The 68,284-nt window shown below is 39.5% G+C and overlaps 1 protein-coding gene across 1 annotated transcript; it reads right to left on the bottom strand.

Moving 5' to 3' along the window:
* Window positions 1-25,876: 25,876 nt before the first annotated feature.
* Window positions 25,877-44,990, bottom strand: LOC119878685 (MAM and LDL-receptor class A domain-containing protein 1-like). The gene is made up of 4 exons (XM_038589267.1): window positions 44,891-44,990; window positions 44,634-44,834; window positions 39,794-40,201; window positions 25,877-25,982 (listed from the first exon to the last, which is right to left on the bottom strand). The coding sequence occupies exons 1-4, from the start codon at window positions 44,988-44,990 to the stop codon at window positions 25,927-25,929; spliced, it is 765 nt and encodes a 254-aa protein (XP_038445195.1). The 3' UTR covers window positions 25,877-25,926.
* Window positions 44,991-68,284: the final 23,294 nt, after the last annotated feature.

Genomic DNA, 68,284 nt, shown 5'->3' with positions numbered 1-68,284 from the left:
AAAAAAATAAAATAAACCTCATATTCTTTTAAAGCTCTGACATTTGTCTGTAGTATCCTTTATAGCAAGGAAGGTCCTATTCAAAACCATGTACTGAACTAAGATGTTGTGTTTCTTAGTCTCTTTCAGTTTAGAACAGTTCCTTAGTCTTTCCATTGATTTTTGTGACTTTTAATCCTTTGAAGAGTTCATTCCAGTAACGTAGAATGTCTTTTCAGTGTGGGTTTTTCTTACGTATCTTATGTTTCCTTATGATAAAATTAAGATTATATTTATATACATATACATATATGTATTTTAGCAAGAGCACAACTGAACTGGTCCTCTACTCTTCTCATTGCATCATATCACGTGACCTACAGTTTTGATTTGTCCCATGGTTGGTGACGTTGATCGCTGGAGTAGTATCTTCATTTTCTTCCCCAGAATGTTAACTTTGCACTTTACAATTAGTATTTTATGGAGAAGTACTTTGAGATATATAAAAACCTCCTTTCTGAGATACCCTGTACCAGGCCACTTCTGCAGATGATGTGCCTCACTTACAGGCTCTGAAAACCCATGCTGGGCTGTTCTTTCCCTGTGTGGATGCCTCCTGAACCTTTGAAGTCTGTGATACCTCATCCTAAGTTACTCACCTTCAGAGATGCTATGTCTTGAGCTCTAAGACTGTTCAGGTGGCACTCCTACATTTATGCCTTCCCAATTCTGTGCCAGGCTCCAATACCTCCCTCTGGGACACCACCGCTCCTTGTTTCTGTTCCTGTGCTTTTGGACTGAATCTTTGGGAACGGAAAGGATAATAAGGGGGAAAGGGCTTCCATAGGTCTTTTATAATCAACTTATGAAGCTTTACAATGCCAAAGATTTGGATTGGGATTGCATTGAATCTATAAATATTTTGAAGGGAAGAGACATTTATAATACTGAGTTTTCCAAACAATATTTTAATTGCTCTACTCTCAGTGTTTAAAAAATTTCTTATAAAGATCCTGCAAGATATATTTTAGATTTATTTTCAGTTATTTGATACTTTTGATCCTATTTTAAATTATTTTTAAAAATCAACTTCATTTCCTGTGTATAGCTTATAGAAATAAAAATACTTTGCATATTGAGCTTCTATCAGCTCAGCTATCTTTTTTTAAGATTTATTTATTTATGATAGATGTAGAGAGAGAGAGAAAGAGAGAGGCAGAGACACAAGAAGAGGGAGAAGCAGGCTCCATGTCGGGAGCCCAATGCAAGACTTGGGCTTGCAAGATGCTGGGACTCCAGGATCATGCCCTGGGACAAAGGCTGGTGCCAAACCGCTGAGCCACCCAGGGATCCCCAGGATCAGCTATCTTGATAAACTATCTTACTATTTCTCATAGTTCTGGAGTCTAGGAAGTCCAAAATCAAGGCACTGACAGATTAGTGTCCAGTGAGGGTCTGCTTCCTGGTTCTGAGTGCCTGTCTTCCTCCTATGTCTTCATAAGGGACAGGGTCAAGGGAGCTCACTCCAGCCTCCTTTAGAAGGGCACTAATTTCAAATCAGGAGGACTACACCTTCATGACTTAATCACTTACCAAAGGCATCACCTCCAAATATCATCACATTGAACACTAAGACTTAAAACCTGAGTTTGGAGGTGTGGGTATAGAAATATTCAGTGAAGAGCAAGGCTGTTCCTTGTTCTTGGCCATATAGACTTCACAATATGGGTGCTTGCAATATGGTTCACAATAATCTCTTGTGATACTTGTATATCTGTGGCATCAGTTCTTTTATCTCCTATTTTATTTTATTTTATTTTATTTTATTTTATTGAGTTAAAAGTTTTTTCTACTTGAGTATAGTTAACCCGTTACAGTAGTTTCAGGTGTACAGCATAGGCATTCGGTTTCTGTATGCATTATACTATGCTCACCACAAATGTAGCATCCATGGATTTTTTTAAGCCACTTTTAAAATAAAAAGGATTTTACTTAAGAGAGCACAAGGAATTCGGCCTGAGATTTAAAGAGAAAACAGCTGGAATGCTACAGTGAAAAGAGTTTTCACTTCTATCAAGTAGGAAGACGGAAAAATAAAAAGCATCCAAGGGGGAGGAGGCCCCGCAAAGAGCCTGGCTCAGACCTGGCGGCAAGTGACCCCAGTACAGGAAAGGCCAGTCCCAGAGATGCAGGTTTACCAATCTTCCCGGAAGGAAAGGCACTTGCAGGGAGTTCGGGCAGGATCCCAGGATGGGCAGGGATGGCCTCAGGCTCCCAGGGGCACTAACAGAGGAACTGCGCCCCAAGGGAGAGGGCGCCACATACTATGGGCTGAGCTCCCTAAAGGGCTGCAGCATGCGCCCGGAGGGGCCAGGAGCGGCTTCAGGCGGCGGCTCCGCTTCGAGGGGGCTGCATGGCCCAGGAGCGTGATTCCAGCGGCACAGGCCCCAGATCCCAGGGCACCAGGGGAAGCAGCCCAGGATCTGGCACTCCCCCCGGAGACAGGCGGAAGCCGAGAGAACACAGGGCAGTAAGGAGGCTCCTGCTCTGGGTGCAGCCCGCCTGTGGAGCACCCAGGCCCCTTCGGACTGGGAGCTGTGGTAATTACTGCGGGAGCTGACTCCAGGGCTGGAGACCTGGCCGCCGCCACTGTTGTTCCTCCTACTGTCACTTTTTACCAGGGACTCAGCAGGGGCCTCATAGGATAAACAGCTCCCACTGAGTCCTGCACCTGGCAGGGGGCTGGGCAGCTCCCCCAGGTGCACACACCTCTGAGAATCGAGCATTGCTTGTAGAAAGCAGGCCCATCCCCCAGAAGACCAGCTGGCAAGGACAGGGAAAGCAAGTTCTTGACCAAAGCAGTGCTGGAAACTAACAGGGGAAGTCGAGGGATTTACAATATATAGAATCAGAGGATACTCCCTCTTGTTTTTTGTTTTCTGTTTCCGCCAACCCCCCCCCCCTTTTTTTTTCTCTCTCTATCTTTCTCCTTTTTCCAGTACAACTTGTTTCTGGCCACTCTGCACTGAGAAAAATGACTAGAAGGAAAAATTCACCACAAAGGAAAGAATCAGAAACATCCTCTCTCCCATAGAGTTACAAATTTGGAATACAATTCAAATTCAGAAAGGCCAATTCAGAAACACAATTCTAAACCTACTGGTAGCTCTAGAAATAAGCATAAGGGATTTAAGATACTTCATGACTGCAGAATTGAGATCTCATCAGCCTGAAATTAAAAATCAATTAAATGAGATGCAATCCAAACTGGAGGGTCCTAACAATGAGGGTTAAATGAGGTAGAAGAAACCAGTGAGTGACATACAAGACAAGTTGATGGCAAGGAAGGAAGCTGAGGAAAAAAGAAAAAAAAAAAAGATCACGAGGAAAGGTTAAGGGAAATAAATGACCAGCCTCACCAGGAAAAAATCTACGTTTAATTGGGGTTCCAGAGGGCACCGACAGAGACAGAGGACCATAAGGTGTATTGGACAAATCATAGCTGAGAACTTCCCTTACTTGGGAAGGGAAACAGGCATTCAGATACAGGAGATAGATTCCCCCCCTCCACCCCTGCCCTGGGGAAATGAATAAAAACCGCTCAACACCCTCGACCTTTAATAGTAAAACTTACAAATTCCAAAGATAAAGAGAAGATCCTTAAAGCAGCAGAAGACAAGAAATCCCTAACGCTTATGAGCAGAAGTATTAGAATAACAGCAGAGCCTCGCCACAGAGGCCTGGCAGGCAGAAAGTGCTGGCAGGATATAGTCAGGGTCCTAAATGAGAAGAACCTGCAGCCAAGAATACTCTATCGAGCAGGAGCTCATTCAGAATAGGAGAGATAAGAGCTTCCAAGATAGGCAGAAACTGAAAGAATATGATGAGCACCAAACCAGCTCTGCAAGAAATATTAAGGGGGACTCAGTAAAAGAAAGAGGTAGTCCAAGGAAACAATCCACAAAAACAGGAACTGAATAGGTATCATGATGACACTAAATTCATATCTTTCAATAGTAATTCTGAACGTGAATGGGCTTAATGACCCCATCAAAAGGTGCAGGGTTTCTGACTGGATAAAAAGCAGGCCCCCATCTACTTGCTGTCTACAAGAGACTCATTTTAGACGTAAGGTCACCTACAACCTGAAAATAAAAGGTTGTGGAACAATTTGCCATTCAAATGGTCCTCAAACGACAGCAGGGGTAGCCATCCTTATATGAGATGAATTAGTTTATCCCAAAGACTGTAGTAAGAGATGAACAGTGACACTATATCATACTTAAAGGATCTATACTAGAAAGGACCTAACAATCATAAATATATATGCACCTATTGTGGTGCTGCCAAGTATATCAATCAGGTAGTAACCAATGTTAAGACATACTTAGATAATAATACACTTATACTTGGTGAGTTGAACACAGCGCTTTCTATAATCAACAGATCTTCGAAGCACAACATCTCCAAAGAAACGAGTGTTAAATGATACACTGGACCAGATGGATTTCACAGATATTTATAGAATCCTACATCCAAACACAACTGAATACACATTCTTCCCAAATGCACATGGAACTTTCTCCAGAATAGGCCACATACTGGGTCACAAATCAAGTCTTAACCGATACCAAAACATTGGGATTGTCCCCTGCATATTTTCAGACCATAATACTTTGAAATTAGAACGAAATCACAAGAAGTAGTTTGGATGGATTTCAAACAGGTGGAGGTTAAGGACCATCTACTAAAATATGAAAGGGTCAACCAGGAAATTAGAGAAGAATTAAAAAGATTTGTGGAAACTAGTGAGAATGAAGATACAACCATTCAAAATCTTTGGGATAGAGCAAAAGGAGTCATGAGGGGGAAATACATCACAATACAAGCATCCGTCTCAAAACTGGAAAAAACTCAAATACAAAAGCTAACCTTGCACCTAAAGGAGCTGGAGAGAAACAGCAAATGAAACCTTCACCCAGCAGAAGATGACAACAAAGATTCGAGCAGAACTCAATGAAATAGAGACCAGAAGAACTGTGGAGCAGATCAACAAAACCAGGAGTTGGTTCTTTGAAAGAAATTAATAAGATAGATAACCATTAGCCAGCCTTATAAAAAGAAGAGAGAGAAGACTCAAATTAATAAAATAATGAACGAGAAAAGGAGAGATCACCATCAATACCAAGGAAATACAAACGATGTTAAAACTTACACCAATGAAATTAGGCAATCTAGAAGAAATGGACGCATTTCTGGAAAACCACAACTACCAAAACTAGAACTGGAAGAAATAGACAACCTGAACAGGCCAATAACCAGGGAGGAAACTGAAGCAGTCATCAAAACCCTCCCAAGACACAAAAGTCCAGGGCCAGATGGCCTCCCAGGGGAATTCTATCAAAACTTTAAGAAGAAACCATACCTATCCTACCAAAGCTGTTCGGAATGATAGAAAGAGATGGAGTACTTCCAAACTCATTTTATGAGGCCTGCATCACCTTAATTCCAAAACCAGACAAGATCCCACAAAAAGGAATTATAGATCAATATCCCTGATGAACACAGATGCAAAAAATTCTCAACAAGACACTAACCAATAGGCTCCAACAATACATTAAAAAGATTATTCACCATGACCCAGTGGGATTTATCCCCGGGATACAAGAATAATGTCATGAAAATACTTTGTATGATACTATATTGACAAATAGATTTTACCACACATTCTTCCAAACCCACAGAATGTATAACACCAAGAGTGGATCATAATATAAACTATGGGCCTTGAGTAATTATGATGTATCAGTGTCGATTCATCAGTTGTGACAAGTGCCCCCCTCCCCTGCCCACTGGAAAATCTTGACGTAAGAGAGGCTCTCTCTCTGTCTCTCTGTCTCTGTGTGTGTGTGTGTGTGTGTGTGTGTGTGTTTTGGGTGAGACAGGTATGTGGGAAATCTCTACTTTTTCCTCAACTTTTCTGTGACTCAAAAACTGCTCTGGAAAAAAAAAAGTCCTAATAATTAATTAGTTGAGCTGCAGAAGAAAAGTCTGAGCTAGCAGAGGTTAGTTCATGAGGTTTAAGGAAAGAAACTATCTCTATGACATAAAAGTGCAAGGTGAAGCAGCAAGTGCTGATGCAGAAGCTGCAGCAAGGTATCCAGAAGTTGTAGCAAAGAGAATTAATGAAGGCAGCCACACTGAACCGCAGATTTTCAATGTAGATTAAACAGCCTCATAGTGGATGTTAGGACTTTCATAGCTAGAGAGAAGTCAATGTCTGGCTTTAAAGCATCAAAGGACAGGCTGACTCTCTAAGTTAGGGGCTAATGCAGCTGGTGACTTTAAGCCAAAGCCAATGCTCATTTACTATTATGAAATTCCTAGGGCCCTTTAGAATTATGCTAAATCCCTTCTATCTGTGCTCTATAAATGGAACTGCAAAGCCTAGATGACCGTACATCTATTTATGACATGGTTTCTTGAATGTTTTAAGTCCACTGTTGAACTGACTGCTCAGAAAAAAAAAGATTCGTTTCAAATATGACTGCTCACTAACAACGCACCTGGGCACCCAAGGGCTTTGACAGAGAGGTACAGTGAGATTAATGCTGTTTTTCTACCTCTAATACAACATCCATTCTGCAGCCCATGGATCAAGTGGTCATTTTCAACTTTCAAGGCTTAATATTTAAGAAACACATTTCATACAGCTATAGATGCCATAGATACTGATTTCTCTGATGGATGTGGGAAAAGTCCATTGAAAGCCTTCTGGAAAGGACTGACCACGCTAAATGCTATTAAGAACATTTGTGATTCGTGAGAAGCATTCAAAATATCAACAGAAATAGGAATTTGGAAGAAGTTGACTCTAAACCCCAGGGATGACTTTGAGGGGCTCAAGACTTCAGTGGAGGAAATAACTGCAGATGGGGTGGAAACAGCAGGAGAACTAGAATTAGAGGTAGAACCTGAAGATGTGACTGAACTGCTGCAATCTCATAATAGAACTTGGATGAAATAAGTCAGTTAGATAAGATCAATACCATATCATTTCACTTATATGTGGAATTTAAGAAATAAAATAGATGAACATAGGGGAAGGGAAGACAAAAAAAGAGAAGCAAACCACAGGAGACTCTTATCTACAGAGAACAAACTAAGGGTTTCTGGAGGGGAGATGGGCGAACAGGGTGATGAGCATTAAGGGGTGCATTTGTGATGAGCACATGATGTTATACATTAGTAAGGAATCACTGTACTCTACTCCTGAAACCAATATTGCACCACATTCTAACCAACTAGAATTTAAGCAAAAACTTAAAAATTTTTAAAAGTACTAATGCCAAAAATGATGGCTTTAAAAGTGTGGGGGGAAAAAACCTCAACCGATAGTGAGTTGCTTCTTATGGATGAAAAAAGAATATGATTTCTTGAGACGTAACCTATTCCTACTCCTGGGAAAGAATCTGTAAAGACTGTTGAAATGGCAATAAGGGATTCAGAATATTACATAACTTAGTTGATAAAGCAGCAGCAAGGTTTGAGAAGACTGACTCCAATTTTGAAAGAGGTTGTACTGCGGGTAAGATGCTATCAAATAGCACCATATCCTACAGAGAACTGTTCATGAAAGGAAGAGCCAATTGATGTAGCAAATTTCATTGCTGTCTGATTTTAGCAAATTGGCACAGCTACTCCAACCTTCAGTGACTACCAGATGCGGACTTTAAAATAACTGTGATTGGGCAGCCCCGGTGATGCAGCGGTTTGGTGCCGCCTGCAGCCTGGGGTGTGATCCTGGAGACCTGGGATCAAGTCCCACGTCGGGCTCCCTGCGGGGAGCCTGCTTCTGCCTCTGCCTGTGTCTCTGCCTCTCTCTCCCTCTGTGTTTCTCATGAATAAATAAATGAATTCTATAAAAAAAGTCTCTTTTCTTACTTCTCTTTTATTTTCTCTTCAAATATATTCATCTCTTTTGTTTCTTAAATTCCACATAAGTGAGATCATACGGTATTTGTCTTTCTCAGACTGACTTATTTCACTTAGCATTATATTCTCCAACTCTGTCCATAGCATGACAGATGGCAACATTTCATTCTTTTTCATGGCTGAGTAATATTTCTCGCTCTGTGTGTGTGTGTGTGTGTGTGTGCATGCGTGCGCACACATACACACACACACACACCCCCAACACCTTCTTTATCCATTAATCCGTTGATGGACATTCGGGCTTTGTCCATAGTTTGGCTTTTGTTGATAATACTGCAACAAACATTGGGGAGCATTGTGCCCTTTCTGATCACTGCATCTGTATCTTTGGGGCAAAACTCAGTAGTGCAGTTTCTGGGTCATAGGGTAGCTCTATTTTTAACTTCTTGAGGACCCTCTGCATTGTTTTCCACAGTGGCTGCACAAGCCTGCGTTACCACCTACAGTGGAAAAAGACTCCCCTTTCTCCACATCCTCACCAACATCTGCCATTTCCTGATTTGTTCATTTTAGCCATTTTGACAGGTATGAGGTAAGTAGCTCATTGTGGTTTTGATTTGCGTTTCCTTGATGCTGGGTGATGTTGAGTGTCTTAACATGGCTGTTAATTAGCATATTTACACCACTGATATTTAACATGATCCTGAGTATAGTTAGATCAATATCTACCATATTGGTTACTGTTGTCTGTTATTGCCCTTGTTCTTTGTTTCTTTTTATGTCTTCCAGTGTTTTCCTGCTTCCTTTGGTTTTAATTCAACATTTTGTGATTGCATTTTCTCTCCCTCCTTAGTATCTAGATTATGCTTCTTTTCTTATTTTTTAAAGAGTTTGCAGGATGCATTTGTAAAGAATCCAAGTGCCCTCACAGGCTTCACACACAATACACATTCCTCAGAACAGAGTATTCTCAATTCCTCCTTCTCATGCCGTAGGACCCTCATCTCACTTACTCATAAGCTGTGATCGCTGAGTACTTGGTTGCTGGTTTTTGAGCAAACCATTGTCTGTTGGGTCAATTAGGAATTCAAAAATTGTTTTATTTCACTTTTCTTTACTCATTTTCTTTTTTTTAATAATAAATTTATTTTTTATTGGTGTTCAATTTGCCAACATACAGAATAACACCCAATGCTCATCCCATCGAGTGCCCCCCTCAGTGCCCATCACCCATTCACCCCCACTCTGGATAGTACATGTATTTTAGAGTAACTTTATTATAGATTCCAATGGTAAATTGGAACATATTAACGTTGAGAATTGAGAATTAATTTTGAGACTTGAATTTGAGAATTTGAACTATTGAAATTTAGGGAGCCTTTCTGAATCTTAATTACATGTATGAAGAAACAACCTGAGGATTAATTGTGAGAACAGGTGCGAGAATATCCAGTGTACCGTTTTGCGTAAATATTTGCATATGACTTTTCTTTTATGGAATTAGCCCGTGGCACTTATTTCAAGCAAAGGATTGGCATTATGCATGGAGGAACCCACTTTCTGTGATCATTTATTTTTATTTATTTATTTTTAAAGATTTTATTCATTTATTCATGAGAGACACACAGAGAGGCAGAGACACAGGCAGAGAGAGAGAGAAGCGGGCTCCCCACGGATGTGGGACTTGATCCCAAAATTCCGGGATCACGCTCTGAGCCAAAGGCAGAAGCTCAACTACTGAGCTGCCGAGGCGTCCCTCTGTGATCATTTAAATTTAGATCTGCACATCAATTTCCATTCATGTCATGCTATGCTCTAACTCTTCTCCAAAGAGTTATTTATAATAGAAACTAGCTATGGCTGCTTGTTTAAGACAGGTGACACACATACAGTCTTCTTTCACTATTGTTGTTACCGGTTTCCCTATATTTCCAGAGAGAGCTATCCACCTTCAAGGGAGTGGACATTTTTATGAACATTCTGTGCAGTGACTGTTGTTATGTTTTGAAATAGCAAAGAGATATTTCTCTAATTTCATGAGTTGGTTGAAGGCTATTAAGATTCTATTGATTAAAACTAAAAAGCCACCATCTTAACCAAGTGATCAAACTTATCTGACCCATAATTGGATCCAAGTAATAGCATGCACCTCCTGGCTGATCACTAAGAAGGGCACAATATCATCTCTGTAGTAATCCACCAAATAAAGTTTGTCTTTAATTCAATCTTGAAGAAACAAGCAGAAAAATTTCCATTGAGGAACATCGTAGCTGGCTTAGACTCTTCAAAAAAAGTCAAGATCATGAAATGACCAAAAAAAAAAAAAAAAAAGACTGGTCTATTTTAGATTAAGGAGACAACAGTGATATGAAAAATGAATGATTCTTTATTGGATAGCAGATTTTGAGGGGAAAGGAGGTTCTATAAGGGCTGTAAGAAACAATTTTGTGGGAAACATGAAATATGAAGAGGGCTTATATGATAGATAATAATTTCACATTAAGGTAAAAATTCTTGGGAGTGAAAATAGAACAGCTTTATGGGAGAATGTCCTGTTCTTTGAAGATATGTGCTGAATAATCAAGAGGGGAAGTGTCATGTCTGCCACTTCCTTTTAAGTGTTTTAGCTGAAACTGTGTGTGTGTGTGGGGTGGGTGATATATAGAGGGAAAATGATATAAGCAGATGTAGCAAAATATTGACACTGGTGAATATAGGAAAAGGAACCTGTGGGTGTTTACAGTAATGTCCTTGTAATATTTTCAAAGGACTTGAAAGTTTTCAAAATAAAATGCTGGGTAATGAAACAAATACCAGGTTTACATTTATGTATGAATACTTCTCAAGAGAAGAATGTTAACTCTAGTAAGATGACAGAAATATGATCGAGAATGATTTTTGGTTTACGTATCCATCTAGTTGGTCAACCAAAAAAATCACAATTATCCTTCATTATTCTTTCCTGATCTTACTCTGACATTCTATTTATCAGCAATCCCATCCACTCTCCCTTGACAGCAGTTACATCGCCTCCCTCTCTACTGCTACCACCTTAGCCCAACCTCCACCATCATAGGTACCCTGGTAATAGAGGTGACTCACCTGGAAGCTTCCCCTCCTGCCCTCCCTCGATCCACTCTCCCAAAAGCAGTTAGAGTAAATTTTTAAAATTATAAATTAAATCATGCTCCCTACCTCTGCTTATAACTCTCTGATGGCTTCTAATCCCACTTAGAAAAATAAAGTTCAAATTCCTATCTCCATGACCAGTCTTCTACCTCCATCCCTGACCTCTGCTCAGGAGGAGCTTTTCCTTTCTGGCCTCGCTGTCCCTCCACTATTCTAAACTTCTTCCTGCCCAAGTTTCCCTGTCTCTACCTGGAGTGCTCCGTCTCTTCTTTGTGACATAGCTGGTCCCTTCTTGTCCTTCATAGCTCAGTTCAAATGGCACCTCCTCTGTGAGGCTTCCTGTAACTCTCCAAACTAAAGTAGTGCTCAGTCTCTCATCCGCACATTGCCTAGCCTTCTTCCTCTGAATTTTACATATTATTATCTGTCATTTTACATTTTTGTTTATTGTCCGTCTTCATGAAACTTATGGAGCTTCACAAGAACAGGCATACTGTTGGCCTTGTTTGCTGCTGTACTTTTAGCCACTCAAGCAGTACCTGCTACATATAGATGCTCTAGAATTGTTGAATGAACTAAAGAAAAGGTAACAGTCTATAAATTACTGTGGAGGTATATCAGGAAGAGGCTAGCCAGAAACACAGAATCCATGCTAGTTATTAAAACAAAAAGGAATGTGTTTCAGGGGATCGTGTCCAGGGGTGACGAACTGAGAAGCCAAGCAAGCTCCGTGAGATTATTAGCCACCATCACCCCTAGACTGGGGGCAAATGGAAGAAGTTATGCAGCTGAAGCTCCAGAAAGGTGTCGACTGAAACTGAAACTACAGAGAAGCATATTACTGATAGAGAAGCCTCCGAAGGCAGGGAAGAAGGAGGGGATAACCTATATATTCCTTTTCTTTGCTGTCTAGTCTCTGCTCAGTTGGAACCCAGGCAGAAGCTAGCAGACCCAAGAACTTGGGAAGCATAATCTGTGTACCAGGTCCCCTCCCTAACAGGCGGCAGGATGGGGGGCAAGGTTGGAATGAGGGCAGACTGAGCAGATCCCTCCTGGAGCAGGAACCTCTCATTGGGACGCCTGGGTGGCCCAGCGGTTGAGTGTCAGCCTTTGGCTCAGGTCGTGATCCTGGGGTCCCAGGATCGAGTCCTGCATCAGGCTCCCTTCAGGGAGCCTGCTTCTCTCTGTGCCTGTGTCTCTGCCTCTCTCTGTGTCTCTCATGAATAGATAAATAAAATCTTTAAAAAAAAGGAACCTGTCATTGAATGAGAAAAATAAAAACCCATCCCAAAGCATTTATTCTTTTTTTTTCGCCTTTTTTTAAAAGATTTTATTTATTTATTCATGATACAGAGAGAGAGGGAGAGAGGCAGACACACAGGCAGAGGGAGAAGCAGGCACCATGCCGGGAGCCCAACGCGGGACTTGATCCCCGGTTTCCAGGATCACGCCCTGGGCCAAAGGCAGGCGCTGAACCACTGTGCAACCCAGGGATCCCCTAAAGCATTTATTCCTTATCAGTGAAGGACGAGTTCTATTTAGGGGATCGGGATTGCTTGAGAATATCCAAAACATCTGGTAACAGAAAAAAAAATAGACTATTTATTGTGGTCTTTTTCTGGGTGAACTGTTGACCCCTTGTTTTAATTTTTTAGCTATTTCAACTGTCTGGAGGTTAGCAAAAATTGTGTTACCTTACTATTAAAACATAAATAATATATTTTAAATCCTGTGTTTCCTGACTTGAAAGATACTGAGTAGTGTTCTGGCCCACATCTTTCTGGATTTTTAAGTATACACATTATTAGAAAGTAAAAATCACCAAAACATGCTTAATCATAAATTGCATTGATCCCAATCCACTTAAACTCTAGAATTCCTTAAAATTTGCAAAGATAGGAATCAGCAATTGAAGGAGGCCATGTCTATCTGGTCAATTGTGTCCTTGAAGCCACTGGCCCAACTGTGAGGTTGTGAAAGCAAGCCAGCTTGTGGACCTGCAGCTCCTTCTAGCAGGGTCAACCAGTTCTCCTCTTCCCACTCTTCCTCTACATGCCTGTCGTTTTATTTATCTTCCTGTTCCCTTCAGATGCAATAGGGATAGGAAGTACAATATCTCAGTACCTCCTCATGCCTCTGTCCTTCTCAAAATATCATGAAAGAAAACACAAAACAGAAAATATCCCAGATAACAGCTGTCCTAAGGGAAGCTACACTTCTACAAAATGAAAGTAAATGACTTTATATTTTGGTATATAAATATACCTGTGATGTTATATGGAACAGGCAAAGATTCTACTTAGGGTTCTAATCCCCCCAAGCTCATTAAGTAAGGGAAGAGGGAGGTTAGAGGAGGCACTGTTCAAAGGGTATGTCAATGTTCTTTTAAAAGTAATGGGTTGGACATATAAATCATAGGAGTAATGTTGTACAAAATAGTGAATGAAATATTTATACATTCCATTGAAGCTTAGCATGTGTTCCAGAGGGAGATGTCCTAGAGAGATGGGTTTTCCCCTTTGTTCTGAATCTATTTTTCCAATTGCTCTGACACAGCTGTTGGCTTCACAATCATTCTGAAGTTGATTAGATCAGAAAGCAAAGGCTTGCCTGCTCAGCATGACCAATGATAAACATCAAGGTTGTGGGTATTCCAGGCTTGTAGTCTATATATTGAAGTTGTTTTTGGTGTTTTGTGGGTCTCCGAGTGGTTCTCTAAATTTTCATCCTCCTGTATTTATATATCATTTGTAACTGAAAGAGTACAGCATAATGTGCATTGCATACACTTGCATAAACTCTACCAATCAAGTTTGAAAATGGCTGTCAGATTTATGGAGCACAACTACAATTACATTCATACACATGTTCAGCTACAAAGCAGAAATAGAACCTTGTTACCTTTGTTTTGCTTGTTTTAATAAAACAAAACATTTGAATTTAACTTCAAGGAAGTAAATTGCTACCTGCTGAGAAATTCTTTTGACTTGCTGTTGGAATGATTTAATGTTTCCAAAGCATGGTGTAGGTGAGCCTGAGTGCAGATTCTTTTATGTCCAAAGGTCAGAGAGGTTTATAAAAATTCCTAAGAATAATCAGAGATGGGGATCCCTGGGTGGCTCAGCGGTTTGGTGCCTGCCTTTGGCCCAGGGCGTGATCCTGGAGTCCTGGGATCGAGTCCTGCATCGGGCTCCCAGCATGGAGCCTGCTTCTCCCTCCTCCTGTGTCTCTGCCTCTCTCTCTCTCCCTCCCTCCTTCCATGTCTATCATGAATAAATAAATAAATAATAATAAATAATAAATAAATCTTTAAGAAAAAGAATAATAAGAGATACTATACTAAGTGCTTTGCAATCACTATTTTATTTAATCTTCACAAAAACTCAAAGAGGGAAATACGGTTTTTATTTTCTGTTTTATAGATGTGGAGATTGAGGCTCTTAGATGTCTTCCTGAGATCTGGGTTAGCCTTTAGCACAGGTTCTGACCTCAGGTCCATCTGAGAACAAAGCTGCAGGTAGGGTAGTATTTTAGTGAAGTGCTTTTCTTCTTTTTAAAGAATTCTCCCAAGTGAGTATTGGTCTCTGGGTCTCTGTGACTATGAGCTTGGTCTGGAATGATTTGAGGTGGCATGGAGAACCAAACCTGGGTCTTTGCCAGCAACAGCATTGCTTCCACTTGCCTTTCTCAAGTCCCATTGCCAGCTTGGCTCCTTGAATGCTTTATCTTGCCATAGGTACCCAGTCTCGAAATGTAGGCTCTAAAGTCAATGTCATTTTAACTATGTCATCGGGAATAGCCAGCTGAGTTATTGAGTCATACAATTGTAGGGTTGGACATGACCTTATAGACCATCTGATGTAACCTCTCTTTCTCCAGGTGATCAGGCTGGTGGTCTCTAGGGAATGAAGAATTTGTCTAAGTCAAACTAGTGGGGTGGGGGCAGTCTGAATGAGAAACCACATATATTCACTCTTTCAACCATAAGGTATTAGTACACGCCATGTACTTTACCTTGGCAATAGATATTTTCCTCTTGACACTATAGTATACTATGTTGAAACGCCATTAAAGAAATAAATATTGAATAAGATTTTTTTTTACTTTTTAAAAATATTTTATTTTTTTATTCATGAGAGACAGAGAGAGAGAAAGAGGGGGGAGGGAGAAGCAGGCTCCAGGCAGGGAGCCTGACATGGGACTTGATTCCGGGTCTCCAGGATCATGCCCTGGGCTAAAGGCGGCACTAAACCGCTGAGCCACCTGGGCTGCTCAAGATTTTGTTTTTTAATTTTTAGAGAAAGGAGCTGTTTTTCATTTATTTTAAAATCCTTACTTGAAAAATCATTGATCATTCCTCATCAAAAAGAGAAACAGAAAATGAAATCGTTGTCTTAGAATATCCAGCAATAAAGATAAGCTCACAGGAGACCAAGACAACTCTTAAGGGTTTTTTTTTTTTTTCTACTCATTCAAATATTACTACTTTGTAGGAATTTGGGTAAGAATCTGGAGGCTAAATCTCGATACACAGTTCCTTTAAGCTAATATAATTGCAACAACAAAAAAAATGAGGAGTGGGCACGGAGGAGGATATCATATCCTAGATACTGACATTTCAAATAGCAGTAGTTGTGTGTTTCAGATGGGTACAGGCCGATGGGACACATGCCCTATAATAACCAGTACATTGCGGGTGTGTTTTGATGTCCTCTGCTCTTCTCACAAAATTTAAATCTGTTTATATAGTTCTTTGGCACAGTCATAGGACAAGAAGGCTACCTCCCCTGAAAGACCCTTCCTAATCACCAAAACTAAATTTAACCATCCTGTCACTACCAAATGGTTCCCTCTCAATCAACTCACCTTCCTTATTTTCTGCCTAGTGCTTATGGCTATCTGGAATTGTCTAGTTAGTCTACTTATTTACCTGCTTCTTGCCCATCCCAGCCACTCACATCCAAATGTGAAAGTGGGGATTTCATCGGTTCTGTTCACCACTGTTTTTCTGAGTCCAGCTGGGAGCCTGACACATTACCACCAAGCAATAAATGTCTGTTCAATAGATGCATGAGTTTGCAATGGCACAGACTTGACCTGAAGTATTTTCTCTGAGGGAGATAGAGTAACATAGGGACTGGGGAGGAGAACTTGGAGCTCTAAGTGGCTAAACAGCAAAGTGCGCTGTCCTGAGAATGTCGCGGCACCTCGGGAACCTGCACTTGATCTCCAGAATACCATGGGCTTACATTTCCCTGGACCAGGAGCTGCCCTGCTGAGAGTTCCATAGAGACTCTGGTCTCTTTGCCTACCGAGTCTAAGCATACTTGCATGTAGGTTAGCAGTGGGACAGCAATATGGTAATAATATGTGTGGGATGGATAGAAGGTATGTCTAGAAGGGATACTCCCCTGAGCTGTGAGAATCATCCTGGTGTGACTCAGGATCTGGGATACCCTATTAATTCCCCTTTGACAGATAAATAATAGATACCAGAACATACTCTATGGGATAGTACATTGTTAATTTTATAGTGATTCATCTGTAATCAGAAGTTCTGGGATACTCTCCTATTCTACCATAATTTAGTTATGATTTGATAATATCATTAGTACTTACGGAATACTGAATCTGCTAATATATTAGTAGGGATATTATAATCTGCTATTGTATTAATTTTTAGTTTGAGAAGGGGCATATGTTTTAAAACACAAGTGAAACATGAAAGTGGCATCGGGTTATCTGAAATTTATCATCATGTGTAATATATTTCTAATGTAAAACATATTTAATTAAGATATATCATCCATTGGTGTCAGAACTGGCAAATGATCCTATATATAAAACATATATATTTATGAATAACCGCGATATTGATCCCTTCAAATAAAATTGAGAATGTTCTTTTCTCCTCCTCCTCCTCCTCCTCCTCCTCCTCCTCCTCCTCCTCCTCCTCCTCCTCCTTCTTCTTCTTCTTCTTCTTCTTCTTCTTCTTCTTCTTCTTCTTCTTCTTCTTCTTTGCTTTAAAGCATTCCACTTTAGAATGTAAAGTCCTAAGTCCATCTTTAAAGATTTATTTGAAATTCTTGAATTTTTTTTTTTTTAATTTAAGCATCACTGTTTATAGGGCTCATTTGGTGGCAGGCAACAGAGACTATCTTTGGCTAACAGCAGTAGAAGCCATTTATTGAAATGATAAGTAGATTGTGAAATCAAAGGCCTCTCAGAGAAGAGCTGAATTTGAGAGATCAAGGAGCAGGAACTAATGAGGATTCTGTTCAGAGCATCACTGTGATGAGGAAGAAATGTCAACCATTTTGCATCCTGTGGTCACTCAAGACAAACAGTTTTGGGAAATACATCTGATTGGTTCAGCTGAGTCAGATGCCCAGCCCTCCTATGGGTGGGAGACCATCTTTAATAAAAATTTAGAAATACAGAGGGACTTCCCCAGGGAAAAATTAGCATGCTGCCAGCACTAAATAAACATGAGAGAGAGAGAGAGAGAGAGAGAGAGAGAGAGAGATATGCTGGGCAAGCAAAAACACAAATATCCACTATAGTAAATGAGTTAATCCTGTCAGTTTCCCATAATTTGTTCTCAGAAGCATGGGAAATAATCTCTCATACTGATCACATCACCTTGAACAATGATAAAAGAATAAACTTAGATTAAATCTTAGTGTTGATTACGGTACAATACAGCCAGTGCGTTAAAAAGAAATATTAATTGATGGTGACATGGTAGGAAAGTGGAAGGAAATTAATATTTGGAGAGAGCCAAGTGTTATGCTAATTGCTTTGCTGGAGCCTCTCATTTAATATTCATGATGATTACAGGAAGAAGACATTTTAAACTTATCTTGCTGATAGGGAAACTGAGGATCAGAAAGATTAAGCAACTTCTTTTCAAGGTCACATACTTAATGGCATACAAATAGAACGATGTGGTACAAGTGTTGTATTACTGTCAATACAATTCCAAAGGAAAACAACATGTAATTGTTAGTCTGCCTTGCTGATGTGATGTTGCTGTTGTCACGGATAATTACTACATAACTCCTCTTTGTTGGACCATCATGTTATCTTGAACCTAATGAAATATAAGCATCTCTTCTCTTTTGCCAGTATTGTTAGGATTATGAATATTACCACCAAATAGTGTTCTCCCTCTCTTATTTTGCTAAAAATCTCAGTTGCCAATTTTTTATTTTAGGCCAGCCATATTATTGTAAGCCTTTTATTTTAGGTCACGTTTCCTAAAAGCAGGCCTTGGGGGAGACATTTGGGTCTCAGTGATTTACTGTAAGAGTGATTTTCAGGAAGCAAATGGGAAAAAATAAATAAATCAGGGAAGTGAGGGAAGCAGAATAGGAAAGAGAAAAGAGTCAAGCAAGGATGTGCTCTCAGGGGAAAACAATCAGCTCTGTCCTGATCTTTGGGGGTCCTGGAACCTAAGTCATATTAGAAAGTATTTCTCTCTGGAAAGTGGGGACTCTGGGTAATTATCTGGAGGCAGGGCAGCTGTGAGCTCTTATGCACAGGAGCTGGGGGATGGGTTGTACCGGCTCTATAAAGGGGATCTGGGTTGTTTTGTTTTGTTTTGTTTTGTTGTTTTGTTTTTTAAGATTTTATGTACTTATTCATGAGAGACCTAGAGAGAGAGGCAGAGACACGGGCAGAGGGAGAAGCAGGCTCCATGCAGGGAGCCCGACTTGGGACTGGATCCAAGAATACTGGGGTCATGCCCTGAGCCAAAGGCGGGCACTCAACCACTGAGCCACCCAGACATCCCATATAAAGGGGATCTGTCTACACTCATGTGCATTCAGGAGAAGAAGCATTGCCAGGCACTTCCCTTGGTCAAAGGGGGAGTATCTTTGCTTCCTTTTCCCTCCCTCCTAGTAAGATAAGTCACTAACAAACTTGCTTACAGGAGGATACAACTCACAGCTGAGCCTGTGAATTTTTGGCAGGAGGGCATGGGTCATTGGATGCCTAAGACAATGTTTAGACAATGTTGGCTGGGCTCAGACCTGCTGTCATAACACAATGGCATAGTGGCCTCTCCCAGAGGAGACTAGAGTAGCGTAGCATCAGTGCCATGTAGCTATGATTCATGGCCATAGTTAGCAAACCCAGAGTTTAATGATGAAATTTTACAAGAGAAAAATGACACCTTTTTTGTTGTTTTCCTAGCTTTCAGACCTAGCTAAATGTTCATATCTTACTTTTATGATTTAGGAAGATAGCTTTTGTTTATGTCTCTCTCTATTTCCCTTTTCCTTATCTGCCTCTCTCGAATTGAGTTTTGCAAACTGATACACTTTTGTGGTTTAACAAACAAGAAGCTATTTAATATTATTTTAGTGTGCTAACACTGTGGCATTTCTGAGCATGAAGATTTTTAAGGTGGCATAAATAGGTATTTTCTACTTTAGCCTATCTTACTTCCAAAGGATAGCCAGTTTGCATTTATTTTATTTTTACCAAATAAATCTTTCAGTGCCCCATCGTGATCCTCCCATCCCTTTCTCCTTCCCTAGATCATTGTCTTAGTTTAACCCTTATCACTTCTTCCCTGGGATATTGTAATGGGTTGCTGTGTGCCTGTCAAAAGCATAATGGTGATTTACAGAGAAATCAAAGAATACAAGTCCCTTTAATATAAAGAAAAGATGGAAGATATCAACTGCGTGGGAATGGTTTCACAGAGCTGGAGATTCAGAAACATTCACCCCATTGGAGAGACAAATGTCTTTTTTTTCACAGAGGGATCCTGTTGCTGATAATAGGACCTGACGGATGACTGAGAATTTTTCTTTGCCCTTCTCACGTGGAGTCCCATACTCTCTGACCTATCCTGAAAGATGTAGGGGGTCTGGCTTTCCGCCTACTTACCTACTAAGTGCAAGAAATAGAATGACCCCAACACATCTGAGTGTATAAGTAGATTTAATTACAGACCAGTTCCTCTAGAGCCTGCATCCTCCCAGCCTGCAGAGTTTCTGGCACCTTTACTCCCATCGTTCAAATGGTTTTTCCTCCTGCAGATCCACTCCATTCCCTTACATTCTCTATATTGTTGCTAGAATCTTCTTTAACTAAATGTTTATATCATGTTATACATTTTGAGTTTTTTTTCTCATCCATATTTCACCTAAACTAAAATAATTAATTTAAAAATTTTTTAAAGAAATCTATGTCATTTTCCTACTTATCTTTCTCCGGTTCTCCATCACGTAATTGATCGAAAATTCTATGTAATTCTATGTATGTGCATATGCACAGACACACATTCATCTTGTACCAATTTGCAACTTATTCCCTCTTAGCACATTACGTGCAGATTTGTGAACACAACATGTTTCTCAAACCTCTTTTAACTAAACATGACATTTTCTCTCTGGTTCAGCCTTACCCCTTGTCTACCTGAGCAAATCTCAGCCACTTTCATGTCTTCATGATTGAACCCAAATTTAACTCTCTCAACAGAGCTTTCAGTGACTTCCCAGCATCATTATTCACTCTTCTCTCCGGTATTTCTTAGCACCCTTCATCTATGTGCATTTTACTAATTTGTGATTGTTCATTTACGTATCTGTTTCCCCCTGAGGCCGTGAGGGCAGCCGTGTAAATCCCTAGGTCTGGTTCCCTAAGGCTCAACTGGTTGTTTTCAGACGATGATGCTGGCCAAACCTCTTGTAGACACCAGTAGAAAACCTCACCCAGCCGAAACCTGCGCAAACATGCTCTTAGGCAGGGCTGTCTAGAAGCTCTTGTGATTCGTGTAGAAGTGACTCACTGAAGGTGTGCTCTCACGGAAAAGCTTTGAGTCAGGGAAGCTGAGTAGGACGGGGAGGCGTTAGGCAAGGGCCTGCTTTCAGAAGTCCAGTTTAGCTTTCTCCCTGGGGAAGAAGCTCTGAAGCAGTTGCATCGCCTGCCTGTAGGCAAAAGAGCTGGGATTGTCTACTCTGGTCACGTGCGCGCGCCCACCCCCCACCCAGGGGGGCAGATAGTTGCAACCTCCCAGGCTACTCTGGGTAAAGGGGGTTTTTTAGACCAAAGCACGCCTCCAGAAAAGAGAAGGGCCTGGGGACAGGAATTTAATAAAGGAGATTAGCAGAGTCAGGATCGGCATCTGCGCCACATACTCAGATATTTCATGCCAAAGAAGGCAGTTGTTCTCATTGGTTGAAAGCTTGCTTTTTGCCAGGCGAAGTGCTAAGTACCCTCGCGTGTGGGACCGGGGACCCATCTGTCCTGGAATATAGTTAACCAACTTTCGGCCAGGTATAATATCATACGACAAACCTAGTTAGTGAGCCAGGGAAACAGTGTCTGTTCCTATAGTTCATTGAATTCAAGAAGCAACGATTACAAGAAACATCATCATTTTATGTTTTATCGCTCCAACTGGGAAGGAGAACAAAAGGCATCCTATTAAGCTAGTGTGCGGTACTTTCATATCATCCATTATGTGACACAACCTGCTCTCAGAGATGCGGAAATGAAAATTAAAATAAAAGTGCGCATGAAATTTGGAAATTTATGAATATTGATGACCAAATGACAAGTAGAAAGATGTTTATATTTAGAATTTCACAATATTAGATTATTAATAAGTTTAATCTCTTAGAAATAAATTCTATAATGGGTTATTTAAAATGATTATTACTAACTTTATTTTATTTTATTTTATTTTAAGATTTTATTTATTTATTCATTAGAGATGCAGAGACATAGGCAGAGAGAGAAGCAGACTCCACGCGGGGAGCCCGATGTGGGACTCGATCCTGGGACTCCAGGATCACTCCCGGGGTCAAAGGCAGGTGCTCAACTGCTGAGCCACCCAAGGATCCCGATTATTACTAATTTTAAAATAATATAGTACATGCAAGTGTTTGTAAGAATTATATGTACTTGTGAGTTGATCAGAGGGATGGACATTTGATAGAATTTACAAATAATTTTTGAAACTTATATCTAGTTGAGGGCAATTATATGATGTTCTCATACACAATCATTATGTGTCCTAAGAAAAGATTAATTGTATTTATCAATTGTTACTCAATGACTACTATGATTTGCAAGAATGATATATATGGTTTTGAAAATAGTGTTATCACCTGCATACTTAAAAAATCTGCAGCCATAACATACAACCAGTGAGACTATTGATAATTTCAAGATTTTTAAATAAATGGGACCACTCATGTGTACTTTTGTATGACACACCATCTTTCATTCCTACCCATTGCTTGCCTGGCACCTGCCACATTTCTAGAGGTCAAAAGCCAAGGACAACACCATTAATTCAATAAAAACAAGAGTTTTAGTTGGTGTAATGGCCCTTCTATCTCAGATTTGTGTTTTTCTAATTTTCCAATATTAGTATGAACATTATAGTATTAGTTATAATGTTTATGTTAGTGTGAACATTATAAATATTAACAATGAAACTTTTTTGAGTGAACATTCTTTGAGCAACAGCCAAATGAAATGAAACAGTCATGCTCTTTATGATTTGGTTCAGTTAGTTAATTGAAATATGAGAGATTTCTTTATTTAGTCTTTGTTAAAAAGGGCTTATTGCCTTAGCCAGCTAGTTGCTATTACCAAAATTAAAAACTATATAAATTATATAAAGCTATCCACCGAGGCTAGAGTAAAAGTGATTCTCCCTCCTAAGGACGGAATGATGTCTTTGGTTGAACTGCCAGATACAAAATAACAGCACGAGATAAATTATTTTCTGGACCATTATTAAAGGATTAAAGGTAGGTCCCATATTTCTGCTGACCAGACTCATTTTCTTCTCCATGGTTGGTATGTCTTTGCTCGATTTTGAGTTGTTTATTACAGAGGAAATTGCTGCAATATTAAATAAAGCAAAGAGTGGCAAAGGATGAATCTCATATATGGTTTTTGTTTGTTGGCTTGGTTTATTTACCATTGTCAGAGAGTCAGGTCGGAGATATTTTGCAAATTATCAAAATTTTCAGTGGGTTAATACCTTAACTGACTTTAAAAATACTTAAAAGCAGATTTAAAGATGGGTTCAAATGCACTTGGTCATTAACATTTTTAGAGCTGAAAGTCTGAGTCTTCAGAATGTTTTCTGCCACGTGTGAGGGTAGGAGGACTCGTAACAGAGAAAAAGTTTCATCGTATAGTATGTCCTTAGATATAAGCTTCAATTTTTCTCCTAAGAAACACTATCTTAAAAGAAAGCCCAAAGGATAACCTTTTAGGAGAATGTGAGAGCATCTCTCTGCTGGACCATTCGACTTGGCCCATGATGGAATCATATCATAGAAAAATTGAATAGCTTCAGATGTTATGAAATTGGGTCATCTCCTACCATCGTGACTGATCAGAAACTACACCAAAATCAGTGGGAGTGAGGAAAACCCATGGAAATAACTGAAGAGCTTAGAGATGCTTTACTGGGTATTTGATTCAATGATAGTTTAAACAGATAATCTTCTTTAGTTGTTCTTTAGTGTGAGTCCAGAAGAAATTTACTTTCCAGGCTAAGAGCAAGAGAAATGAAATGAGTAGTAGTATACATTTTTCTTTTTACTAATTATTTTCTAGTTTTTATAAATAATAGGGGAAACAGAGATCATTTACAGAAGAAAATAAAAATCACTTTTATTCCTACTATCCTGTGATTCATTCATCCAGTAGCAGGTGCTACATGCCAGCATTATTCTAGAAACTGAGGTGAAAGCCATAACTGCTAAAGACATTTCTGCCCTCATGCAGCTGACAGTCTCACGGGGGGGGGGGGGAAAGAGAGAGTAAAATAAAGTGAGGTCTTTACATTGCTCACAATGTCAGAGGGCATGGTTCACATTCTACTTTATGAGAATCTCATTCCCTGTAACTTTGCAACATGGCCCCAAGAAAGTAAGTTGTGGAATCTTGCTTACAGGAGGGAGGAAGAGGGTGTTTGGGGCGATGGCTAGGCTGCTAGGAAAGGAGGCATTAAAGACTTGAAGATGGTGCTATTGAAAGGAAGGGTGTTCTAGGCAGCAGGAACAGCCTGTGCAAATAGAAGGGGATGTTTGGCAAGTCTGAAGACTGGAAAGAAGACCCATCTTATCTTACTAGATTCTGTACAAGGATGATAGCAGGAGAAATATGTAAAGTAATAAAGAGGTTTATGAAATGAGTATGATATGCAGCCACCGGAGAGTTTTGAGCAGAGGAATCTGACTCACATTTTTAAAAACTTACTCTAGCTGCTGTGTAGTGGATAGACTATGAGAATGGAAGCCAGGAGGCCTATTAGGAGGCTAATGCACTAATCCAGGTGAAAAATGATGGTGCTTCTGACTGGGGTATTTGCAGTGGTGAATAGAGTATAGGTTCTGGAAATATTTGGAATGAAGGGCCAATTAAATTTCTTTTCTCATAACATGTAAAATAGAAAGAAAAATAAAGATAACTTTGGGATTTTTTTTTGGTTATTATTACCATAATGGAGTATATCTTTCTACTACTTTTGTATGGATTTATGTGTGTGCTGTATGTATAAAATATTGTGAAGTTGTGATCGAATTACCCCTGACTCATGTATGCACTTTTTCATTCACTTAATACAACATATATCATGACATGAGGATATTCTGCATCATATTCTGCATCCTTGAATATTTAGTTGAGAATATGGCATTTAAAATGAAAGTTCTATAGCATTCCACAAATAGAATATATTACCCAATACATGGAACTGAGAACTGGGTTGGGTGCCATCAGAGATTGAGGGGTGACCTACAGAAGTCTTTCAGAGAAGGGACCAGCTTATGCATGCTATGCTCCTATCTTGCCACTCTAGAGCCCCTTTGCCTGGAGATTTGCTGAGCAGTGTACTCCTCAAGTTTGTGAGGAAGCCAAGAGTTAGCTGATCAGAGCTCTGTTCTTTGACAGGCAAGGATACCCTTGTTCTGAGGTCAAAGTCTGAGGTCAGGGTACCCCGATCTCCCTTCAGCACTGACTGGGCTATGCTAGCATAACACAAGCCTAGGAAGGCTGCTCACGAAGGTGTCTGCTACCTTAGTCTTCCCAGAGATGCTGCTAGAGTCCAGACATACACTACCATCACTGTCTCCACACAGGCAGTGAGTGTGATCTAGGTTCTGCTGGAACCTCATTCTTATTTATCTTAGACAGTTTTTTTTCCCTCTCACTTCCCTGTCACTGTGGTGTGGTTGCCTTTCATTTAATCTGGCATATTTACATCAAAATGACCAGAAATCATGCCTGCTCTCTGGTACATCTATATGGTTCCTAGCGTGTCCTTTTCCCAAGTCAAATATAGGCTTTTTCATAGTTTCATGTGGGTGATTATGTCCACATATTCATATCACCATTTTGCCTGAAAGTCTCTAAAACAGTGTGTGGGGGGGATCCCTGGGTGGTGCAGCGGTTTGGTGCCTGCCTTTGGCCCAGGGCACAATCCTGGAGACCCGGGATTGAATCCCACGTTGGGCTCCTGGTGCATGGAGCCTGCTTCTCCCTCTGCCTATGTCTCTGCCTCTCTCTCTCTCTCTGTGTGACTATCATAAATAAATTTTTAAAAAATTAAAAATAAATAAAAATAAAACTCTGTGTGTGTGTGTATCTGTCTCAACCAGAGCATTAGATGGGAGCTCCAAGTGACATGGTAATGTACTTCTTAAGTTATTGTTGAATAATTACATTACCTTATTTCCTCGTAGCTTTTAGATATGCTTTTATGAGTATTTCTGGCACTCAAGATAAATTTTAATCAGAATTGAAACACATTTTATTAATTAGATAGTATTACAAGTTATAGGATGTGTCTTAAGTTGAGACTTGCCTTTTATTTCATAGTAGAGAGATAGATACTGTTCAGATTTCAAGACATACACAGCTACACAGTGCATCCTGGAAAATGAAGGTCTTGCCTAGAGGGAAATAGGTGAAAAAGAAAATATGACCTCCTTAGACTTACTGTGGGCATCAGAGTTTGGACAGAAAGATGCCTCCACAGGATTAGGTCCCATTGGCTTCTACTCTGATGCAGCTCAATGTTTAGCAATGGAATGCCTGCTTTTTAGGCACTGTGTCTAGGCTCAGAAGAACCAACAATGAATAAAACATAAACTCGGGGATCCCTGGGTGGCGCAGAGGTTTAGCGCCTGCCTTTGGCCCGGGGCGCGATCCCAGAGACCCGGGATCGAGTCCCACGTCGGGATCTCTGCATGGAGCCTGCTTCTCCCTCTGCCTGTGTCTCTGCCTCTCTCCGTGTGTCTTTAATGAATAAATAAATAAAATCTTTAAAAAACAAAAACAAACAAACAAAAAAACAAAGGTCTCTATAGACAGAGCCATCTTACAGCCTGCTCACACAGGGAAGGAAGTCAGCAAACCCACCCAGTGTGGTACACTGCCTCACCTAGGAGCCTAATCAATGATCTATGAGAGGTCACACAGCCCAGGCTATGACCTCACCTAGACAAAGAGCCAACCCAATAGCTCTGTTCAATTGTTGAGCAGAGACTACAGCCCTTCTTATTCAGGACACCTCAATAGTGACCATGGATATCCTTGGAGCTCAACATACAGGACACAGAGCATAGCCAATGGCCCTGTCCAGCACTAGAACCCAGCCCACAGCCTTGCCTGATTGCTCAGCACAGCCTGAGGTCCCCCCCTAATCCCAAAGAGACTTTACCTGAATGCCGAGTCATGCCAGAGGCACATCTGGATTGGGGGCACAGCCTGTACTCTCACCCTACCAGGGCCAATTGCAGACCCAGCCTGCAGCCCCACTCATAAGCAAAGTAAAAACTAGTAGCACCACTCTGCCTGTGACTCCAGCCCACCAGAGGTGAATGCTGATCCAGCTAATGGCTCCACCTGACTATGAAGCCAATACATAGCCACTCAACCAGGGAGCCAGCCAGCAAGCAGCCCAATCTGAATGCCAAGCTGAGTCAGCAGGCTCACCTAACCAAAGAGCTCAGCCAGGAGTACTCCTATCTCAGAGAAGAGACAGAAGCCTCACCAAATTAGAGACCCTAACAGTAAGCCCCTCCTGCCCTCAGTTACTTCCATCTGACCCATCCAAGCCCCACAGTGAACTATTATTGGTTTAAAAGAGAATGCTGAAACTATAAGATAGGGTACATAAGCCTCATGGCACTAACAAAGAAAAACCCTGTAGTAGATGAGCAAAGTATTGAGATAGAAGAATCAAAGCACACCACCACAAAGGGTCATCAAATCAGAAAAATAAGACAGCAAGGGACAAAGAAGAGAATATAGGAATTACAAAACAGTCAGAAAAAAACAATTAACAAAAGTTAAAAAAGAAAAGAATACAATTAACAAAATGGCCATAGGAAGGCCCTACCTATCAATAATTACTTTAACATTGGTGGATGAAATTCTCCAATCCAAAAACCTAGAGAGGCTGGGATGGTTAAAAAAAAAAAACAACAGGAAACTAGATCCAACAATATGCTGTCTACAAGAGATTCACTATAGTTTTAAAGACACACATAGATTGAAAGTGAAGGGATAGAAAACATTCCATACAAATGGTAACCAAAAGAGAGGAGGAATGGCTATACTTCTATCAGAAATAGAGTAAGTTTCAAATAGTCACAAGAGACAAGGAATGTCACTGTATAATGATAAAAGGATTAGTTCACAAACAAGCCATAATAATTGCAAATATGTATGCATCCAACATCAGAACATCCAAATATATAAAGCAAATAATAACAGAGCTGCATGGAGAAATAAACAACAATACAATAAGAAGGGTTTTAATATTCCATACCCAATAATTGATGGATTACTCAGACAGAAAATCAATAAGGAAAGAGCACTACAGTGTTATCTGACTGTATATACACATGATTGCATATAACATATGACTATATGATCATATATTGTTATTCAACACTAGATAGTGATATGTGAAAAACACTATAGATCAAATAGACGTAACAGACATATATAGAACATTCCACCCAACAGCAGCAGAATACACATCCTTCTCAAGTGCAGACAGAACATGTTCCAGGACAGATCATATGTTTAGACACAAAAAAGTCTTAACAAATTCAAGAAAATTAAAATTATATCACATGTCTTTTCTGACCACTATATAGATACCAATAAGAAGAGGAAAGTTGGGAAATTCACAAACATAGAAATCAAAACACACTACTGAACAAACTATGGATCAAAGGAGAAATTAAAAAATCTTGATATAAATGAAAATGGAAATATAACATGCCAAAATTTATGGAATGCATTAAAAGCTGTTCTAAGAGGAAAGTTTACAATCATAAACACCTACATTAAACAAAGAAATATCTCACATAAACAATCAAACTTTACAACTCAAGGAGCTTGAACTAAGGTCAATGGTAACAGAAGAAAAAATAATTAGGATTAGAATAGAAAAAAATGAAACACAGAAGAATAAAACAAAAGACTAACAAAAATAAAAAAATTTTTTTAAAGAATTAGTTTTTTTTAAAAAACTACACAAAATTGACAAGGCTTTCACTAGGCTAACCAAGAAAAAGAGAAAAGACTCAAATGAATAAAATTATCAATAAAAGAGGGATATTACAATTGAAACATCATTCCAAAATATCAGAAGAGGGCAGCCTGGGTGGCTTAGCAGTTTAGCACCTGCCTTTGGCCCAGGGCCTGATCCTGGAGACCAGGGATCGAGTCCCACATCAGGTTCCCTGCATGGAGCCTGCTTCTCCCTCTGCCTGTGTCTCTGCCTCTCCCTCTCTCTCTGGCTCTCATGAATGAATAAATAAAATCTTTTATATCAGAAGAGACTATGATAAGCAATTATATACCAATGAATTGGATAATCTAGAAGAAATTGTACATTTCTAGAAACATACAACCTAACAAGACTGAAGCAAGAAAAAAAAACAATATCTGAGCAGAATAAATATGAGAAAAGCCATTGAATCAGTAATCAAAAACCTCCCAAAACAGAAAAGTCCAGGACAAGATAGTTTTACTCATGGATTCTACCAAACACTGGTGCATTTAAAGAATCAAAGCCAATCCTTCTGAAATCCTTCCCAAAAATTGAAGAAGAGGGAATACTCCCAAATTCACTTTATAAGACCTCCACTATCCAGATACAAAAGGCATGGGATCCCTGGGTGGCGCACGGTTTGGCGCCTGCCTTTGGCCCAGGGCGCGATCCTGGAGACCCGGGATCGAATCCCACGTCGGGCTCCCGGTGCATGGAGCCTGCTTCTCTCTCTGCCTCTCTCTCTCTCCATGTCTATCATAAATAAATAAATCTTAAAAAAAAGGCATATAGATACTAAAGGCCCAATAGCCCGATGAACATAAATGCAAAAATTCACAACAAAATACTAGTTAATAAAGTTAGCACATTAAAAGGATGGTATGCCACAAAGATGGGATTTATCCCTAGGATGCAAAGAAGGCTCAACAAACACAAGTCAATAAACATGATACATTAATATATCGTTGGATAAAAATCACAGAATCCTCATAGCAAAAGCATAATAAAAGCATTTCATAAAATGCAACATGACAAAAATAAAGCCCATATGTAATATAATTAAAACTTCTGGAAGAAAATATAGGGTTAAAAACTCCTTGATGTTGGTCTTGGTAATGAGTTTTTGCATAGAACACCAAAAGCACAAGCAACAAAGCAAAAATAAACAAGTGGCTCTACATCAAACTAAAAAAGTTATCTTTACAGCAAAAGAAATTATTAACAAAATACTTAATAACAGAATAATAATGGTGACACAAAGAATAGGAGAAAATACGTGTAGACCATATGTCTGATAAGGCATTAATTTCCAAAATATTTAAGGAACTTCTACAACTCGATACTTAAAAAAACAAAGAAAACCCCAAATAATTCAATTAAAAAAGGGGCGAAGGACCTGAGCTGATATTTTTCCAAAGAAGATATCCACATGTCCAAGAGGTACATGAAGTTGTGCTTAACATCAGTAATTACCAAGAAATACAAATCAAAAACACAAAAAGATATCACCTCACACTTGTGAGAATGACTATCATCAAGAAGACAACATATGTTGGAAAGGAAATGGAGAAAAGGAAATACTTCTGCGCTGTCAGTGGGAATGCAAATTGGTGCAGTAGGTATGAAAACAGTATGAAGGATTCTCAAAAAATTTAATACAGATTCTCAAAAAATTAAATACTCTATATGATCTACCAATCCCACTTCTGGGTATATATACCTAAAGGAAATGAAATTAGTATCTTTAAGAGATGCCTGCATCCCTATGTTCACTGCAGCATGGTTCACAATAGCCAAGACATATAAAGAACCCTAAGTCTCCACTGACAGATGAATGGACTAAGAAAGTATGGTCCATAATACCGACATATATTCAAATACAGGTGTGGGCACACAGGAATACTAAAAAAGAAAAAATCTTGGGGCACCTGGGTGGCTCATTTGGTTAAGCATCTATCTGCTTTTGGCTCAGGTCACAATCCCAGGGTACTGGGATCAAGCCCCACATCAGGCTCCTTGCTCAGCGGGAAGCTTTCTTCTCCCTTTCTCTCTGCCCTCCCTGCCCCCATTTGTGGTCTATCAAATAAATAAATAAAATCTTAAAAAAAAAAAAGAAATCCTGCCATTTGGAACCACATGGATGTATCTTGAAGTCATTATGCTAAGAGAAATAAGTCAGACAGAGAAAGATAAATGCTGTATGATCTCACTTACATGTGGAATTTATAAAATCAAACTCATAAAAATAGACAATAAAAAGGTGTCACCTGGGAGAAGGGCGTGGAGAGATGGAGGAAATGGTTACAAGATAAATAACTACTAGGGGTAAAATACACAGGATGGTGACTACAGTTAACAGTAATGTATTGTATATATGAAAGCTCCTAAGAGAGTAGATCTTAAATGTCCTCACCACATTCTCTAAAAAAAAAGGTAGCTGTGACATGATGAATGTGTTAATCAACCTTCCTGTAGTAATCATTTCACAATGTAATCACATTGTACACCTTAAATTTACATGTTATATGTCATTCATGTGTCAATAAACCTAATGAAAAATATCATTCTGGAAAAAATAACAAAAAGATAAACTATAAAGGGCACCCTGGCAGACATAACTATGCACAACCTAAAAACTAGGAAGGGTGAAAACATGAAAAACTAATAAAAGGTCAATAAAACTTGGGGAAAATCTTTGCAACTTTCACAACAAATAAAAAAATACCTCGATGCTTTAAAAGATTAAGTCAGTAAGAAGAATAATAAGCATTACACACTGAAAACCAAGCAAAAAGCACAAATAGGAAATATAGATACACACAGAAATATAACTACACAAGGCACACATGCACACGAACTTGATCAACCTGCTTAGCATTAAAGAATTGGAGAAAATATACAGTTACCTCCTACTTTAACCATATTTTCAGACTGAAACAATGAAAAAAATAATTAGACAGTGTTTGGGAAGCATACAGAAAAACAGACACAGTCATGTATTGCTTGTGAAAAAAAGGTACATTATTGAAGAGTAATTTAAAATCATAAATCAGGGATCCCTGGGTGGCGCAGCGGTTTAGCGCCTGCCTTTGGTCCAGGGCGCGATCCTGGAGACCCGGGATCAAGTCCCACGTCGGGCTCCCGGTGCATGGAGCCTGCTTCTCCCTCTGCCTGTGCCTCTGCCTCTCTCTCTCACTGTGTGCCTATCATAAATAAATAAAAATTTAAAACAATAAAATCATCAATCAAATGGTTTAAAAATTAATATCAATTAAAAATTCTACTCTGTATTTTCTTTTACTCTTAGGATATAATTTGCAATGTGTGCAAACCTCTATACTGTTCAGTAAAGACTCTTTAAATTTGTGTACAATCGAAAGCAACTCCTAAATCAATAGTGAGGAACTGAATTAGTGAATGGTGGTACATCCATTTGATGGAATACTATTGGCCCAAACAAAATATTGGTGAATAGGTGTTTAAAAATTATATATAAAAATGAGCAAATTAATTGAAAACAGTGTTGCTTTTATTTATTGTATTAATTGAAAGCAACGTGGTAGATTGTAAAGACACACACAATGTTTTTATCATGAGGGTGTAAGCAGCATTGATGTGGTTTACCTTTTCTACCTATATTTAAACATTTTCCTACAATAAAAATGAATTTCGTCTTTTGTGGTAAAAGGAAAGATTTTTTTAGAAATAAAAAGAGTTAAATTCTTAAAAAGAGTCAGTATGTGGTCTTTATCCATAGTATTATCTTCGTTCATTTGTATTATCCAGTAACATCCAAAAGTAAAGACTCCCTTCAAGTATTATTTTTTTTTAAATGGAAAGGTCCTCTGTTTTTCTTTTTTTTTTTTTTATTTATTTATGATAGTCACAGAGAGAGAGAGAGAGAGGCAGAGACACAGGCAGAGGGAGAAGCAGGCTCCATGCACCAGGAGCCCGACATGGGACTCGATCCCGGGTCTCCAGGATCGCGACCTGGGCCAAAGGCAGGTGCCAAACTGCTGCGCTACCCAGGGTTCCCCTCTTCAAGTATTATTAAAGACATACACACCCAAGATAGACCTGAAGACTTGGTAAGTTACCTGAGCCTCCCAATGGACCTCTCTTTCAGCAAATAACACTTTCCCCGAGGCATTACACATCAATTCTGCGTATGCTGGTTCCATGTGTGATTAAGTTTTCTCTTCTCACAGAGTAGATGCTCCAAAAACACATGCCTAACCTAACAAATTATGTGCCTAGCCAAGGCCATCTCTGCAATCTTTCAGGCCAGAAAGCTCTTTGATGTCTCCTCTAGATTTGTCTAACACATCTGTGCAGGAAATAGAATAAAACTACATTTTTTTCATTTTAATATAGTGAAAGGAAAAGCATATTTAAAAATTATACCATGAAAATGAATTTTTAATTAACTTCTGAATGCAGTTATAACCATGACATAAAATTATTTTATTATTAAAAAGTGATCTTGGCCATGTCTATGTCTTCCTCTGTGAGATTTCTGTTCATGTCTTTTGCCCATTTCATGATTGGATTGTTTGTTTCTTTGCTGTTGAGTTGAATAAGTTCTTTATAGATCTTGGAAACTAGCCCTTTATCTGATATGTCATTTGCAAATATCTTCTCCCATTCTGTAGGTTGTCTTTTAGTTTTGTTGACTGTATCCTTTGCTGTGCAAAAGCTTCTTATCTTGATGAAATCCCAATAGTTCATTTTTGCTTTCGTTTCTTTTGCCTTCGTGGATGTATCTTGCAAGAAGTTACTGTGGCTGAGTTCAAAAAGGGTGTTGCCTGTGTTCTCCTCTAGGATTTTGATGGACTCTTGTCTCCCATTTAGATCTTTCATCCATTTTGAGTTTATCTTTGTGTGTGGTGCAAGAGAGTGGTCTAGTTTCATTCTTCTGCATGTGGATGTCCACTTTTCCTAGCACCATTTATTGAAGAGACTGCCTTCCTTCCAGTGGATAGTCTTTCCTCCTTTATCGAATATTAGTTGACCATAAAGTTCAGGGTCCACTTCTAGGTTCCCTATTCTGTTCCATTGATCTATGTGTCTGTTTTTGTGCCAGTACCACACTGTCTTGATGACCACGGCTTTGTAGTACAACCTGAAATCTGACACTGTGATGCCCCCAGCTATGGTTTCCTTTTTTTAAATTCCCCTGGCTATTCAGGATTTTTCTGACTCCACACACATCTTAAAATAATTTGTTCTAACTCTCTGAAGAAAGTCCATGGTATTTTGTTAGGGATTGCGTTAAATGTGTAAATTGCCCTCGGTAACATTGACATTTTCATAATATTATTTCTACCAATCCATGAGAATTGAATATTGTTCCATCTCTTTGTGTCTTCCTCAATTTCTTTCAGAAGTGTTCTATAGTTTTTAGGGTATAGATCCTTTATCTCTTTGGTTAGGTTTATTCCTAGGTATCTTATGCTTTTGGGTGCAATTGTAAATGGGATTGACTCCTTAATTTCTCTTTCTTCAGTCTCATTGTTAGTGTATAGAAATGCCATTGATTTCTGGGCATTGATTTTGTATCCTGCCATGCTACCAAAGACATGGCCAACATGCACATGAGAGAATGCTCGGCATCACTTGCCATTAGGGAAATACAAATCAAAACCACAATGAGATACCACCTCACACCAGTGACAATGAGGAAAATTAACAAGGCAGGAAACCACAAATGTTGGAGAGGATGTGGAGAAAAGGGAACCCTCTTATACTGTTGGTGGGAATGTGAACTGGTGCAGCCACTCTGGGAAACTGTGTGGAGGTTCCTCAAAGAGTTAAAAATAGACCTCCCCTACGACCCAGCAATTGCACTGCTGGGGATTTACCCCAAGGGTACAGATGCAATGAAAGGCCAGGACACCTGCACCCCAATGTTTCTAGCAGCAATGTCCACAATAGCCAAACTGTGGAAGGAGCCTCGGTGTCCATTGAAAGATGAATGGATAAAGAAGATGTGGTTTATGTATAGAATGGAATATTACTCAGCCATTAGAAACGACAAATACCCACCATTTGCTTCAACGTAGATGGAACTGGAGGGTATTATGCTAAGTGAAGTAAGTCAATCGGAGAAGGACAAACATTGTATGTTCTCATTCATTTGGGGAATATAAATAATAGTGAAAGGGAATATAAAGGAAGGGAGAAGAAATGTGTGGGAAATATCAGAAAGGGAGACAGAACATAAAGACTCCTAACTCTGGGAAACGAACTGGGGGTGATGGAAGGGGAGGAGGGTCGGGGGTGGGGGGTGAATGGGTGATGGGCACTGAGGGGGGTACTTGACGGGATGAGCACTGTGTGTTATTCTGTATGTTGGTAAATTGAACACCAATAAAAAATAAATTTATTATTAAAAAATAAAAAATAAAGGGTTAAAAAAATGAAAAAAAATGTAAATGGTCTAACAGCTCTAATCAAAAGATAAAACGGTGGCAGAATGGATAAGAAAAACAATATCCATTGGGGTCACGTTGGTGGCTCAGTGGCTGAGCATCTGCCTTTGGCTCAGGTCATGATCTCTGGGTTTTGGGTTCGAGTCCTGGATCAGGCTCCCCACAGCAAGCCTGCTTCTCCATCTATGTCTCTGCCTCTATCTGTTTATCTCTCATGAATAAGTAAAATATTAAAGAAAAGAAAAACAATATCCATCTAAAGATGCCAACAGGAGTCTCACTTCAGACCTAAAGACTCATAAAGATTGAAAATGAAGGATTAAAAAAAAATTCACCATACAAGGAAAAGCAAAACAACAACAACAACAACAACAAAACAGTCCAGGATGGCAATACTTATATCAGACAGGACAGACTTTAAAACAAAGAGAGTAGCAAGAGACAAAGATGGTCATTACAAAATAATAAAGGGATTAATCCATAAGAGGATATGGCAATTATAAATATCTTGATCATATGCTATAAAACTAGAAACAAATCACAAGAAATAAGTGAAAATGTCACAAATATATGGAGACTCAACAACATACTACCAAACAGTCAACAGGGTAATTAAAGGAGAAATAACAAAATGCATAGACACAAATATAAATGACAACACAATGGTCCAAAATTTTGGGAAGGCAGCAAAAGCAGTTCTAAGAGAGAAATATATAGGGATATCAGCCTACCTCAAGAATCAAAATAAAGCTCCAATAAACAATTTAACATGTCTACGGAACTAGAAAAATCCCAAGTATTTTTCAAAGAACTACAACAAATAATACTGAACTTTGTAGGAAACCACAAAAGACTGAATAGCCAACACAATCTTGAGAGCGAGTAACAAAAGCTAAAAGTGTCATGGTTCCAGATTTCAAGATATATTGCAAAACTGTACTAATAAAAAAACTATGGTACTGGTACAAAAAATCAACACATAAATCAAAAGAACAAAAGAGAGAGTTCAGAAACAAACATAGGATTAAATGGTCAATTAATCTATGAATAAAGAGGCAAGAATATGCAATGGAGAAAAGATAGTCCTTCGATAAATGGTGCTGTGAAAATTGGATAGCTACATGAAAAAGAAGGAAATTAGACCACTTTTTAACACCACACACAAACTCAAAATGGATTAAAGAACTCAACATAAGACCTGAAACCATAAAAACCCTAGAAGAGAGCACAGGCAGTAATGTCCCTGGCATCAGCCATAGCACTATTTTTCTAGATATGTCTGCTGAGGCAAGGAAACAACATCAAAAATAAACTATTGGGACTACGTCAAAATAAAAAGCTTTTACACAGCAAATATAATTATCAACAAAACAAAATGACAACCTATTGAATGGGAGAAGATATTTACAAATGATATATGTAATAAAGTATTAATATCCAAAATATATAAGGAATTTATACAACTTAATACCAAAAAAGCCAAACAATCCAATTAAAAAATGGGCAAATGACATACATACATTTCTCCAAATACATATAGATGGCCAACAGACACATGAAAATATGTTCAACATCACTAATTATCAGGGAAACGCAAATTAGAACCACAATGAGATATCACTATAAACCTGTCAGAATGGCTAAAACCAAAAATACAAGATACAAAAAGTTTTAGCAGGACATATAGAAAAAGGAACCCTCTTGCACTGTTGGTGGGAATGCAAGAGGAGCAGCCACTGTGGAAAGAGTATGGAGGTTGCTCAAAAGCTTAAAAGTAGAAATATCTTATGATCCAATAATGCACTATTATTTACCCCCAAAACACAAAAACACTAATTTGAAAAGATGTATGCACCCATATGTTTACCACAGCATTATTTGTGATAGTCAAGATATGGAAGCAAACTAAATGCCCACCAATAGACAAATGGATTAGAAAGTATTATGTATATACATACACACACACACACGGAATATCATATAGCCATAAAAAGGAGGAGGTGTGCCATTTGAGAAAACATGGATTAACCTAGAGGGTATCGTGTGAAGTGAAATACCTCAGACAAATACTTAAGTGGAAGTTTTTAAAAATGAGTAAACAAACAAAAAGCAAAATGAGATGCATAAATCCGGACCACTAACTGGTGGTTGTCACAGGAGAGGAGTGTGGGGTGTTGGGCAAAATGGTGAAGGGAAGTGTGAGATATAGACTTCTAGTTATTGAATGAGTAGGCCATAAGAATGAATGCCCAGCGTGAAGAATACAGTTAAAGATGGTGTAAGAGCAGTGTGTCAGGACAGGCCGTAGCTACACTTGTGGTGAACATAGTATAATATATGGTCTTAAAAAATATATATATATATATTTATATTTATAAAAAACATATATATATATATATAGTCTTGTTGAATCACTATGTTGTACACCTGAAGCTAATGTAACCTTGTGTGTCAACTATATATACATACATAGCTCCTGAAAAATCCTTGGATTTTTCTTTTAAACAAACATTTAATGAGCACATTACCTGCTGGACTGACACTAGCTAATTTCACCTACAATATCACAGCTAAGTAAAATCTTGGTTATTTCTGCTCTCACCACAACTCTGTATACTTATTATTCAATGAAGGAATATCTCTGGTCGCTGAAATTGGACCCAATTTTTATTATCTTAACTACACCACAAGCACAATCTGATTTTACCTTCTCAAGCCTGAATGTCATTGGAAAAAAATAAAGCCTAGAAGAACCATTGGATAAAAACAGAGTACTGCATGTATAACCCAAAATTGGTTCCACACACCAATTTCTATATTTTTGATTCATAACTAAAGGATTCCTTGGTTAGTTCTCTGTTCATCTGAATGCGAAACAGCTCCCTTGCCAAGGTGATTTTCTCCTGGCAACCAACTCTTGAGTAAATATCAGAAGGATACTAGTTTGACCCAACTTACAATTCATCTGATTAAATTTGAAGTGGGTGATCCATTATTAAATAAAAGTCGAAGAACCTTCCTTCCATTTCATTTCTTGTGATTACATGCACCTGCCACATGGCTGAACAGCAAAATAACACTCTACATATAGCAGACTAGTTCTCATAATTTCCGCCTGTGTCTATCTGGACAAATCACCCATTTCAATGTATTCTTTAGTGAGTCATATACAACGTATATCTATGATGGCTTTTTAAAAAGCTTTTATTTATTTATCTGACACAGAGAAAGAGAGCATAAGCAAGAGGAGTGGCAGGCAGAGGCAGAAGCAGGCTTCTTAGTGAGCGGGAGCCCAATGCAGGGCTGGATCCCAGGACCTGAGATCATGGCCCGAGCCCAAGGCAGATGCTTAACTGATGCAGCCACCCAGACGCCCCTCTATCATGGCTCTCAAGATATTTAGGTTGAAACAGCGCTTTAAATAAGGGAACAGAGAAATTCAGTACATGTAAAAAAAAAAGTTTAGCCAGGAGTGGTAAGGAGTTCCTCCCTGTATATTACATCTAGATCTATTGGAGCAAAGAGAAAAAGAATATTCGACCCTCCTACACATGACAGGCTGTATGATATATTAGAAAGGGAATGAATGTGAATTAATTGGAAACTGCAGATTCCATTCCAAGCCCCCCCCCCATCCTGCTGTGCACCATCTATTTGGCCAGATATAAATAACAACCTCTCCAAATGTTTTATTCATATTTGTAAAACTGATAAAAAAGATCCTGACTTACCCACTTCAGGGAATTGCTAAGGGAATCCAAGAGATAATAGAAATTGCCTTCATAAAATCTTAAAAGCCACGTAAGCATTTAAACCCACCATTCCAAGTTTTCCTTTTATTTATTTTTTTAAGATTTTATTCATTTATTCATGAGAAACACAGAGAGGAGAGAGAGAGAGAGAGAGGCAGAGACACAGGCAGAGGGAGAAGTAGGCTCCTCACGGGGAGCCTGAGGTGGGACTCGATCTCGGGACTCCAGATCAGCCCCTGGGCTGAAGGCAGCGCTAAACCACTGAGCTATCCGGGCTGCCCCCAAGTTTTCCTTTTAGGAGAAGGTAGGTGAGAATCACAGTAAAGAATATTTCAGCACGAGTGAGGAGACCTAGCTAGACCTCTGGCTCTGCCCCAGAGTAGCTGTGTGATTCTCCAACACAGCATGCACCCTTCTCGAATTTCTGCTGCTTACCTATAAAAGGTGGAAAAGTCTGATGGAATATTTAAAAATCACAGATTTTAGAACCTGAACATTTGGCAGAGTACCATATATTGCGCAAAACTCTTTTTCCCTCCAGATTTTTTATTTCAAGAGAAAAATGACTTAAAGTCAGAGGGACCTGTAGCTGCTGCCAATGCCATGTGTCCACCTTTAGAAATTTTAATCACAGGGATCCCTGGGTGGCGCAGCGGTTTGGCGCCTGCCTTTGGCCCAGGGCACGATCCTGGAGACCCAGGATCGAATCCCACATCGGGCCTGCTTCTCCCTCTGCCTGTGTCTCTGCCTCTCTCTCTCTCTCTCTCTGTGTGACTATCATAAATAAATAAAAATTAAAAAAAAAATTTTAATCACAGATTATTGGGGGGAGTCAAAGAGGAAAGCAACTTAACATGCTTTGGCACAACCTTAATTGCATGATAAATGTACTTCCAAATAACTCTGACCAAATTCCACTGGCTTTTAATTCAAGGATATAGTGATCTTTCATATTCCTTAGACATTCTGAATGCATCTTAAATACACATTACGAAAGCCATTATCTATACCTGAAAAGGCTTCCTGCTGGAAAGATTGAGGCGTTGCCTCATCCATCTGTTGCCTTGATTCCCAAATATCTGCCACAGCAGCTGTCTCTTGTGTTACTCCAAACTGGTAGATGGCCAGCCTATAAATATGCTTTCCAAACATGTGGTAATATAAGCGGAAGGTGCAGCCCCCTGCATCGGTGGCATTGAGGACAGGGCTGAGGAAAGTAGCTCTGTTTTGGAAAACCTGTGGCTCCGAAGATTCTATGTAGAGATAGTGTCCTTTAGCTGTGCCCAAGGTATGAGCCTTCATTGGCCCTGTATTAAGTGTTGAAGTTGGACCGTGCTTCCTGGTCCAATCAACGTCGTCTTCTGTATCTTGTTCCCAGTTACAGATTCCATTTTCAAAGTTACATTGGAACTCAGGTACTGAAATTGGCATGAAATAACAACAAAAAAATAATTAAGGACAAAAAACATGATTAAGAATACTTGTTGATATTTGGCTCCTGCCAAGGTTAATGATTTTAATGTTTTTTAAATGCGACACTAAAAGTTTTTAAAAAGTGAATAAATCCTAGATTTATATCAAGTAATAATATTTTATAGACTGGGGGGGGGCATTACTTCAGCCATTATTTTCCAAATGCCTTTTATACCCATCCTTCACCATTTCCAGCACTATAACTTTATGCAAATGATGAGGGCACCATGGCTGACTCAATACTATAAACTTCTGGCTCAGTCGATTTCAACCTTAGCCAAATGTCCCAATCACCAGTGAATGTTAAAAATCAAAACAAAACAAAAAACATGAAGTTCCAGAACTTATCTTCAGGGATGTTGATTTATTTTTTTAAAGATTTATTTATTTAAAAAAAAAAGATTTATTTATTTTAGAGAGAGAAAAGGGGGGTCAGGGGACAGAGGGAGAGATAATCTCAAGCAGGCTCTCCACTGAGCACAGAGCCCTACAGGGGCTCAGTCTCACAACCCTGAGATTATGACCTGAGCCAAAATCAAGAGTTGGATGCTGAACCAACTGAGCCCCCCCAGCCCCCCCGGAGATGTTGACTGAACTGCCACAAATAGTGCGGTTGAACATCAAGATAATTCATTATCTCCCTTGGCGATTCTAACATGCAGAACTGAAGAGTCATACTTTAATAGAGTCCAATCTTTCAGAATCACCTGATGTGTACAGCATAATTGCTTGCTCCATGGCGAAGCTCCATACCAGCACTACCTGGTTAGACATGGGGGACCGAGCAATCCATATTTTTAACAAGTATCAACATGATCCTGATGCCAGCATTTTCCAGACCTCAGGCTGAAAAACTCCTCCCTTTGGTTTCATCTTGCCCCAATTCCACATTTCCCTCCATCAGTGCCAGAAAGACCATTCTTCTGCCTTCCATGGCAATTTATCATTTTCTTCCTGTACATACATGCTCATTTAATCCAAACTGAAATCTAAGCTCTTCTTTCAAGCTTTACCTTTCCCAAGTTAAATTAACTTCCTGTTTGTCCCTGGCCAGCCTTTTCTTAGCATACACCACCTTCCCCACTTGCCTTAAACACCTCACTCCTCTCTCCTTCTCTATTTATGCCTCCTGTTGTGCTGCGGGCTCTTGGCAGCATCTCCTGAGAGGCAGTCTTTTCTTCTCACTGGATTGCAGCTCCTTTGAGCTGGAGCTTTTAAGCTTAAAACTCCTTCCAGGCACTAGAAGAATTCAAAGCACTTATAAAGGATTGACTAGCCCCTCGTCACCTAGCTTATCTACCACAATTTCCAGAATATAGTAATGTAGTCATTTTCAGGATGTGAACATTTTGTTGACAACAAGGATTTGTTTTTAGAATAAAAACATTTAGCATTATTTGGGTAGAAGGAACAGGAGTTAGAATTAATGCATAGTTTTACATTTTAGCTTCATTCACCGAAGTTAATATTTTTTAAACATATAAATGTCAGCTGTCCTTTCACTATTCATCTTAGTAAATGCACTTGGTGCCAAAGGGGAATAAATATTCTGAAACAATAAATATAAGCAAATGTGGATAAATGCAGCCGGGCTAGAACAAATCATCTGTCTTTGAAAACCACGGAACAGGAGCTTAGAACTAATGATGGGAGCCCAGTGAGTAAATGTCAAATGGGAGATGAGCTTTTGTTTGATATTTCCTCACTTGTGACTAATCAAGCCCAGCTGTGACGTGAACTGGGGACCCACAGCATACTCTCCGGATGTCAATCTTTGGCTGTGGAGCAGAAGGAGAATGTCAAGCTGCTAAGTTTTTTGACATAAAACTGGCACTAAAGCCAACAGATTTTGATATTGCCTGTCTTCATATTGACTGTATGTTCAATCTCTATTTTGTTTTTTTTTTTTTTTTTTTTTTTTTTTTTTTTTTTTTTTTTTTTTTTTTTTTTTTTTATTTATGATAGTCACAGAGAGAGAGAGAGAGAGAGAGGCAGAGACACAGGCAGAGGGAGAAGCAGGCTCCATGCACCGGGAGCCTGATGTGGGATTCGATCCCGGGTCTCCAGGATCGTGCCCTGGGCCAAAGGCAGGCGCCAAACCGCTGCGCCACCCAGGGATCCCCTTTTTTTTTTTTTTTTTTTTTTTTTTTTTTATTTATGATAGTCACAGAGAGAGAGAGAGAGAGAGAGGCAGAGACACAGGCAGAGGGAGAAGCAGGCTCCATGCACCGGGAGCCTGATGTGGGATTCGATCCCGGGCAATCTCTATTTTGAAAGGGAATGCACGTAGCTCCACCTTCAAATAAAAAACCCTATCTCTAAACGTAGGAAGATTTAGGAAATAAAACATAGATTTCTGGATGCCTAATGCTTTCTATGGAATCCAGGAACACATTTATATGGAAAGCTGCGAGAGAAACTGACACTCTGATACCACTACTGTTCTCTTTCACTAATATTTAGTCACAAGTAGTATTTTGATTATTATAGTTGTACTGACATAACTCCATCTAAGTTAATAGTAGTTTTAAGGATAATTTGCTTTTTTTTTTTTTTTTTTTTTGAGGAGTGGGCTTCGGAGAGCTTCAGAAAGATGAAAAAGCTTTCTAAAGCCGCAAAAATAAATTACCTTGGGGACAAGTTACACTTCTTATGTTAGCCATTGTCTAAATTATCAACTTTATTTATATCCACTCAAAGAATTAGTTGTGTAATGAGATGCATGGTAATTCTGACTTCAATCCACCTGACTGTATCAAAGATCACATATATGCAGCATGCTGTACAATAATTTATATGGAAGTTTCTTTTTTTTTTTTTATTTATTTATGATAGTCACAGAGAGAGAGAGAGAGGCAGAGACATAGGCAGAGGGAGAAGCAGGCTCCATGCACCTGGAGCCCGATGTGGGATTCGATCCTGGGTCTCCAGGATCGCGCCCTGGGCCAAAGGCAGGCGCCAAACCGCTGCGCCATCCAGGGATCCCTATATGGAAGTTTCTTAATGCAGTGTTTCCTATGATGCACCAAGCATTTTATGGCTTCACTTTGGTTTATAATTAGCCTCTCAATGTAATAGGCATATAGCTTGAATTTTAAGAATTGTTGCTATTTCTGGACAAAGAAAGATGCAAATTCTTTTTCTGATTGATTTTGTAATTGAAGTAAAAAACAGCTATAAGCTTCTGATTCATTTTCAGGAGCAAGTGCAATGGGCACTACCTGGTGCTAGGTTTATTAAATTATAAAATGTATACAATCATCAGATACCATAAACTTTCTGGTAATTTAAACCAGAAACTCGGGATCCCTGGGTGGCGCAGCGGTTTGGCGCCTGCCTTTGGCCCAGGGCGCGATCCTGGAGACCCGGGATCGAGTCCCACGTCGGGCTCCCGGTGCATGGAGCCTGCTTCTCCCTCTGCCTGTGTCTCTGCCTCTCTCTCTCTCCCTCTGTGACTGTCATAAATAAATAAAAAAAATATTAAAAAAAAATAAAAATAAACCAGAAACTCAAGACTTACCTTTGACACAGCACTCCCTGCTCCCTATAGCCAAAACATCATCAAATGTCCCTCCTAAGTATTTCCCCAAACATCAGTCCCTCCATCTCCATCACTGCCACTGTGATACAGGCTGCCCACCCCTCCTCAGTGGATTATCGCAATGGCCTCCTGATGGGTCTCCCAAATCCACTCTCCTCCAATCCACTTATCACTCTGTATCTACACTGACATGTTTTAATATGCCAATTTTATTATACCACTTTCCTTCTTAAAAACCCTCAAATGGAGAAAAACTTTCCTAATATAGACTATAAATATCTGCAAATCTGGCCTCCTTCACATTTCTGTCCTTATACTGCACCCTATCTCTCCTTCACCTCCTCGCTCCTACCGCACTGGCTGGCCTCCATCTGCTACACGGTCACATATCAGGGCTTTTGCATATATATGCTTTGACTTTTTTATTTTCAGATCTCAGCTAAGTCATCTCCTTTAGAAAGTTTAATACCATTATTATAAAGTCACCGCACTCCTCTCCGTATCTCCCATCAAAGCTTCCAGTTTGTATTTTTAAAACAATATTTGAATAATATCTACTTCTCAATTAGACTGTAAATTCCATGAGATCTGAAACTCAGTCATTGTGGTTAGCACTTTATCTATAGTATCTAGTTAATAAGTCCACATAACAAATATCGGTAACCTGATTAATCAACCACTCATCACGGTCGTCAACTCTGGAACAATGCTTCCTGTCTTTGCCTTGATTGGCTAGAAAACAGTGAACAAATCAAGATCTCCACTGTAAAAATACGATGGACCAAAATAATAATAATAATTAATAATAATAACAACAACAACAACAAAGCACTTACCACAGTCAACCTCATCAGTATGATCACCACAATCATCTACCAAATCACATAACAGAAGTTTTTCTATGCAAGCCTTGCTGCGTCGACACCAGAAAAAGTCCGGCTCTTCACAGCTCTCTGCAGGAAGAGAAAGGGTACAATTTTCAAATCTGATGTCATCAATAGCTGAGACTCCGTCATAAATGCCAAGACTGACTTTATCTAGTGACAAATGGAAGGGTTGAGTAAGGCGTCCAAGCTGAATAGTGGCCTGTGACCACTGGTTGCCCTGGTTACACAATACTCTCCAGAGTACTGTAGAGTCGTTGGAATCTTCCACATGTAGCTGTAGCTCAGCTGCTCCCACTGACAGACCATGGTCATAAAACCTGAAAAAGAACAAACACAAGGAATGGAAATGATTTATTGCATAGACTAAATATTTAACTTATAGGCTCTTCTACTCAGTCAACCGTTGATTAATAATTAGCTACAATGGACGCCTTTATTTCTTGCAGTAATCATTGCTGCTCATATGTGAGAGCTTATCTGCTGAGGTGCATACTCTGGCTCCAGGACCCTGGGAGCCTTTCTCAAGGAGTTCCATCTAGAACAGAGGAGACAGAGTTAATTAAATTATAATCCACTGTTGGAGGGAAAGAGTCTCTTTCATCTAAAGAAAGAACACAACAAATACTGATAATGTGCTTCTAAGTAAAATGCTAATTGTATAAATATAACAGTACCTATTTTTAAAGGCAAACCAAGGGCAAATCATAAAGTCTAACAAGTGCAGAAGTACGCCTGCAACCACCGGGTTGCTGGGGTAGCTGACCACAGTTTTTAGTATTTACCAGAAGGAAAGTATTCATCCAGGTCCTGCCTGGCTAAACGTTGGGCTCTGGAGTTTGGCAACTTGTGACAAGCTTCTGCTTTCTTCAGAATGAACATAAAATGCCCTATTGAGATACAAATACAAATTGTAAGTTAGCCGACTGAGTTGAGGCACCTGCCTCTTAACCTTGTACTAAGCTCTGTGTCTGACTAAAATTAAGACTATACAATCAAAAATCAATAAATATGATGAGTCAAATTTGCTCTTATGAAAACTAAACTAGTATCTACCTCCAGGTTGAAAATCATGCAAAAAGTTAATAATTTAAGTGAATTCAGCCAAAAGCATATCTATACTCCCTCCCAACCACCCTTAAAGGAGTCATTTCACACTAACAACATAAACGTAATTGACACTATTTAGCTATTTGTCACACTATTTGTTGCAGTAACATAGAGCTTTAAATGCTTATCTTTCTCTTAACAGGCCTGACCAAGGGTGAACAAAAGCCTCTCCTTGCTTATTACCTTCAGTTGTGTTGGGAGTATGATCCCTAGGTGGAGCCTGTTGCTCAAATTCAGCCAAAAGGTTACTTCTAGAGTTCCATACCCAATCAAAATGGTCACCACTAATTGCTTCAAACCAACCACAGCTATCTGCTTCAAAGTCACATTTGGAGCCTGAAAAACAAAATGTGACTCCTAGGATGGCTCTCCGGAGTATTCATATACTTTAGAATCGTAAAGCTCAACTGAAATCACCTTGTTATACTTCTCTAAGTACATTAAAGGATACATTTGAGGAAAAAATGGATCCTATCTGATCTGAAAGAAATAAAACCCAGAGTTGTGCTTTCCATACTGAAAAATTAATAAAGCAGAATTATCAATTTAAGAAATTACATTTTTACCAAATAATTTTTCAAAGAAACAGCATTATTCAGCTATATTGAGTATAGAATTGCCAAGGTCTACCTAATTTATTCGATACTCATGTTATTTCTCTGCCACTATGACATTATTTGGAAGACTTCATTGTTCCTACAGATTATTTTATACTAAAATATGAAAAGTAGCTACTTCAAAAAGATTAAAATTTGAAAAACCAAGATTATTATAATTAATATTACGTTCACCACCAATTTTGTAGAGCTTAATATTTCCCAAAGTATTATATGCATTGCATAATATTTATAGGGCAGAATAATTTGACCCACTTTTCAGGAAATAGGTAAGAAATAGTTAATTTCCACAAAGCCATTAGAAAAGAGGAAGAGAAAGGCAGGACTGAGAAGTTATAATAATAGTATGAATTATAGCTAATATTTAATAGATACCTATGTCATAGACCCTGTACTAAACACTTTATATAGATCCAACTTTCACAATAGCCCAAGGAAGAAAGGAAAGTTCAGGGAAGTTATTAATCTAACTAAGGTCATAGAGTTAGGAAACTATGTAAATGGATTGAAATCCAAAGATTTTTCACTTCAATGATAATTATGACAAGTTAGGGGAAAAATACTAAGAATATTTAAAACTACATTTTTATAGGCCATCTCTGTTTATAAATACATAATATATAAATAACTCATAAATATACCTAGATTTCAGTGGTTTCAAAGTATGTAGTTGCCATTTCAATCCCTGAGAAAGTAATGCTTTTGATTCCTTTTTCAGACAATTAAAAAAAAACAAAGGGGGACACCTGAGTGGCTCAGTGGTTGAGCATCTGCCTTCGGCGCAGGGCATGATCTCAGGTCCAGGGATCAAGTCCCACATCAGGTTCCTGCGGGGAGCCTGCTTCTCCCTCTGCCTATGTCTCTGCCTCTCTGTCTCTCATGAATAAATAAAATCTTAAAAAAAAGGATCCAGGAGTTCTTTTACGAAAATACAGAAAGAAAACAAGTTATTGCTACTATGGAATAGCTATCACACATAGTTACCTGGAAAGGGAGCCTTATTGTCTATTGTCTGCTATCCAAGGAGATACCAATGTAGAAATAAATGAATATGCTAATGGTGGTAAAATTTCAGAAACCACTGTGGCAATTTTCTAGTTTTATTAGATAAGATCCATCAAAGACAGCAATTTTTAACAGATGCTTTGCTGCTAAAATTTAAATATGCCTATCTAATATACTGTGTTCCCAAATATTTAGATTTCTATACACATTTTAAAAACTCACCTCAGCTGTTCAGAGATGTAATAAACCAGCTGAAATTAATTTAGCTAGCTGTTAACCAAATATACACTTCATAAGAACAGCTATTAAAAATTCTGTATGTCGGGACGCCTGGGTGGCTCATCAGTTGAGCAACTGCCATCAGTTCAGGTCGTGATCCCAGGGTCCAGGATTGAGTCCCACATTGGGTTCCCTGCAAGGAGCCTGCTTCTTCCTCTGCCTAAGTCTCTGTCTCTCTCTCAGTGTTGTTCATAAATAAATGAATAAATAATCTTAAAAAAACAGTCTTTTCTGACTTAGAGATATAATATTCTGGGTAAATTTTAACAATTGAGGTTCAAAGATTGTTCACTTTTCTGGAGCCTCACTATTGACTTTCTTAATTATCATCATTATCAGAAACAGCATAATTTGCAAGAACCATAGTTATCACTACTTCAGGGTTTATTGTATACCAAGCTTTGTGCTAGAAGCTGTTATGCTCATCATAGGATATCTGTTGACATAGTTTCTTTTTTAATTTTTTTAGATATTATTTATTTATTCATGAGAGAGACAGAGAGAGGCAGAGACATAGGCAGAGGGAGAAGCAAGATTCCCACAGGAGCCTGATGCAGGACTCGATCCCAGACCCCAGGATCATGCCCTGAGCCAGAGGTGGACGCTCAACCACTGACCCACCCAGGTGTCCCTGACATAAAGTTTCTAAAACTTATTTGTCTATTTCTATTTCTATGGATATGAGTAAAAAACCTAGTGACTCTATAGCAGCTTTTAATTATTTTCAGTAAAATTACTCTTGTTGCCACTATTAGTTATATAAATATAATTATAGTAGCTACCCCCAAGGAAAGGATGTTAGGGGATATTTGGTAGAAAGACACACAGGTCCATCACCCTACACTATCACTGTCACGTTGAGAGCTTTTCACTAGGAGAGAAGAAATTAAATTTATGTAGGAGCCAAGGAACCTTGGCAGGGTGATGGATACAGAATCAGATGGTCTTATATCAGACTCACTGTTAGAACTTCTTTGATGGTTTGAGATGATTCCTACAGAGAATCATGTATAAGAAATAAACATGAAATGAGCAAAGCACTGGAGCTGATAATTTGGGTCTCATGCAAAGACTTAAAAATTTAAAGAAGGGTACTCTTTGATATATACCCAAAGGAGCCCAAAACACATCCACACAGAAAGCTGTACATGGCAATTCCTAACTGCCAAAACATGGAAGCAAAAAAAAAAAAAAAGTCCCTCAATAGGTGAATGGACAAACTGTACTATACCCAGACAGTGGAGTGTTATTCAGCACTAAAAATAAATGAGCTATCAATCCATGAAAAGCCATGGAGGAAACTTAAATGCATGTTACTAAGTGAAAGAAACCAGGCTGAAAAGGCTCCATACTGTAGGCTTTCAACTATTTAACATTCTGGAAAAGGCAAAAATATGAAAAGAGTAAAAGGAGGAGTGGTTGCCAGAATTTAGAGGTGGGGGGAAGGCTGATGAGGTGATTCACAAGAGTATTTTCAATACAAGAGCAATGTCATGAAAATACTTTGTATGATACCATATTGACAAATAGATTTTACCACACATTCTTCCAAACCCACAGAATGTATCACACCAAGAGTGGATCATACTGGGCTTTGAGTAATTATGATGTATCAGTGTCGAATCATCAGTTGTGACAAATGCCCCCCTCCCCTGCCCGCTGGGAAATCTGATGTAGGAGATGCTCTCTCTCTCTCTCTCTCTCTCTCTCTCTCTCTCTCTGTGTGTGTGTGTGTGTGTGTGTGTGTGTTTAGGGCAGGAGAGGTATGTGGGAAATCTCTACTTTTTCCTCAACTTTTCTGTGACTTGAAAACTGTTCTGAAAAAAAGTCCTAATAATTAATTAGTTGAGCTGCTGAAGAAAAGTCTGAGCTAGCAGAGGTTATTTCATGAAGTTTAAGGAAAGAAACTATCTCTATGACATAAAAGTGCAAGGTGAAGCAACAAATGCTGATGCAGAAGCTGCAGCAAGGTATCCAGAAGTTGTAGCAAAGAGAATTAATGAAGGCAGCCACACTGAACCGCAGATTTTCAATGTAGATTAAACAGCCTCATAGTGGACGTTAGGACTTTCATAGCTAGAGAGAAGTCAATGTCTGGCCTTAAAGCATCAAAGGACAGGCTGACTCTCTAAGTTAGGGGCTAATGTAGCTGATGACTTTAAGCCAAAGCCAATGCTCATTTACTGTTATGAAATTCCTAGGGCCCTTCAGAATTATGCTAAATCCCTTCTATCTGTGCTCTATAAATGGAACTTCAAAGCCTAGATGACCGTACATATATTTATGACATGGTTTCTTGAATGTTTTAAGTCCACTGTTGAACTGACTGCTCAGAAAAAAAAAAGATTCGTTTCAAAATATGACTGCTCACTAACAACGCACCTGGGCACCCAAGGGCTTTGACAGAGAGGTACAGTGAGATTAATGCTGTTTTTCTACCTCTAATACAACATCCATTCTGCAGCCCATGGATCAAGTGGTCATTTTCAACTTTCAAGGCTTAATATTTAAGAAACACATTTCATACAGCTATAGATGCCATAGATACTGATTTCTCTGATGGATGTGGGAAAAGTCCATTGAAAGCCTTCTGGAAAGGACTGACCACGCTAAATGCTATTAAGAACATTTGTGATTCGTGAGAAGCATTCAAAATATCAACAGAAATAAGAATTTGGAAGAAGTTGACTCTAAACCCCAGGGATGACTTTGAGGGGCTCAAGACTTCAGTGGAGGAAATAACTGCAAATGGGGTGGAAACAGCAGGAGAACTAGAATTAGAGGTAGAACCTGAAGTTGTGACTGAACTGCTGCAATCTCATAATAAAACTTGGATGAAATAAGTCAGTTAGAAAAAGATCAATACCATATCATCTCTCTTATATGTGGAATTTAAGAAATAAGACAGATGAACATAGGGGAAGGGAAAACAAAAAAAGAAGCAAACCACAGGAGACTCTTAGCTACAGAGAACAAACTGAGGGCTGCTGGAGGGGAGATGGGTGAATTGGGTGATGAGTATTATTGGTTGCACTTGTGATGAGCACATGATTTTATACATTAGTAATGAATCACTGTACTCTACTTCTGAAACCAATATTGAACCACATGCTAACCAACTAGAATCTAAGCAAAAACTTAAAATTTTTAAAAAAGTACTAATGCCAAAAATGATGCCTTTAAAAGTGGGGGGAAAAACTTGAACAGATTAGGAGTTGCTTCTTATGGATGAAAAAAGAATATGATTTCTTGAGACGTAACCTATTCCTACTCCTGGGAAAGAATCTGTAAAGACTGTTGAAATGGCAATAAGGGATTCAGAATATTACATAAACTTAGTTGATAAAGCAGCAGCAAGGTTTGAGAAGACTGACTCCAATTTTGAAAGAGGTTGTACTGCGGGTAAGATGCTATCAAATAGCACCATATCCTACAGAGAACTGTTCATGAAAGGAAGAGCCAATTGATGTAGCAAATTTCATTGCTGTCTGATTTTAGCAAATTGGCACAGCTACTCCAACCTTCAGTGACTACCACCCAGACCAGGCAGCAGCAATCAACGTAGAAGCAGGACCTTCCACCAACAAACAATTATGACTCCTTGAAAATTTGTAGGATAGAATTTTCTAACAATAAAGTACTTTTTAATTAAGGTATGTACATTGTTTCTTTAGACATAATACTACTGCACACTTAACAGGCTAAGGTATAGTGCAAACATAATTTTTATATGCACTGGAAAAGCAAAGAATAGATTTTATTGTGATACTTGCTTAGCTGCAGTGGTCTGGAACAAAAACCACAATATCTCTGAGGCGTAGCTATGATAACTGTAAGTCCACTAGGTTAACTCTCCCTGTTTATCTCTCTTTCTTGCTAGATTTCATGACCCTCCTTGAAAGTTACATGAAGGAGGACAAAAGTTATTTGAGTGTTCTAGTACATTGAGGTTCTACTTTATTTGATTTGATTAAGCAGAGGTTATTATAAGCTTTAAATGCATTAAAACTATGCATACTATTTTAGAATATGTTCTCTACTCATCGTATTTCTTTGAGCTTCAGGCTTTTTCACGCATTCAAAAGGAGTTATAATAATTTTGGAGTTGTAATGTTAAAATAACTGTAGTCTTCATCAAAAGTTAATATTCATTAGTTATTTAAGGCATAAAATAGTCAAATATTTGTAAAAGTACCATGAAATCAAAAAGACTGCTATATGAATAAATAGATGAAATCTTTTAAAGGAACACCAATGCACAAACAGTAACACTTTACATTCAAAATTATTGCATTTGGGATCCCTGGGTGGCGCAGCGGTTTGGTGCCTGCCTTTGGCCCAGGGCGCGATCCTGGAGACCCGGGATCGAATCCCACATCGGGCTCCCGGTGCATGGAGCCTGCTTCTCCCTCTGCCTGTGTCTCTGCCTCTCTCTCTCTCTGTAACTATCATAAATAAATAAAAATTAAAAAAAAAATAAAAATATAAAAAAAACCAAAAAAACAAAAAACAAAATTATTGCATTTGAAGTAGCAATTATTAATTACATTATTCTACACATGGTTTTAAGGGTCTCCTGTAATCTGACCAGCAGAGGTACTATTGGGACATAATTCTCCAGGGTCTCTCGTGTTTCTGCATGTCCTATAAGCTGAGCCATTAACTGCCCCTTTGTTCCAGACCATCCTTTTAAGGATATTAAAATAGTAAATGCTCATGAAAAATAGAGGTAGTGACTCCATCTATAAGAGAGGGCAAATTATTATCTTGTATAATATAATAAGGAAAATGTACTCCTCTTAAACATAGGTCAGACACATTTGCTTGAATCCCACTATAAGATTTGGGTTCCATAAACACAGGCTTTCTTAGCTGTGATGCATAACCTATTTCTCATGCATATCAGCCTGGGCCCCTCTGAGCTGCTCCTGGGACTCAGGGAGCAAGAGGAACTAAGGCAAACAGGACATTTTTGCTGGGTGTTACACCATTAATAATGAATCCTTTAGTCTCTGAATCAGAAGTCTCACCTATTTTGGCAGCATCCATAGAACTACACAGGCTAACTTGCTAGCTTATAAGTAAAGTTTCAGACTCTTCACATTTCTCAACACATCCTACATTAAATATTATGTATATACATATAAAATACATATATATATATATATATATATATATATATATATAGTGCTCACCAATAGGGAGCCTAAAATCTAGCATGGGAAATTTATAAACAGGAAATTATGACAACAGGATAACAAGTACTCATTCATTCACTCTTCATTCATTTGACAAAGATGTACTGCGTACACACTATATGTTTGGCACAGGTATAGAGTCTTCTAAGAAGACAGAAAAGTAAAATGGGGAAAAGAAAACAGAAAAAAATCTCTGTCTTCATGGCATTTAAATAATGTGAGTGAGAAAGGTAGGGATACTAGGTGAGATATTGAAAAACAAAAGAAATAGGTAAGACATATATAATTCATTTAATGATAATAAGGCAAAAAAAAAAGAGAAAGGAATAGAGCATGACAGAGTAGGGTTGAAAATTCACAGATGGTGATCAAGGGAGGTGTCCTAGAAAACCTGACAACTAGGTAAACTCAGAGCAATCACTTTAATTTTTTGGCCTTAATTTTGAGGTATTGGAAACAATTAGGGATGCTTTAACAAATTCTGACTTAATCCCATCCCCATGGCTACTGTACTGAGAAAAGATAAAAATAAGGTGACATCAGCAAGAAAAGGAGATTTCAAAAATTCCGATAAGGAATGATAATGGTCTGGACCAGGGAGGTAATGAGGAGATAAAAACGAGGCATTCTGGTTATATTTTAAAGGCAGACATGATAGAAATAACTGGCATCAGTTACAAAATGTAAAAAAAAGATGAATCCATATGATTTTGAAGTCTTTGACCCGAGCATCTGAAACAATGGCAACGGGGGCGGGCCAGGATGCAAAGGAGTGGGGTCCTCCACACACCGGCCCCACCAACACCCCTAGATAACTTTCAAACCATCCTGAACACCTCAAATTCGAACTGAGATGTAAAGAACGCTACAGAGAGAAGGCTTTTCGCTTCTGACAAGGCAGGAAGGCGGAAAACAATAAAATAAAAAAGAATCCGGTGGGGGAGGGCCGCGAGGAGCCGCCGAGGCCGGGGAGAGCCTCGGGACAGGGCGCCCCGCCCGGGAAGCGGGCACGTTGACAATCCCCACGACTCTTCCCGGACGGAAAGGCGCTCAGCAGGGACCCGGGCGGGATCCCGGGGCGCCGGGGAGAGCGCGCCCCACAGCCGCCCATCTCCGTAAAGGGCCGGAGCGCGCCCCGCGGGGCCTGGGGGCGCAGCCGGAGGGTCGGGCGGGGCTCCGGGCGGAGGGGGCTCCCCGGGAGCGCGACTCCAGCGGCGCAGGCCCCGGACCCCAGGCCTCCGGGGGACACAGCCGGGATCCTGCGCTGCCCCGGGACGGGCCGAGGCGGGGAGGGCCCAGGACAGCGAGGACGCTCCTGCTCCGGCGCCCCGACCTGTGCAGATCGGCGCCCCCGCCCCGGGAGCACCCAGGCCCCTGCGGACTGGGAGCCGCGGTGGTCACGGCGGGAGCGGACTCCAGGGCTGGGGAGACCTGGCCGCCGCCTGTGGGGTTGTCCCTCCTGGTGTCACCCTGTGCCTGGGAGAGGCGGGGCTGCCAGGGGACAGGGGCCTCACCGGGGCAACAGCTCCCCCTGAGCCCTACACCCGGCAGGGGGGCGGGGCAGCGCCCAGGTGCACACACCTGCGAGTCAGCACAGCAGCCCCTCCCCCGAAGACCAGCTGGAAGGTCAGGGCAAGAGCAAGTTCACCGAGCAGCACTGGAAAGCTCCAGGGCAAGTCCAGGGATTTACACGATATAGAACCAGAGGGTACCCCTCCTATTTTTTTCCTGCCTATTCCACTACAACTTGTTTTTATATCAGACTGTAAATTTTCTTTTTTTTCCTCTTTCCCACCTTACTACAATATTTTACCAACTCTTCATTTTTAAGATGCTTCCTTTTTGACTTTCAAATTTCTACAATGACACGTCCTAGATATACTTTCCACTTCTAGATTCCCTACAACATACTCAATTTTGGGATATATACAAGATATGGTTTTTGTTTTGTTTTGTGTTTTCTCTCTGCCTCATTTTGTTCTACAATGGCACAAGTTCATACCTTCTAAACCATGCCAGCATGCACCCAGAACCAAGTGGTATACCGTGCTGGTTCATTCTGTGAGATTATACTCTCTCTGCATTCCCATTCTGCCCCCCTCTTTTATTTCATTTATGTTTTGGTGGTCATTGGTGGGGCTCTCTACATGTATTTCTGGTTTATATAAATTTAGAACTGAGCATCTTCTAACATACAGAACTTAATATACTCAGAACCAAGAGGATCAACCTCTAGGACCCCTCAGGTAGACTACGTTCTCCCTCCACTACAACTTCGTCACCACCACCATCTCCCTTTTTTCTTTTCTTTTTTCTCTTTTTCCTCTTTTGTTTTTTGTTTTGTTTTATTTTATTTTATTTTTTTACTTTTTCCTTCTTCTATGGTATTTTTGGCCTTTTATCTTTTATTGCTTTGTTTAAAAATTTATTTTTCACTTTAGTGGCCCTTTCCTTTAATTTTGTTCTCATCTTCGTTTTCATTTTCTGGTCTCTGACCTCATCAGAATCATCTACGGTGAAATTTACTTAGGTCGTGACTGATATTCCTGACTCAGCCCGTTCACACAGCCACTGTGCACTGAACAAAATGACTAGAAGAATTAACCACAAAAGAAAGAAGCGAAACAGTACTCTCTGTAACAGAGTTACAGAAAATGGGTTACAATTTGATATCAGAAAGCCAATTCAGAAGCCCAATTATAAAGCTCCTGGTGGCTCTGGGGAAAAAAAAGCATAAAGGACTCTAGAGACTTTGTTACTACAGAATTTAGCTCTAATCAGGTTGGAATTAAAAATAAATTAAATGAGATGCTAGCCAAACTGATGTCCTAACAGCTAGGGTTAATGAGGGGGGGAGAGTGAGTAACATAGAAGACAAGGTGATAGCAAGGAAGAAAGCTGAGGAAAAAAGAGAAAAACAATTTAAAAACCATGGGGAAAGGTTAAGGGAAATAAATGACAGCCTCAGGAAACAACTGGGGTTCCAGAAGACGCCAAGAGGGAGAGAGAACCAGAAAGTATATTTAAACAAATAATAGCTGAGAACTTCCCTAATTTGGGGAGGGAAACAGGCATTTAGAGCCAGGAAATAGAGAGGTCACCCCCCAAAATCAATAAAACTGTTCAACACCTTGACATTTAATAGCGAAACTTGCAAATTCCAAAAATAAACAGAAAATCCTTAAAGCAGCCAGAGACAAGAGATTCTTAACTTATATGGGGAGAAATATCAGATTAACAGCAGACCTCTCCACAGAGACCTGGCAGGCCAGAAAGGGCTGACAGAATATATTCATGGTACTAAATGAGAAGAACATGCAGCCAAAAATATTTATTCAGCAAGGCTGCCATTCCAAACAGGAGGAGAGATAAAGAGCTTCCAAGATAGGCAAAAACTGAAAGAGTATGTGACCACAAAACCAGCTCTGCAAGAAATATTAAGGGGAACACTGTAAAAAGAAGAGGACACCCAAATAAATAATCCCTAAAAACAGAGACTGAATAGGTATTACGGTGACACTATATTCATATCTTTCAATAGTTTCTCTGAACATGAATGGGCTAAATGATTCCATCAAAAGACACAGGGCTTCGGCCTGGAAAAAAAATAAAATTAAAAAACCCATCTATTTGCTGTCTACAGGAGACTCATTTGAGAGCTAAGGACACATCCAGTCTGAAAATGAAAGGGTGGAGAACAAGTTACCATTCAAATGGTCCTCAAAAGAAAGCAGGGGTAGCAATCCTCACATCAGATAAATTAAAGTTTATCCGAAAGACTGTAATAAGAGATGAAGAGGGACACTGTATCATACTTAAAGTGTCTATCAAACAAGAATACCTATCAATCATGAATATTTATGCCCCTAATGTGGGAGCTGCCAAGTATATCAGTCAATTAATAACCGAAATAAAGACACACTTAGATAATACACTAATAGTGGGAGGCTTTAACATGGCACTTTCTGCAAATGACAGATCTTCTAAGCACAACATCACCAAAGAAACAAGGGCCTTAAATGATACACTGGACCAAATTTCACCTATATATACAGAATTTTGCATCCCAATGCAACTGAATACACATTCTCCTTAAGTGCATGTGAAACTTTCTCCAGAATAAACCACATACGGGGTCACAAATCGGGTCTCAGCCAATACCAAAAGATTGAGATTGTCCCCTGCATACTTTCAGACCACAATGCTTTGAAACTAGAACTCAATCACAAGGAGATATTTGGAAGAAACTCAAACACATGGAGGTTAAAGAGTACCGTGCCAAAAGATGAAAGGGTCAACCAGGAAATTAGAGAAGAATTAAAAGATTCATGAAACTAATGAAAACGAAGACACAACCTTTCAAAATCTTTGGGATACAGCAAAAGCAGTCCTAAGAGGGAACTACATCACAATACAAGCCTCCCTCAAGAAATTGGAAAAAATTCAAATACACATACTAATCTTGCACCTAAAGGAACTGGAGAAAGAACAGCAAATAAAACCTACACCCAGCAGAAGAAGAGAGTTAATAAAGATCTGAGTAGAACTCAACGAAATAGAGACCAGAAGAGCTGTAGAACAGATCAAAAAAACCAGGAGTCGGTTCTTTGAAAGAATTCATAAGACAGATAAACCATTAGTCAGCCTCATTCAAAAGAAATTAGAAAATATTCCAATTATAAAATCATGAATGAAAGGGGAGAAATCACAATCAATACCAATGAAATACATACAATTTTAAAAACGTATTATGAGCAGCTATATGCCAATAAATTAGGCAATCTAGAAGAAATGGACGCATTTCTAGAACACCACAAGTTACCAAAACTGGAACAGGAAGAAATAGAAAACCTGAACAGGCCAATAACCAGAGAGGAAATTGAAGCAGTCATCAAAAACCTCCCAAGACACAAAAGTCCAGGGCCAGATGGCTTCCCATGGGAATTCTATCAAATGTTTAAGAAGAAACAATACCTATTCTACTAAAGCTGTTCCAAAAGATAGAAAGGGATGGAATACTTCCAAAATCATTCTATGAGGCCAGCATCACCTTAATTCCAAAACAAAAGAGCCCACCAAAAAGGAGAATTTTACACCAATACCACTGATGAACTCAGATGCAAAAATTCTCGACAAGATACTAGCCAATAGGATCCAACAATACATTAAGAAGATTATTCGCTATGACCAAGTGGGATTTATCCCCCGGATGTATGACTGGTTCAACACTCGTAAAGCAATCAACGTGATAGATCATATCAACAAGAGAAAAAACAAGAACAATATGATCCTCTCAATAGATGCAGAGAAAGAATTTGACAAAATACAGCATCCATTCCTGAACAAAACCCTTCAGAGTGCAGGGATAGAGGGAACATTCCTCAGCATCTTAAAAGTCATCTAGAAAAGCCCACAGCAAATATCATTCTCAATGGGGAAACACTGAGAGCCTTTCCCGTAAGATCAGGAACAAGACAGGGATGTCCACTCTCACCACTGCTACTCAACATATTATTAGAAGTCCTAGCCTTAGCAATCAGATGACAGAAAGAAATAAAAGGCTTTCAAATTGGCAAAAAGAAGCCAAACTCTCCGTCTTTGCAGATGACATGATACTGTACATAAAAAACCCAAAAGCCTCCACCCCAAGATTTCTAGAACTCATACAGCAATTTGGCAGTGTGGCAGGATCAAAATCAATGCCCAGAAGTCAGTGGCATTTCTATACACTAACAATGAGACTGAAAAAAGAGAAATTAAGGAATCAAACCCTTACAATTACACCCAAAAGCATAAGATACTAGCAATAAACCTAACTAAAGAGGTAAAGGATCTATACCCTAAAACTACAAAATACTTCTGAAAGATATTGAGGAAGACACAAAGAGATGGAAAAATATTCCGTGCTCATGGATTGGAAGAATTAATATTGTGAAAATGTCTATGCTATCCAGGGCAATTTACATGTTCAATGCAATCCCTATCAAAATACCATGGACTGGGCAGCCCCGGTGGCACAGAAGTTTAGCGCTGCCTGCGGCCCGGGGCCTGATCTGGAGACCCTGGATCGAGTCCCACCTCAGGCTCTCTGCATGGAGCCTGCTTCTCCCTCTGCCTGTGTCTCTGCCTCTCTCTCTCTCTCTCTCTGCATCTCTATGAATAAAAAAAATACCATGGACTTTCTTCCCTGTGTTGGAACAATTCATCTTAAGGCTTGTGTGGAATCAGAAAAGATCCCGAATAGCCAGGGGAATATTGAAAAAGAAAACCAAAGCCAGGGGCAACACAATGCCAGATTTCAGCTTGTACTACAAACCTGTGGTCATCAAGACAGTGTGGTACTGGCACAAAAACAGACACATAGATCAATGGAACAGAATAGAGAACCCAGAAATGGGCCCTCAACTCTCTGGTCAACTAATAATTACCAAAGCAGGAAAGATTATCCACTGGAAAAATGAAGGTCTTCATTAAATTCTCTTCAATAAATGGTGCTGGGAAAATTGGACAGCCACATGCAAAAGAATGAAACTAGACCATTCTCTTAAATCATACACAAAGATAAATTCAAAATGGTTAAAAGATCTAAATATGATATTAGAATTCATCAAAATCCTAGAGGAGAACACAGGCAACACCCTTTTTGAACTTGGCCACAGCAACTTCTTGCAAGATACATCTATGAAGGGAAGGGAAACAAAAGCAAAAATGAATTACTGGGACTTCATCAAGATAAAAAGCTTCTGCACAGCAAAAGAAACAGTCAACAAAACTAAATGACAACCTACAGAATGGGAGAAGGTATTTGCAAATGACATATCAGATAAAGGGCTAGTATCCAAAATATATAAAGAACTTATTAACCTCAACAGCAAAACAACAAACAATCCAATCATGAAATGGGCAAAAGACATGAACAGAAATCTCACCAAAGAAGACAAAGACATGGGGATCCCTGGGTGGCGCAGCGGTTTCACGCCTGCCTTTGGCCCAGGGCGCGATCCTGGAGATCCGGGATCGAATCCTGCGTCGGGCTCCTGGTGCATGGAGCCTGCTTCTCCCTCTGCCTGTGTCTCTGCCTCTCTCTCTCTCTCACTGTGTGCCTATCATAAATAAATTAAAAAAATTTAAAAAAAAAAGAAGACAAAGACATGGCCCACAAGCACATGGAAAATGCTCTGCATCACTTGCCATCAGGGAAATACAATTCAAAACCACAATGAGATACCACCTCAAAGCAGTGAGAATGGTGAAAATTAACAAGGCAGGAAACAACAAATGTTCGAGAGGATGTGGAGAAAGGGGAACCCTCTTGCATTGTTGGTGGAATGTGAACTGGTGCAGCCACTCTGGAAAACTGTGTGGAGGTTCCTCAAAGAGTTAAAAATAGAACTGTCCTATGACCCAGCAATTGCACTGCTGGAGATTTACCCCAAAGACACAGATGCAGTGAAAAACCGAGACACTTGCACCCCGATGTTTCTAGCAGCAATGTCCACAATAGCCAGACTGTGGAAGGAACTTCGGTGTCCATCAAAAGATGAATGGATAAAGAAGATGTGGTCTATGTATACGATGGAATATTACTCAGCCATTAGAAAGGATGAATATCATTTGCTTCAACGTGGATGGAATGGGATGGTGTTATGCTGAGTGAGGAAAGTCAATCAGAGGAGGACAAACATTATATGGTTTCATTCATTCAGGGAATATAAGAAATAGTGAACGGGATTATAGGGGAGAGGAGGGAAAATGAGTGGGAAATATCAGAGAGGGAGACAGAACATGAGAGACTCCTAAGTATTGGAAATGAACGAGGGGTAGTGGAAGGGGAGACAGGTCGGGGGATGGGGTGACTGGGTGATGGACACTGAGGGGGGCACTTGACAGGATGAGCACTGGGAGTTATATGTTAGCAAATCAAACTTCAATTAAAAATATTTTTAAAAAATGAAACAATGGAAACAGCATTTATGAAATGGAGAAGACTGTGAAGAAGTAGGTTTTGGGTGAGGGGGGAAACAGGACCTATGTTTTGGACATGCTATATTTAAGAAATTGTTAGGTATTCAAGTAATCATGTCTAGCAGAGACGTAGATATATTAATCAGTCTGTACCTCAGGTGAAAATTTCAGGCTGGAGATATAAATCAGAAAATAATCAAAGTGGCAAGAATAAGGCACAAAAATAAGAGAAAGATTAAGAGTGATTCCTAATGTCAAGGACATCAAGTCAAGTAGCTATTAAACTATCAATGTCAAAAGCTGGTGATAGGTTTGATGAAGGTTGAGAAGAGACCCCTGGATCTAAATCACTGGTGACTTTGATGAGAACAGTGTCTGCTTGATGGTAACAGCAAAGCCCTCACTAAAGTGAATTAAAAAGAAATTCTAAAGATAAAAGCTAAAGGCAATATATATAATTATTTTTAGGTATATATTTTGTAAAGAAAAGGGGAAAATGATGTGATAGCTGAGGAAGAATTAGGATGGAGAGAAAAACATTTTTTTAAGATGTGAGATACAAAAACTGTCTTTAGGCCAATAGAAAAGTCTCTGGAGTCATGTCAGGCAGGCATGGGTTCTACTTACAGGAGAAAGGGGTGACAATTGCTGGGAGCATGGACAGTTTATCCAGGATAAAGGAGAAAAGAGAGTTTGTAGATAGGTCGAAGGCTTGTTGGAGCTTACTAAAATCTTTCTGATTGTTCCTATTTTCTCAGTGAAATAAGATATAAGATCATCAGCTGAGGCTAGGGACACGAACACTGAAGATGGATATTAAAGACAGGAGAAAAATGTGCTATACCCTGAGGTAAATGGGTGAGTGAATGGAGTAGAGAAATACAATGATTCCTCGGAAGTACAAGAACAAAATTAAGGCAGTGATCATCCATATACAGTGAGGACAGACAACACTGCTTTGTTTTCTTCCCCAGCCACATTCAGCTGGGCAGCTGAGGGGGCTGAGAGGCACAGGTAATCTGTTAGTGCTGGGCAGCTCAGGTGGCTCAGCAGTTTAGCACTGCCTTCAGCCCAGAGTGTGATCCTGGAGACCCAGGATCGAGTCCCACATCAGGCTCCCTGCAGGGAGCCTGTCTCTCCCTCTCTCTCTGTCCCTTTGTGTCTCTCATGAATGAATAAATAAACCTTTTTATGAAAATCTGTTAGTGCTTTAGTGACTATCAAAGGACAACAAGGAAGTTGAAGGTCGACGTAAGGCAGTCATTCCAATATGAAGCAATGGAATTTAAACTGCCTAAGAAAGGAAGTCAGATATGAAAGGATGAGAGACACTGAAGTGTTGGTATGATCAGCAGATTGTAGGTACTGGTAACACTGGTATATTGATGGAATGGTAGAAACACAGGAAGAGAGCTAAAAATGGTAGGAAGTAGCTAAAAAAGGAAGATGGTTGCAGATTAGGGGTTCTAGTTACTGCTAAGAAAACACATACTACTTTTCATGCAAAAGGGAGAATGACTCAGAAGGTGGAACCAAGAGTCCAGACAACAGAAGTAAGAACCCATATCTAACAACCAAATTAAAGAACTCCAGCTCAAGTTTTCCCAGCTACATTTCAAAACTGCTTTGAACCGGGATCCCTGGATGGCGCAGTGGTTTGGCGCCTGCCTTTGGCCCAGGGCGCGATCCTGGAGATCTGGGATCGAATCCCACGTCAGGCTCCCGGTGCATGGAGCCTGCTTCTCCCTCTGCCTGTGTCTCTGCCTCTCTCTCTCACTGTGTACCTATCATAAATAAATAAAAATTAAAAAAAAAAACTGCTTTGAACCAATGACTTCTTTTTCTACCTTCCATTCTCCTTCTCTTTTTAACTAAAATGTCAGGTGTTATCCTGATGTCAATCTTATGATTATATGTTAAGAATTTTGGAAGCAGATAACTTCTATAGTTAATTTCACAGGTCAACAGATGGAAGGAATTGTGTCTAGGAGATATACTACATTTACCTGATAATTTGCGTGATGATTTCTAGACTTACAGAGAGACTAGATTTAATTGAAGATTTGGGCTTTTTATTGTGGCTATAATGGAGTGAGGTCCTTGGAAATCATGGGAAAAGTTGAATGCGTTTTGTATATGAGAGGAATCACAGGGACCAGCGATTAAATTACAGTAAGCAGATTTGTAACATAGCCCTCATGCTCTCCAACCCCTGCTGTTATAATATTATTAAGTTATGTTACATGGCAAAGGAGTTTTGCCAATGTAACTAAGGCTACTAATCAGTTGATCTTAAGATATGAAGCTATCTGTTTAAACTAACCTAATCAAATATAGTCATGACTACCATTATTAACATGTTAATTAACATGTTAAATTAATGAAATTTCACAATCCAAATATAATTATGAGATCCTGATGAGCCTGAGTTAATTTATATTTCCATATATACATATATGGAAATATGTGTATACATATATCACAATTTATGTATGTGTATATATAGCCCAAAATATATAGTGTATGTATGTGTGTATCCCAAAGAAGATAAATTTAGATTCTTGCTAACTCTGAAAATTTAAGAGACAGTGGCATCACCAAGATGCTGACATAGGTCATTTCTGCTTTATTCCCCTTCAGAAAAACAACTACTGATGAACAAGACACAGCTGAGAAAATCCTAGAATAGAGATGATACTGAAACATCCCCTGCATCACAGAGACCAAGATAGACTGTATTAGAAGCGTAAGAGAAGCAACTCCATTCTGACTACTTTGTCTTTCTCCCAGACAGGAGCAACACCACATGGAAAGGTCTTCCCTGAACCTCCAGTTCCCCTCAAAAGAAGAGAACTCAAGGGGACAATCAGCACCACCACCACTACAGATTACTTCATGAGAGCCCCTACTCTGGTCTCGTGCCATGAGAATTGCAGGGGAAACTGTGAGGCTTGCAATAACCAACACACAGATCTTGGCAGATGCAATTCATGACTACAACTCCCTAAGTGATTAGTAATCCAAGTAGTGGCCCCAACCAGCAGCTTTGCTCATCACCAGAACCAAGTCTGGGACAAACTGTGACCAGAGAACTCACTGGAGTACATATCTGCTTGATTTGGGTTCTCATACAAGTTTTGCTGACTCTAGAAACTGTATCCAAGCAAGAAGTTGTAGCTCCATTTGCTGGGGAAACTGTCTTCTGGTCCATCTTGCCAGAGGGCACTGACAAGAAAACCTAAAAGCTGTATAGCTCAGCAATACTCCAACCAAGAGGTGTGTGGGTGGTTCGGACAGTCCCCGAGGCAAAGCCAGTACAGGGTATGAAAAATTCCCCTGCTGCACCCAGGCAGGGGAATTAATTCACAGCGAAGGCTGAGGGTGCATCATGGCCTCACCCATAAGAAAAAACTCGTTTGGGGAACATGTGAGCAAGGCCAGGAGGCACCCCTCCCAACCCCACCCAAGCAAGTAACCTGAAACACAGCCACACCCACTGTGGCTCCCAGGCCCCATCTGACCAGAAGGGCTGGCAAGGATATCTGGAAGCTCTGTAACCAACAATGTGTAAGCCAATAAGCAGAAAGGCAGAGCTAACTGTCTAGAGCAAAGCCAGTACCAGGTGTCGAGGGGTGGCCTGCTGTACCTAGGCAGAGGAATTAACTCATAGCCAAGGTAGAGAGTAGCTTCTGGCTCTTACTGAGTCAAAAGACAGAAAAGCAGAGAAGCCTGGAGCAGCACCTCTCCATCCCATTCAGAAAAGGGAACTAAAACAGCCCCACCACTGAGGATAGCATCTCCCAGCCCCACCTGACCAGAAGGGCTGGTGAAAAAAGGGAGCTACAAAAAGCCAGCAATACTGTAGCCAAGAGACAGACAGGCATATACAACAGTGAGCAGAACAAAGCCAGTGGCTCATATTTGGCCAGGGAACTTGGGACACAGGTCAGGATAAGATAACACACAAAGAGCTTTATTGCCTTTAAAGGTGCCCCTCCCACTGCTCCTGGGCAGAGAAACTAATTCATGGCCCCAATTATATTAATATAGCCTTCAGCTTTTGTGACCTGGGAACTTAACAAGACCACATGGGGAGCTGCTGTACAGGCCATCCAAAAGCTCTGCTTCTAGCTGCACTTGAAAAGAGAGAACAGCCCATGGCTTTCTACATCTGCAGAGCAGATGACCAAGAAATTCAGTGCACACTCTTGTGTTGATTCAGGTACCCTCAAATGAGCCATGCGGACACTGGGTCCTCCCCTGCTAGTGAAGGGAAATGAATTTACAGCTCTGTCTACTAAATATAGTACCCAGTTCAGACCATCTAGTAAGCCAGATGGAAAATTCATGCAACTGGGGGGGGCCCATCCTACAGATTTCCACCTCTTTCCCTATACCCAAACTTAGAGCTTGGAAAGTTGCCTTGCCAAAAACTAGACCATAATAGCGGGTACCACCTGCCCAGAGACCTAAACTGAGGTGACTATTGAAGATCTATCTCTGCCAAAGCAAATCTATAGAGTCTAGAAGAGGAGCCAAATTATTCAAGTGTGCAGATACCAATGTAAGAAATCAAGATAACAAAATCCAAGTAAATATGAGACCATCAAAGGAAACTAATAGGGACGCCTGTGTGGCTCAGTGGTTGGGCACCTGCCTTTGGCTCAGGGTGTGATCCTGGATTCCCAGGTTCAAGTCCGCATCAGGCTCCTTGCATGCAGTCTGCTTGTGTCTCTGCATCTTTCTCTCTCTCTCTCTCATGAATAAATAAATAAAATCTTAAAAAAAAAGGAATCTAATAAAGTTCTAAAAACTGACCCTAAAAAATATGAAGATCTAGGAACTATCAGATTTATAATAATTTTCTTAACTTTAGGTACTACAATAACATATAGACAATTAAATGAAATTAGGAAAATAATCCATGAAAACAACAAGAAGTTTGACAAGGCAATAGCAACCAGAAAAAAAAACAACAAACCCAGAAATAAAGAGAAATCCTAGAGTTAAAAAAAAATAGTAATTGAGCTGAAGTAGTTAATAGAATTTCAAAAGTTACACTTAGCCATGCAGAAGGAAAGAATTAGTGACCTAAAAATATAAGACATAGAAAAATTTATCCAGTCAGAGAAACAAAAAAGATAAAATAAGAAAGAGTGAAAAAATCCTAAGGGACTCATAAATACAATGGGATTCCAGGAAAAGAGAATGAGAAAGGGCAGAAGCAAACTGAAAGCAATAGTGGTTAAACATTTCCCAAACTGGGAAGAGAAATGAACATACAGAACAGTAAGGCTCAAAAGACTTGAAATAGGCTGACTTTGAAAAGGCTGTACCTGAAATAGGCTGACTTTGAAAAAAGCTGTACCAAAAAGGATCAATTAAATTGTCAAAGCCAAGAAACCATTTTAAAAGCATTAAGGAAAAAAAGAGAAAAGTACATACACGGGAACTTCTATGACTATAAGCAGATTTCTCAACAAAGACTTTTTAGGGCAGGACAAAATGGATGACATATTCAAAATATTGAAGAATAATTAAGAATTCTATACCCAGCAGAGCTGTCCTTTAGAAATGGAGAAATAAAGACTTTTCCAAACAAAAGATGAGGGAGTTCATTACCACTACACCTGCCTTCTAGAAACACTAAGGGAATTAAGGGAATTCTGAGTAAAAGTAAAACATAAGCCTTATAAAAATATAAAAAGAAAGTATAGGGATGCCCTGGGTGGCTCAGTGGTTGAGCGCCTGCCTTTGTGGTTCAGGGCATGATCCTGGAGTCCCGGGACCAAGTCCCACATCAGGCTCCCTGCATGGAGCCTACCTCTCTGTCTATGTTTTCTGCCTCTCTCTCTGTGTGTCTCTCATGAATAAATAAATAAAGTTTAAAAAAAGAAAGTAGAAAACTCACTGGTAATAGTAAACAGTTAAGGTTAGATTCTGTAATATGGTGATGGTGGTACATCATTCACTTACAACTCTAGTTTAAAAGTTAAAATAAATGTAGTAAAACATACAATAACTACAGTAATTGTTATTAGTTACAAATACAAAAATATGTAAATTTATAAGAAATTACCTAAAATATGAGGGGGAGAAGAAGTAGAAGTATCAACTTTAGGAATTTCAGGAAGTAAAGTTGTTATCAGCTTAAAATAGGGTTTGTGATTTTAAGATGTTTTATGTAAGCCCATGAAAACCACAAAGGAAAAAACTGTAGCAATCACACAGAAGAACAGGACAAAGAAGGCAAAGGATACTAGTACCAAAAAATACATTAAAACAAAAAAGAAAACATGGAACAATACATCTCCAAAGCAACTAGAAAACATTTAGACATGGAGAGAGAGGGGAGAGACATGGGCAGAGGGAAAAGGAGGCTCCCCCATGGGGAGCCAGATGCAAGACTTCGATCACAGGACCCTAGGGTCACGCCCTGAGCCAAAGACATATGCTCAACCACAGACCACCCAGCATCCCAAAAAAGCAAGTTTTTAAAGGGCAAAAATAAGTCCTGATCTATCAATAGCTACTTTAAATGTAAATAATTCTCCAACCAAGACAGACAGAATAGCTAAATGAATTTAAAAGAGAAAGAAAGAAAGACCTAATATTTTAGCCTCAAAGACACACATAGACTGCAACTAAAGGGAAAGGAGAGATATTTCAAGAAAATGGTAATGAGAAAAAAAAGCAGGAATAGCTGCATTTATATCAAACCAAGAGGCTTTAAAATCATAAAAAGAGAGGCACCTGGGTGGCTCGTCAATTAAGTGTATGCTTTGGGCTCAGGTCATGATCCCCAGGGTCCCCAGCAGGGAATTTGCTTCTCTCTCTCCCTCTACCCCTACTCATGCTCTCCCTCCCTCTCTCAAGTAAATAAGTAAAATATGTGAAAAAAAGAAAAAAACAAAGTAAAATATAAAAAGAGAGACAAAAAGGTCATTATTTAATGATAAAAAGGTCAACACATCAACAAGATATAACAACTAGATATTTATGGAACCAACATCAAAGCATCCGAATAAATAAAGCAAAAAAGAACAGAGGTAAGAGACGAAATAAACACTAATACAATAACAGTTAAAGACTTTAACATGTTACGCTCAACAATAGTAGATTATCCAAGGAATCTATAAGTTAATAGCAGATTTGAACAATGCTAGAGGCCCAATGGACTTAGACGTATACAAACATTCTGTGCAATAACAACCAAACACATTTTCTTAAGTGCACATGGAACATTGTCTAGGATAGACTATATGGTAGGCCATAAAACAGGCCGTACCAAATTTGAGAAAATTAACACCATATCAAATATTTTTCTCTGACCACAATGATGTGAAAAGAAGTTGAGGGCAGCCCGGGTGGCTCAGCAGTTTAGCGCTGCCTTCACCCAGGGCATGATCCTGGAGACCTGGGATTGAGT

The sequence above is a fragment of the Canis lupus genome, unplaced genomic scaffold (genome assembly GCF_011100685.1).
Source record: "Canis lupus familiaris isolate Mischka breed German Shepherd unplaced genomic scaffold, alternate assembly UU_Cfam_GSD_1.0 chrUn_S1825H2022, whole genome shotgun sequence".
Lineage (NCBI taxonomy): Eukaryota > Metazoa > Chordata > Mammalia > Carnivora > Canidae > Canis > Canis lupus.
Note: the sequence above shows the minus strand (reverse complement) of the source record. Positions and strands in the feature narration are given on the sequence as shown.

What these genes read in the sequence shown, in the direction of transcription:
- LOC119878685 (XM_038589267.1), bottom strand. Translation starts at nt 44,990, where the DNA reads ATGGTCTGTCAGTGGGAGCAGCTGAGCTACAGCTACATGTGGAAGATT. An exon ending in TGTAACCAGGGCAACCAGTG is followed by an intron (nt 44,835 to 44,890) that starts GTCACAGGCCAC and finishes ATTTGTCACTAG; the next exon opens with ATAAAGTCAGTCTTGGCATT. An exon ending in CCAGCAGGAAGCCTTTTCAG is followed by an intron (nt 25,983 to 39,793) that starts GTATAGATAATG and finishes ATTTCCCTCTAG; the next exon opens with GCAAGACCTTCATTTTCCAG.